Source organism: Panicum hallii, chromosome 2, assembly GCF_002211085.1.
Source record: "Panicum hallii strain FIL2 chromosome 2, PHallii_v3.1, whole genome shotgun sequence".
Taxonomy (NCBI): domain Eukaryota; kingdom Viridiplantae; phylum Streptophyta; class Magnoliopsida; order Poales; family Poaceae; genus Panicum; species Panicum hallii.
This window is the reverse complement of record NC_038043.1, coordinates 2416033-2483412: the sequence shown is the minus strand read 5'-3', so window position 1 is coordinate 2483412 and position 67380 is coordinate 2416033. Positions and strand designations below refer to the sequence as shown.

At 47.4% G+C, this 67380-nt stretch overlaps 8 protein-coding genes and 1 long non-coding RNA gene across 15 annotated transcripts in view; 6 read left to right on the top strand and 3 right to left on the bottom strand.

Annotated features, from left to right (window-relative positions):
* Positions 1-3713, top strand: part of LOC112879671 — a 7254-nt gene extending 3541 nt beyond the window's left edge. The window contains exons 7-12 of one of the 3 annotated variants that reach the window (XM_025944034.1): positions 1-154; positions 243-455; positions 535-1020; positions 1161-1820; positions 2531-3055; positions 3132-3713. The exon at positions 1-154 is cut by the window's left edge and continues 136 nt beyond it. In XM_025944034.1, coding sequence (XP_025799819.1) covers positions 1-154; positions 243-455; positions 535-1020; positions 1161-1820; positions 2531-3055; positions 3132-3371 — 2278 coding nt within the window. In that variant the 3' untranslated portion in view covers positions 3372-3713. Of the gene's footprint in view, positions 155-242; positions 456-534; positions 1021-1160; positions 1821-2527; positions 3056-3131 lie in introns of all 3 variants that reach the window. The other 2 variants (XM_025944032.1, XM_025944033.1) reach the window with 2 other exon arrangements.
* A 547-nt stretch (positions 3714-4260) lies between these two features.
* Positions 4261-6679, bottom strand: LOC112879672. The gene is made up of 2 exons (XR_003226132.1): positions 6271-6679; positions 4261-6165 (listed from the first exon to the last, which is right to left on the bottom strand). It is a non-coding gene; the product is annotated as an uncharacterized LOC112879672 (long non-coding RNA).
* A 2867-nt stretch (positions 6680-9546) lies between these two features.
* Positions 9547-13129, top strand: LOC112880733 (protein QUIRKY-like). The gene has a single exon (XM_025945484.1). The coding sequence runs from the start codon at positions 9760-9762 to the stop codon at positions 12910-12912; it is 3153 nt and encodes a 1050-aa protein (XP_025801269.1). The 5' UTR covers positions 9547-9759; the 3' UTR covers positions 12913-13129.
* An 85-nt stretch (positions 13130-13214) lies between these two features.
* On the bottom strand, positions 13215-17949 carry LOC112880734 (proline--tRNA ligase, chloroplastic/mitochondrial). Its single transcript, XM_025945485.1, has 11 exons — positions 17614-17949; positions 16984-17040; positions 16156-16266; positions 15898-15984; positions 15709-15822; positions 15379-15585; positions 15020-15157; positions 14696-14857; positions 14074-14273; positions 13738-13821; positions 13215-13601 (listed from the first exon to the last, which is right to left on the bottom strand). The coding sequence occupies exons 1-11, from the start codon at positions 17923-17925 to the stop codon at positions 13460-13462; spliced, it is 1614 nt and encodes a 537-aa protein (XP_025801270.1). The 5' UTR covers positions 17926-17949; the 3' UTR covers positions 13215-13459.
* Positions 17950-22965: 5016 nt separating this feature from the next.
* LOC112881425 (indole-3-acetaldehyde oxidase-like) lies at positions 22966-30672 on the top strand. Of its 3 annotated transcripts, XR_003226475.1 has the most exons (11): positions 22966-23214; positions 23298-25061; positions 25588-25847; positions 25961-26170; positions 26609-26827; positions 27344-28309; positions 28518-28610; positions 28727-28825; positions 29093-29282; positions 29955-30059; positions 30203-30672. XR_003226475.1 is itself a non-coding variant. In XM_025946101.1 (10 exons), exons 1-10 carry the CDS (start codon positions 23037-23039, stop codon positions 29374-29376), a joined length of 4008 nt encoding a protein of 1335 aa, XP_025801886.1. In that variant the 5' UTR covers positions 22966-23036; the 3' UTR covers positions 29377-29947. The 3 variants fall into 3 exon arrangements, 2 of the variants coding, with proteins under 2 accessions (XP_025801886.1, XP_025801885.1); XM_025946101.1 differs by lacking the exons at positions 29955-30059; positions 30203-30672 and adding an exon at positions 29348-29947; XM_025946100.1 differs by lacking the exon at positions 29955-30059 and having other exon boundaries at positions 22968-23214; positions 30203-30665.
* Positions 30673-30768: 96 nt separating this feature from the next.
* On the bottom strand, positions 30769-33193 carry LOC112881426 (DNA ligase 1-like). The gene is made up of 2 exons (XM_025946102.1): positions 33012-33193; positions 30769-32355 (listed from the first exon to the last, which is right to left on the bottom strand). Exon 2 carries the CDS (start codon positions 32333-32335, stop codon positions 31040-31042), a length of 1296 nt encoding a protein of 431 aa, XP_025801887.1. The 5' UTR covers positions 32336-32355; positions 33012-33193; the 3' UTR covers positions 30769-31039.
* A 2089-nt stretch (positions 33194-35282) lies between these two features.
* Positions 35283-39516, top strand: LOC112883322 (syntaxin-132-like). Its single transcript, XM_025948602.1, has 12 exons — positions 35283-35438; positions 36371-36475; positions 36646-36702; positions 36798-36846; positions 36953-37041; positions 37365-37438; positions 37525-37567; positions 38036-38122; positions 38253-38330; positions 38462-38542; positions 38910-38975; positions 39082-39516. The coding sequence occupies exons 1-12, from the start codon at positions 35421-35423 to the stop codon at positions 39247-39249; spliced, it is 915 nt and encodes a 304-aa protein (XP_025804387.1). The 5' UTR covers positions 35283-35420; the 3' UTR covers positions 39250-39516.
* Positions 39517-40673: 1157 nt separating this feature from the next.
* LOC112880742 (histone deacetylase 15-like) lies at positions 40674-57351 on the top strand. Of its 3 annotated transcripts, none has more exons than XM_025945494.1 (17): positions 40674-41013; positions 42833-43316; positions 43435-43525; positions 44297-44355; positions 44884-44959; positions 45348-45412; positions 45488-45543; positions 45689-45812; positions 45910-46035; positions 46140-46190; positions 46787-46855; positions 53070-53178; positions 53548-53627; positions 54449-54531; positions 55516-55561; positions 55927-56092; positions 56660-57351. In XM_025945494.1, the coding sequence occupies exons 2-17, from the start codon at positions 42861-42863 to the stop codon at positions 56812-56814; spliced, it is 1812 nt and encodes a 603-aa protein (XP_025801279.1). In that variant the 5' UTR covers positions 40674-41013; positions 42833-42860; the 3' UTR covers positions 56815-57351. The 3 variants fall into 3 exon arrangements, with proteins under 3 accessions (XP_025801279.1, XP_025801280.1, XP_025801278.1); XM_025945495.1 differs by lacking the exon at positions 40674-41013 and adding an exon at positions 41032-42468 and having other exon boundaries at positions 55927-56072; XM_025945493.1 differs by lacking the exon at positions 40674-41013 and adding an exon at positions 41035-42468.
* A 1849-nt stretch (positions 57352-59200) lies between these two features.
* Positions 59201-64418, top strand: LOC112880741 (small RNA 2'-O-methyltransferase). Its single transcript, XM_025945492.1, has 9 exons — positions 59201-59820; positions 60249-60341; positions 60689-61146; positions 61251-61499; positions 61749-62680; positions 62767-62918; positions 62994-63110; positions 63338-63466; positions 63779-64418. Exons 1-9 carry the CDS (start codon positions 59584-59586, stop codon positions 64208-64210), a joined length of 2799 nt encoding a protein of 932 aa, XP_025801277.1. The 5' UTR covers positions 59201-59583; the 3' UTR covers positions 64211-64418.
* The last annotated feature ends 2962 nt before the right edge of the window (positions 64419-67380 follow it).

Here is a 67380-nt window from a genome sequence, read left to right as displayed (position 1 = left end):
CTGGGGTTGCAATAAGGAGGGCCAGCTAGGATATGGCACTTCAAACTCAGCATCTAATTGTATTCCAAGAATGGTGGAGTACTTGAAAGGGAAAGTATTTAGAGGTGTATCTGCAGCAAAGTATCATACAATAGTGTTAGGGGTTGATGGAGAGGTAAGTTGGTATCTGTTGAAGCTTGATTTCTACACGTTGTTCTAATATTACAAAATTTAACAGATCTGTTGTGTCATTCTCTTTTCAGGTGTTCACTTGGGGTCATCGCCTCGTCACCCCACGGCGTGTTGTAGTAGCTAGATGCCTTAAGAAGGGTGGAAATACAAATCTGAAGTTTCATCGTATGGAACGACTTCAAGTGATTTCAGTCGCTGCTGGAACAATGCACAGTACTGCTTTAACAGCTGACGGTGCTCTTTTCTACTGGGTTTCATCAGATCCTGATCTAAAATGTCAACAGGTTTGGTTTCTTACCTTCTAAGATATTAATTGGTACAAGAGTAATCTGTTAATATTTACATAACATTGTCTCTGTGCAGATATTTTCAATGTGTGGGAGGAATATTGTGAGCATCTCGGCTGGAAAGTACTGGACTGCTGCGGCTACATCAACTGGTGATGTTTTCATGTGGGATGCAAAGAAGCGTAAGGATGAAACACCACTTTTCACTCGGGTGCACGGTGTTAAGCGAGCAACGTCAGTTTGTGTTGGTGAAACACATATGCTTGTGCTCTCTAGTATATACCATCCTGAATATCCACCCAAACCTAAAATCCAAGTCATAAAATCCATGTCAGAATGGAACAGTGGGATGGAAGAATTGGATGAAGATATCCTGTTTAATGATGTCCAGCCCGACAGTGGTTTATCAGGAAGCAGCGGTGAAATGAGCAAAGGCGTACCTAGCTTGAAAAGCCTCTGTGAGAAGGTCGCGGTTGAGTATTTATTGGAGCCCAAAAACGCAATACAACTTCTTGAAGTTGCTGATTCCTTAGAAGCCAAGGAACTCAAGAAGCATTGCGAGGTAATGGCATAGTGCACTGGTCTTTCTGCAGCTTAGAAGCACTAATCATTCTGTCTCTACATATTTCAAAAGTTATCTTTCACAATGCAACCATTCCTTGTTCACATATTCCTAATACTCAATTGTACAATATCCTGCAGGACTTAGCTATTCGCAACCTTGATTACATTTTCACAGTGGGAGCTCCTTCAGTTATGAACGCTTCTCCTGAAATTCTTGCAAACTTAGAGAAATTGCTGGATGAGAAATCCTCAGAGCCCTGGAGTCAGCGCCGGCTTCCCACTGTGACAGCTACATATCCGGCTGTCATTGACAGTGACATAGAGGAAGATGAAGCAAGAGAATTCCTTAGGCCCCGGAAATGTGGGAAGTCTGCAACAAGGCCATCTGGAATGTCAAATCAGGAGAACTTCCTTGAGAACAACTGCACTGCTGAACAAGCTGTCTCTAAGCAGATCAGGGCACTTCGCAAGAAGCTGCAACAAATTGAGATTCTTGAGGCTAAACAACTGGCTGGTCATCAACTTGACAATCAGCAGCAAGCGAAGCTCGAGTCTAGAGCTGCCCTTGAAAGTGAACTCGCTGAACTTGGTGTTCCCTCAGAGGCATACTCTCAAACTTCCTCCGTTTGTCCAGCAGAAGGTAGGACAAACAAAAAACCTGAGGTTTCTAAGAAACAGAAGAGAAAAAACAAGCAGGCACCACAGTCCAGTACTCCCTCTGTGAAAAGTGAATCTGGGCAACAAATCCCTATCAAGAACCTCCAAGAAGTCCTACCAACCAATGTCTCTGCAGAAAAGGTTAGATTATGTCGCGTTGCGCTCTTATCGTATGATTTCTATATGGTTTCTTGCTTTCCTTCTCTATGTGGAGATATGCTTATTAGTATCAAAACTGAGTTACTCCCTTCATCCTATAATATAGGGCATCCTAGCATTTTTATGGCAGATTAAGGAGATGAGGAAATGACGCATGTACCCCTATTTAATGCCTTGTTTGGTTGTTATTTTGCTGATTTTATGGTCGGCTGGGAATAATTAGTTTCCAAAACACCCTAGGATGCCTTATATTTGGGTGCAAATTTTGAACCCTTCAATGCCTTATATTTTAGGACGGAGGGAGTATGTATTATAGCTGTTGGCAATACGAAGCATTAGTTTAGGCTCTTGTTTGATAATTATTTTGCATCCTTACTTTTCTTGGGACCTTTTTTTTTTGTATGGTCTTACAAGTAATAAAACCTAAAGCTGATAGGCTGTGCCTTTATTCTTTTGGCACCTGTTCTGTGCTTTGCTTGCATGGAAGGCCAAGTATTTTGTACGTGTATGGAATCTTGTTCAATGTAGGATTGTATCTCTTCGTACCTCTTAGCTTTGATTAGATTACAATCTGCATTCAACCAAAATGCTTTGAGTTGCTATTCTGCTAATTAGATCCCCCCCTCCTCCCCCTCCTCCTACTTTGTTCAGAAAGCATAATTGCTGACAAAATTGTATCTACATTGAAGCAGGTGTGCGGTGTTGATCCAATCAAACACACAGAGGACGCCGCTTTCAGCAACACTAAAGGCATTGCTTCTCCGTTAGAGAAGAAACCATCCCAACCAACTTCGTCAAAGAAGAAGAATAGGAAAGGTGGCTTGTCGTTGTTTCTGAGTGGTGCTCTTGATGACACCCCAAAACCAAGCCTCCCTGCCACTGTTGTGCCCGTCACACCAAAGCATGAAGGACCTGCCTGGGGTGGTGCAAAGATAACAAAGGGACCTGCTTCCCTTCGTGATATCCAAAGCGAGCAGAGAAAAACAAATGAGCCCGTCATGGCCAAAGCAAAAGACCGCTTTGAGAACTCACCTGACAGTGCTGGGCGTGTGCGCCTTGCTTCATTCATCCCAGACGCGCGTTCAAACCCAATAGCTGTCACGCCTGCTCGTTCGGTGCCTTCTTCTGAAGGTGACAAGAGCACACCACCTTGGTCGTCTTCTGCTACCTCACCCAATGTGTCACGGCCTTCGCTCAGGGACATACAGATGCAGCAGGTAGTGTTTTTCACCCAGGAGTGAATAAATTTTCTCCCTTGATGAAAATACTAACATGCAGTTGATTTTTTATTAGGAGAAGCGTTACTATAGCATCTCCCACAGCCCGAAAACACGAACATCAGGCTTCGCCATACCATCCCAGGGAGGATCACCGGATGTTGGTAGCGCGAAGGACAACGTACCCAACCGCTGGTTCAAGCCAGAAACTGACGCCCCGTCCTCTATCCGCTCAATCCAGATTGAGGAGCAGGCGATGAAGGACTTCAAGCGCTTCTACAGCAGCGTGAGGATCGTCAAGCCGCAGGCCCAGTGATGGCCAGGGCCCTCTCCGAAGAGTTACTGATCCCATTTAGGCTCACCTCTCATTTTACCGGTTCATTGTACATTGAAATGTACAGTCAGTTTCATTCACCATAGGTTCCTTTAGCTGAATAAAAGGCCAAAGCAACCTTTGCTTTCGTTTTCGCTGAAGTGATCTCATTTAGCTATAACAGATGGCTGTATAGGTCACATGAGATCACCCGGCTTGGTTTAACTTCAGCCAATGTCTTTTTCCCACCAAAATCTCTTTGGTTGTTGCAATCAGAGCTCAAACTGTGGTGCGTCCGCACTCAGGCATTTGACATTTAATTTCAGAGTCTCACTTCAGCGCTACCCCAATGCTTCTCTATTTGACTGATTGGTGTGATATACAATTTGGTGCTTGGCTGGCTGATTTAGAATCTGATATATTTCTCAGCTGGATATGGTGCAAGTGCAAGTTCTTTGTGCCCCCGTCTCAAAACTGAACTGCTAGGTTTGACAGTGGTTATGTACTTACTATTTCGGCGAAATGTTTCTTTTCTCCATTTCTTTGGAGCAAAAGGCTGAGAAAAAGTATATAAAAGGTTACTGACTAAGCCTTTTACTCTGTTTCCTGTTTTCTTGTATCCTTAAAAGATAGCGCGTACTGCAGCTTCGTTCAATAGTCAAAAGAGCAAGGCCTATCACCTAAGGCTATTGGTGAGGTGTCAATATTTCTTTGCCCTAAAGTTAGAACACTAGGCATGAGGATAAAAAGTCATGTGCTCCCTTACTCTGATTTCCGCTTTTGTCCGTCCAACAAGAGGAGCCCGAAAGGCATTCAGACTTTACAGGCGTCCTACGTAGCGCCAGGTCGTTTCACACGCCAAGGATGGATGCAGGAAATTGTACAGCATACCTTTGACATATTTTTCTTCACATAATTTCGGCAGTGCCACAACGCCTGTGGCCTTGATTCTGATGGGACTGACAGGCTCGTTAATCTGGTGCAAGAAATGCAACACATACAAGACGACATCAGAAAGCCAAAGTCCTAGTCTATTTGGCGCAAGATTACAGTTTGTATCATTGGGAAGAACTGCGAGAGGAGCAATGAAGAGATCGTCGAGGTAACTTTAGGCGCCTGTATTTTGTCGTCGGAGACCGATGGTTTCTTTTCAAACAACAGAGACTCACGGTTTCTTTCCTCGGAGTTATTCAGATTCAAGGCTGCCACAGGGTACCTGCTCATCCTTTTCGATGGATCGTCGCCTCCAGCAGCTGCCAAGTCCGGCTACCTGAAGATCCGCGCCGTCGTTCCTAGTTGCTGATTGACAAACGAAGAACTTGGCCTTTGTTTTTGTGTTAGTGTTACAGATGACATACATGGCTCCCGGCGCATCGGCTTCGTCTGCACAGCACTGGCCTGGTGTGCGACCTCCCGGCCGAGGCGGCGCAGATCTCCCGCCGTTGATTGGCTTTCTCGCGCGCCTCCTCGTCTCCGCCGGTATGGTCCAACGCTGTCTGCGACGAACTTGAGGAGCTGGGATCAACGGGTTCCACCCGGAACAGGGCCATTGGCCGGAACCCGGAGGGGAAGCTCCGTCAACGCCGGTCGCCGGCGACGGAAGGGGAGACTGGGAGAGCGATGCTGTATTTTGCAGAAAGCCCCTAGATTTGATCACGATTCAAATTAGGGGGTTCTCTGAAATTGGTGTCCTGGTATTTTTACATATAGCCCCCTGACTTGGATCGCGGTATTAATCGCGATCCAAACAAGGAGGTTATCTGAAATTTGGTGTCCGGGTATTTAACACATAAAGTCCTGATTTGGATCGCGATTATTAATCATGATTATTAATCGCGATCAGATATTTTTCAGTAAACCCCCTAGCTTTGTAAGTTAGTCCCTCTTTGCGCCGGCTGCCCCTCGCTCGCTCCCTCCCTAGCATGGCGAAGGCTCCCGGCGGCGGCGGCGGCCCTCGAGATTCCTGGGGTCATCCAGCCCCTACACGCGCGCCGACTTCGCCGGGCAGCACTGCACGACGCGCATCGTGGTCCGCGACCTCAACCTGGCGTGGAAGGTGGAACGAAGCGCTCGATTTCGCCGCCTCTGGCCTGACGGCGGCGGCGTCAACCCCGCGGTCGCCAATGACGAGGTGGAGGTGCTCGAGGTTGCCGTTCCCGTGCTGCACGATGTGCTCATGGGGCCCAGCAGGCGGAACAGCTTCCTCAGCCGCGTCCGCCTCAACGCGCGCCAGTTCGTGTGCAAGGGCGAGGAGGCGCTTGTCCACTTCCCGCTACAGAAGAAGAGCTTCCTCAACTGGATGCGCGGCATATCAGGCTCAAGATGTACTACGCCGACGAGCCTCCGGCGCCGGAGCAGCACCCAGCTGCCACAATGCTTTGAATTGCTGTTCTGGTCGCTGATTGACGAACGAAGCTTTTCTGGAGCTCATTCTTTTGTAGTTCCTGAATCCTTCAGGTAGTGCCGGTCGTCCGTTAACTTTTCTGTGCAGCATCGTCTTCGTCCGCGTCTGCACAACGATGGCCTGGTGCGCGACCTGCCGGCCAAGGCGGCACAGACCTCCCGCCGTTGGCTGGTTTCCTCACCCTCCTCACCACCGCCGATATCATCTAGCGCGGTATGTGACAAACTTGAGAAGGTGAACTCAACGGGATCTGCCTAGAGGGCTGTCCGTCGGAACCTGGGGAGGGAGCCCCGTCGATGCCGGTCGCCGGCCACCGGTGGGGAGAACGATGCTGTATTTGCAGAGAACCCCCTTCTCGACTGCAATTTAATCTCGATCCATATCGGGGGCTTTCTGAAAAAATAAGATTACACTATTTTACTCAAAAACTTTCTAGATTGGATGGCAATCCAAAATAGAGGTTTTTAAAACTTGGTATCCCGATATTTTACGCATAACCTTCTCTATTTACATTAAATCCCCTATCTTTGCAGGTTAGTTCCTCTTTATGCTCGGTGCCTCTGCTCGCTCGCTCCCTCGCAACGTATGCGAAGGTCGGTGGGAGGGTTCCAAAGCCTAGTCAGACGAGCTCCGGAACGCCGGCATGGGTGGCCGGCCAGACCGCAACCTTGTATGCTCAATTCAGGGCGGAGCCAGAGGTTGGTCCCTATTGGCCATGGTCTACCTAGAAATCCAATCAAGATCCACTAATTTTATTTTGATTTTAGGATTTTATATCAAAATTAAAGTGGTAAATTAAAATATCTGATTTACTCCTCGTCAATCGATTGAAATTTTGCTTATCCATCAATCACACAAGAAATTGAATGAAGGTAAAGGTTTCAGGGTTAGAGTTGGGGGGTTTGGGGTTTCGAGGCTTACCTCGGTGCCCGGTTGTACAGAGAGTTCCGGGGTGTCTCGCCTGCCGGCGGTGGAGGTGGGAGAGATGGCGGCGGAGCGGAGGCGGCGAGGGCGCTGCTGGAGCCAGGCGGTGGGGGATCCCCGATAGGCGGTTGAGGTGGTGGGGGTGTCTGACCCAAATTAGTTAGTGTCGGACGGCGGAGGAGGATGGCGGCGGAGGCTACCGGAGACGGAAGGGAGGTGGGGGGAGGGGGCTGGACGCTATCCGTGCGTCAGCACTTGTGCGAGAAAGATGAGAACCGGTAGGAGAAAGAGAAAACAAGAAGGGTGGTCATAGAGGATGATTGAATGGTATTTACCGGCTGTCGGCTGATGAGAAGATCCTTAAAATATTGCATAATTTTTTATAAAGAGCAGAAGTATTAAAATATCAAAAAAGTTATGGTAAATTGGACCACCTTAATCTAAAATCCTAGCTACGCCACTAGCTCAACCAGGGGCTTCCTCAACGGCGATGGCGGCCCCAACGGCGAGGAAGCTGGGTGTGGTGGAGGCGCGGAGACCTGCGGCCCAAGGACGCGCGCGCCGACTTCGCCGGGCAGCACCGCACGACGCGCGCCGAGGCCCGCCGCCCGCGGCCTCAACCCGGTATATAACGAGGCGCCCGAGTTCGACATACCGTCCGGCGGCGTCGGCGTCAAGCCCCGTCGCCGACGAGGTACTCGAGGTCGCCGTGCTGAACGAGCACGGCACCCGCGTCGGGCCCAGCAGGCGGCCGAACAGCTTCCTCGGTCGTCGTCGCGTCCACCGCGACGCGCGCCAGTTCGGTGCGCAAGGGCGAGGAGGCGCTCATCCACTTCTCCGCTCATCAACTGGACACTACCGGAAGTGTAAATGGCAGCTGTTGCATTGTCACGGTGCCTTTCTTCCCCCTCGCTTCTTTAGATGTTTACACATACGGCAACTTTGTTCAGTAGTCAAAAGGCCTACGCGCCATGGCTGTGCCACTACTGTTGCTTTTGCCGTAAAAGTGTGAACATCTAGACATGCGGATCAAAGGTCATGTGCTCCCATGCATACTCTTGTTGCATACTAGTGATATCTATCATCTATGGGGTTACATTACAACTTACCTTTGATTTTTTTTTTGTGTCCCAAAACTATTTTTCTTTGCCGCTATCTGCGCCGAATCCTGCTACAACTTTTGCAGCTCATGCTTTTGAGCCGGCCATGCATCCTGTCATCCTTTGGAACATGGCAGTATGATGATCATCGTCCCTTCGCCAACAGCAATGGTGTCCAGGCTACATGCACAACAAATCTGAATTTTTGTATGTTTCAGGTTCCTATTTCTGCAGAGGAAACGGGTACAGGGATCGCAGAGAAAATCTTATCAACTTGTACAAGGAAACGGGTCCCTGTTGAATTTCTGCATGTTTGAGTATACATGTCTGCCGATTTTGGGCAACATTTTACGCGGTTGATGAACTGAATCGCTGGTCATGTGCGCGTCACGTGCGGAGCAGGTGTCCACCTCCGACGGGCGGCGGGATGGGGACAAGGACAGGGAATGGTCGGTGGGGATGTGCTCCGCCTTTCGCCGCCCCCTTTTTTCGCTTTTGTGACTCACGGCTTTGTGCCATTTCTAATCCTACGGCATGCGATCGAAGGTGTTCTACGCAGCGCCTGATCGTTTCACACTCGTACATGCACAAAGGGGGGACATGGAATCTTGATGGATCGAGCTGTCCATCACCTCCATGTCGACGATCCTCATCTTCATCTCGGACAGCTTTAAGGTGTGTGTCCATGGGCAAAAGGTGGGGAAAGTATTTTGCTTGATAGATTCCAGATCCCGTGTGGGGGATGTTGTTGTTTTTAACTTGGGGTTGATCTGCCCATAGGAACTTTGGGTTCACACGCGTTAGGGGAAATGAGAAGTTCAATGGTGATTCAGTGATCAAGCAAACAATGGTTGGTATAAACATCCAGGTTTGGAATCCTAACTCGACGTGAGGCCATGTTTGGCAGAGCTCCTGGAGCAGCTTCTAGGCTAAATCCAGAAGAAGCTCCGTCGCATAATTTTTCTGAAAGAAGTGATTTTATGCTTATTATGTGGAGTGATTCTCTGAAATAAACTAAAAAGTTGAGAGCCGAAAAAAAGTAGCTTCTTCTGATTCACTTCTTACACTAGATCCGTTTTTCATAAAGTTAATCTTAAAGAATCATAAATAATCACTTTCGGCCAGTGAATCACTTTTCTCAGAGAATCAGCTCTCATAGAGAATCAAAATCAGGTGGAGCTCTACTAAGGCCCTCAATTTAAAAAGGACTCTAAAACATACAACTATAGTAGACAAGAATACTAAAATTTAACATGTTAGTGGTGATTTGGCATGCTATATATATAGAAAAAATCTATTCTACACGCGCTTGTAGCTGCTCCTACATATATATCTCATGATGTAGGACGTATCTAACCTGAAAGGTATATACGAGATGTATATAATCATACTAGACCATCTATAATGATATATACGTTGGGTATGTGATCATACATAGAGTATACGTGGACATACTCAAATTTTATATACTAGTGTGTATATATATAGTTAATACTGTTTCCGTACTATTATACACATGCATTTTCCTGCAAGGGGATTGAATTATTACACACATGCACTAATCTTTATTCCAGCACAAATAGCATTCTTTCACAATACAAAAGTCAGCTGCTTGAACATGAAGGTAAGCACCTTTTACTCAGCACCCTACACTCTAGGCCGCTTTAATTCATTCTTCACGCAAAGATTAGGCAAGGAATTAGCATCAGCAACTATTCCTCTTAATCATTTCTAAACCGCGTGCCATGGAATTCCCCTCTCGAGTAAACATTGTCTATTTATAATGCTTCGCTTTTAAGTCCTAAACCACACAGACCCCTCACAGTCTCACACACACTGACACATCATCTGGCTATAGCTCCATGCAGCTGAAGCTCGGAGGTGCCTCGGCGTGGTTGAACCGCCCGGATCAGTAGATTGCCGGGAGGTGCTCGACTGACTGCCGACGTACCGGTCGATCGTGATGGCGGCGACGGCGAGGAAGCTGATCGTGGAGGTGGTGGAGGCGCGGGACCTGCTGCCCAAGGACGGGACCGGCACGTCGAGCCCCTACGCGCGCGCCGACTTCGACGGGCAGCGCCGGAAGACGCGCACGGTGACCAGGGACCTCAACCCGGCGTGGAACGAGGCGCTCGAGTTCGACTTCCCGGCCGCCGGCGTCGGCGTCGACCCCGTCGCGGGGGAGCCGCTCGAGGTCGCCGTGCTGCACGACGTCCGCGTCGGGCCCAGCCGGCGGAACAACTTCCTCGGCCGCGTCCGCCTCGACGCGCGCCAGTTCGTGCGCAAGGGCGAGGAGGCGCTCATCTACTTCCCGCTCCAGAAGAAGAGCCTCTTCAACTGGGTCCGCGGCGAGATCGGGCTCAAGGTCTACTACGTCGACGTGCCGCTCGCGCCGCCGGAGCCGGAGCCGGAGCCACCAGCCGCTGGTGACTCCGCTCCTGATGCCGCGGCGGCGGAAGCAGAAGCGCCGCCGCCGCCGGCCGATGCTCCTAAGGAGGCTTCTGCGGATGAGCCGCCGAAGGCGGAGCCGCCGGCGGACGCAGCTCCGGCGCAACAGCCGGAGCCGGCGGCAGAGGCAGCAGGCGGCGACGGATCCACCGCGGAGAAGCCACCTGAGGCTGACCCCGCAGCGGCGACCCCGGCACCGGAAGATGCACCCGTAATGACGGCAGAGGCGGTGGCACCGCCGGAGGAGAAGCCACCGGAAGAGGAGCCGGTGTTGAGCCAGCCACCGCAGCCGACGCCAACACCGATGCCGCGGCAGGTATCCATGCCTGTGCGAAGGCCGCAGCCGCCGCCTCCACCGGAGGAGCCGATGGAGCGGAGCAAGCACGATCTGGTGGACAAGATGCCGTACCTGTTCGTCCGGGTGGTGCGCGCGCGGGGGCTGCCCGCCGGCGCGCACCCGCACGTTCGCGTGGCCGCCGGCGGCATCCACGCGTCCACGCGGGAGGCACGCCGCGGCGCCTTCTTCGAGTGGGACCAGACCTTCGCGTTCGTGCGCGACCCGGACACCGATTCGCCGGGACCCACGCTCGAGGTCTCCGTCTGGGACCTCCCGCCCGACGCCGACGTATCCGTCGCCGATGATCGCCACTTCCTTGGCGGCCTCTGCTTCGACACCGCCGACGTGCACGCGCGGGACCCGCCGGACGGGCCTCTGGCGACGCAGTGGTACAGGCTCGAGGGCGGGCGCCGCCTCGGCGGCGCCGACCTCATGGTCGCCACGTGGGCGGGCACGCAGGCCGACGAGGCCTTCGCCGACGCGTGGAAGGCGGATTCCCCGGCGGCGACCTCGGCCGCGGTCGCTGCCACATCGCGCGCCAAGGTTTACGTCTCGCCGAAGCTCTGGCTCCTGCGCCTCACCGTCATCGAGGCGCAGGACACGCTCACGGCGCCGCCTCCCCGCGACGCCGGCATCGCGGTGCGCGCCACGCTGGGCTTCCAGGCGCTCAAGACGCGCACCACGCCGGTGGCGCGCAACGGAGGGCCCGCGTGGAACGAGGACCTGCTCTTCGTCGCCGCCGAGCCGTTCACCGACGACGACTGCCTCGTCATCTCCCTCGAGGTGCGCCACGGCAAGGAGGCCTTCCCTGTCGGCTCGGCCAGCATCTCACTCGCCACCATCGAGCGGCGCGTCGACGACAGGAAGGTGGCGTCCAAATGGCTCGACCTCCTACCGTCCGACGAGGCCGCGAAGAGAGTCGGGAAGAAGGCGGCGATGCACATGCACGGAGGGCGGCTGCACGTGCGCGTGTGCCTCGACGGCGGCTACAACGTCGCCGACGAGCCGTCGTACGCGTGCAGCGACTTCCGGCCGTCGGCGCGGCAGCTCTGGCACCCACCCCTTGGCGTCGTGGAGCTAGGCATCATCGGCTGCAAGGGCCTCCTGCCGATGCGCACCGCCGACGGCAAGGGCTGCACGGACGCGTACGCCGTGGCCAAGTACGGCCCCAAGTGGGCGCGCACGCGCACCATCGCCGACAGCTTCGACCCGGCCTGGAACGAGCAGTACACGTGGCCGGTGTACGACCCCTGCACCGTGCTCACTGTCGGCGTGTTCGACGACCCGCCGCCGGCGCAGCCGTCAGACGGCGGCGGGAAGGACGCCGCCGCCGCGGCGTGCTCGCGGCCGATGGGGAAGGTGAGGGTACGGCTGTCCACGCTGGAGCTCGGCCGCGTGTACCGTGGCCTGTACCCGCTCATCATGATGCTGCCCACCGGCGCGAAGCGGATGGGCGATGTCGAGCTGGCCATCCGCTTCGCGACGTCCGCGTCGACGCTCGACGTGCTGCACACGTACGGCCGCCCGGCGCTGCCGGCGATGCACCACCTGCGGCCCGTCCCGGCGGTGCATCGCGAGGCGCTGCGGCTGGCCGCGGCGCGCATCTCGGCGGCGCACCTGGCGCGGTCGGAGCCGCCGCTGCGGCGCGAGGTGGCGACGTGGATGCTGGACGCCGCGGAGCCGCGCGGGTTCAGCATGCGCAAGCTGCGCGCCAACTGGAACCGCGCCGCCGCCGCGCTCTCCTGGGTCGCCGACGCGGCGCGCTGGGTGGAGGACACCCGGTCGTGGCGCAACCCGACGGCGACCGCGATGGCGCACGCCGTGCTGGTCCTCCTCGCGTGGCACCCGGACCTCGTCGTGCCGACGGTCACGCTCCACGTCGCCGCCGTGGGAGTGTGGAAGTACAGGCGCAGGCCGCGCGCGCCGGCGGCGCACCCGTGCGTGCGCGCGTCCATGGCGGAGGCGCCCGACAGGGAGGAGCTGGACGAGGAGTTCGACACGATCCCGAGCGCGAGGCCGCCGGAGGTGGTGCGGGCGCGGTACGACCGCGCCAGGATGGTGGGCGCGCGGCTGCAGCAGATGGTCGGCGACGTCGCGACGCAGGCGGAGAGGCTGCAGGCGCTCGTGTCGTGGCGCGACCCGCGCGCCACGGGGATGTTCGTCGCGCTGTGCGTCCTCGTGGCCATGGTGCTGTACATGGTGCCGATCAAGATGGTGGCCGTGGTCGCCGGGTTCTACTACCTCCGGCACCCGATGTTCCGGGACCGGATGCCGGCGCCGGTGATCAACTTCTTCCGGCGGCTGCCTTCCATGTCTGAGCGAATCATGTAGGAGCAAGCAAGCAGTAGAAACGTGGCATCAGGTGGCCAGTGACAGTAAGGCAAGCGCCGATTTCTGGAGAGACGAGAGATCACATAGGAAGTAATGGCGTAATAAGCAGTACCAGTTGTACTTTAGCAGCAACATGTTAATGTTTCTCTTCTGATTTCCATCCATGCTTGAACAGAATAAAGCAATTTCTTTCAATTTATACTTCTTGGGTTTTTAACGCTTTGTTTGCAGTAGGAAGGTTGAACTCGATTCAATGCAATTGATGCATGATTCAGAATACAGTGAAATTTGTTGGAAACAAATGAGCTTAAGTGCAAAGCTTGCAACAAACTTCATTGCTTTGATTGGATTGCAATTTGCAATAGTTGCACATAATTGGACCTATTGTTTATCGAATTTACAAGAAAAATGCCAGCAGTACATCACTGCTAGGACATGAACCGTGGCTAATGCAGATCTTATAGAAACACAGGCAGACAGGGTACCACTCCTAAAAGAGAGAAGAAAAGGCAGTTTTGATGTCTGGGAGTAGATAGACACAGATGACCTAGTATGACTTCGCAAAAATCGCAACTTCCTCTGCGGGGTTGCCAGTCATGAAGCATTTCTTGGAGCCCTCCGGCTGCTCGAACGGGTAGCACCTGATGGTGGCGCTGGTCTCTTCTTTCACCTTCAGTTCGTCAGCATCGCTGAAGTTTACCCAGACCAATCATATTGCCAACATTCAACAGATAATGACTAATGCATGTTATACAACATGAAAATGCAGACAACATTCGAGGGAAAAAAAATGGTGATAGACATGGTTTACCAAAGTTAACCTACCTAGCTGACCAAGGGCCTCTAGCCCACTTCCCTTCAGCAATGGCTTCCTTCAGCTGTCCATATGAGCTTACATCAACTATGTTACTGCAAGAGTTAACCGTTGGCTCAGATTGGAGTACTGTTTGAAATGGGTGAGTGCAAAGGCAGTGATACAAAGGAACCTTCTCTAACATGTAAACTAGCAAGATACTGTAATTTTTATGTAACCAACAATTATGGTGGCACTAAAACACTTGTGCCCATGGATAAAGTTGATTTGCAGATGGCAATCAACAAGCAATGGAGATTAAAAAGAATGTGTTTAAGATATGATATACTTATATTGGAAACAAATACCTATCACGGAATGTGATGGCTTTCTGCAAAAGGGATGCTTGTATATCCTCTAGACGACCCTTTATATGGTTCACCAATATTGAAGGGTCCATGGACACTCCAAACTCCTTTCCTTGCTTTCCAGGGACATCACGCCTAGAAACCACAACACTCTTATTTGTGACATCACGAGGACCAATCTCTATTCTTACAGGAATCCCCTATGAAAAGAAATACAAGGAAATGTGAGAAACAAGTTCACATAAATGAATGAGTAGAGAAATAAATTCCTTCCAGATTGATTTAGTTATAACAAATCCCAAATTCCATAAACAAAACAGCACTACATGCAGAAAGTTAACTGTTGCATCTTAATTTCATTAGATTGTGTTTAATCCAATATAATTGGCATAGGAAAATACATCATTTTTCGTAAATGAATGAAACAAATGTGCTAGCAAAATAAAGTAATGGTCTCAAGCAGGTTTTGATGTACATCAGCCATAGCCATCCAACACAGGCTGATAAATCGTCAAATTAATATAGATATGAATTTCATGATGGAAGCATACAGATATCAATATATCATAATCAGAATCAGCATAAAGAATCAGGTTTCCACTATAAAAGCAGAAGCAATTACTTTCATCTCATAATGGTTGAACTTCCATCCTGGTGTCCGCAGTTCTGAGTCATCCACTTTGACTCTAATTCCTGCTTCTTTGAGTATTTTTTGGACTGAATCTACAGCTTCCAGAACAGCAGCCTTCTCATCACCCTTTTTCCATATCGGTACTATTATGACCTGAATCAAACAGGAACATTCTTAGATTGCATTGTTTAAACCTTTTTTAAAAGATTAATAGTAGCACAAGAAACAGAGAAAGGAAGACTAGGTTAATCAGATAGAAGGGTTTTCTGCACATAGAAGTAAGTAAATGATCAACAGGACAGAAAAGAGAGAGACCTGAATGGGTGCAATCTTTGGAGGAAGCATTAGCCCAGCATCATCACCATGAGTCATGATAATCCCACCAACGAACCGCGTACTAATAGCCCAAGAGGTCTGCCAGACGTGTTCAATTTGACCATTTTCATCCATAAACTGCAGACAACAGAAAAAAAAATCAAACTGTCATCAAGTGCTAAAGCAATATCTGGAAAACAAGAAACAATTGAAAGGAACCAAATCCAATCCTTGTGATGATTCCTTCTGAAATTGGAAACTTGAAGTTGACTATAGCAGCCATAACATACAAATCTATGTGTAAAATGGAATTAGCACATGATGTATGCAGAACATGAAGATGGTTAGTAAAAGGCAACCTGTGTTCCAAAAGCTCGCGAAAAGTTCTGGCCGAGGTTGTGACTAGTCCCAGCTTGTAAGGCCTTCTTGTCACCCATCATAGCCTCTATAGTGTAGGTCTGATTAGCGCCAGCAAATGTCTCTACCCTTGATTTCCTACCTGGTATGACTGGTATTGCAGCTTGCTCATAGGCAAACTTGGTATATACATCAATCATCTGCATCGCCTGCAGAGAAATAAAATTGGAACAGATGAGGTAGTACATCAGAACCTTTCCCTGTGCCATTGCATGCGGTTTTGAAAATTCAATGACATAAGCAGCAGCAACTTGGAAAATGAGAAGACAGACCTCCTTCTCTGCCTCCTCAAGGGTAGCATGTGCAGTATGACCTTCTTGCCACAAAAATTCAAGAGTTCGGATAAATGGTTTTGTCCTCATTTCCCATCTTGTCACATTAGCCCACTAGGTCAATAAGAACTATTTAGTAACATGAATGATAGTTGGCCTCTACTAATCTAAGTTTGCCAACAAAGTTACCTGGTTAATCATGAGAGGAAGATCACGGTAGCTCTGAATCCATTTGGTGAACATGTGGTTTACAATGGTCTCACTTGTTGGTCTTACCTACAAAGCCCTCAAGAACAGAAGTTCAAAAGTTCAGCTACAGAGGCAATCTAGTCAAGTAGGCATACCATCAAGCCATTAAATATCAATATTCATAGTTCCTTGTTCCAACAAAAACTGTAATCTATACTAATTTACCCATAAGAGTATGAGACTAGATAAAAGTATTACCACAAGCTTTTCCTCTAGTTCTTTTCCTCCTCCAATGGTGACCAGTGCAAGCTCCGGACTAAACCCTTCGACATGACTAGCTTCCTTCTCTATGAATGAGTACGGAATGAACTGATACAATACAAGGGCCAAACATAAGAAACCATAAATAAGGAAGTGGAAACTATGGAGCCTAATGCAGATAAAGAATGAGGTTATCACTTCATGAAAAAAATTGTAACATGAAACAAGGAAAATGTATGATGAAGAGACCTAGTTAAAACTTAAAAGGAAGACAATGACCACAGATAGATCTAGAGCATCAAATTTGGACCCATGCAACTCTATACAAGACAATATATCTGACTTTCCTAGAGTTCATTTGCATAGGCATATGCTATATTATATGGAGCATGCTTCCATTACTATACTGAATTCCAGCCAAGAGTCAACAGAACAAAATTTCATCATGACAATGTCAAAAGTCAGCTTTGATTAGCAACTTTGTTCCTTTTCAGATTAAATATATTTTTGCATCCAAAAGCATGTTAACAGCAGCTAACATTAGCATTGAACACTTCAAGAGTAAAGCATATGTCACCCCTCAAAGGCAGAACTACACTTTATCAAACTTCATTTGGGCAGTTAGGTACAAGCCTTTCCAGAACCTAGTAGCAATGCAAGATGGAATTTGTTGCATTAACAGGTGGTATATCCTAAAAATAATCTAACATTGCAAAAAGAGCGGCAGAAGCAATTTTACTATTTGATCAATAAAAACATTTTCTTTAGCACTCAGTCCTGCCCAGAAGAAGAATATCAGAAACAGATGGGCCGTGGTGTGCGAACCTGAGGGAAGTACATGTTGCTGTGCCCTGTTTCCTTGAATTTCACATTCAGATAATCCTGTAATAAACAAACAACAAAAACATTCACGCACTGAAGAAGTAACACTGAAAAGCATCCTAGAATAAGAGGAGATTTAAAATTTCAAGCTAACTAGTATGTCAAAACTTGTGAAGTTATGTGTAGCTTAGCTTCCATTACTGCACTGCATGATTGCAAGAACCCACTGTACAGAAATGTATAAGCTTCACACCAACAGCACAAAATGCCCACGTTCTTCCCACCGAATTCCAAAAAACCATTCAACAAAAAATAGTAGGTAACAATAAGATGCTAAAAGTGGGCCATTTTGATGAATGGGTACTTTAAGTTGCCACCAGTACATACACTCTATAACTACAACCACGCTTCAAATTTCAAACTGCACAAATATAGATCAACAGCAGTGAGTAGAGCTACGCAGTGATTCGGTCTTTACGACACAGGAGCAGCACCCGTAGTCATTCTTTCTTCTTTTATTTAACCATCAGCAATGTTAGCATCAAGCACGCGACCAGAGGCATAAACGCGTGCAAACACAAGAGTAAGCACGCAGGACGGCGCTTGGGGAAGGAGGGGCACAAGAGCACTGACCTGGATGGCCTCCCAGATGGCGTACCCGTAGGGGCGGATGACCATGGTGCCCCTGACGGGCCCGTAGTCCGCGAGCTCGGCGGCAGCGATCACGTCCGTGTACCAGGCGTTGAAGTCCACCGACCGCGGCGTCACCTGCCCTTCCCTGTCCCCGCCGCGGGTCTCCGCGGCCTCCGGCGCCGCAGCTCCCGCAGCCGCCGAAGCTTGTCCCCTGGACGCGGCGGGGGCCGTGAGCCTCGCCGCCGGCAGACGGCGCCGGAGCAGGGGCTTGGACGGCGAGAGCAGCGAGGGGAGGCGCAGCAGCGACGCCATTGTGGGGATTTGCCTGGATTGGGGTTCTGCCCTGGGCAAACGCTAGTGCTTTAGCCAATTAGTCTTAATGGGTTGGGCTAAAATGGGCCTTTTGTTGGGCCGTCACTCAAATTACCGGGAAACAGCCCAGGTTAACAAACGGCCGCCACCGTTCCGCCGCCGCTTCGTAGTCGCCGGAGGAGGACGAAGGCTCGGCGAGAGGAGAGGGGCAGAGGGAGGAGGGACAACGGGAAGCGGAGAAAGGCGACTTGGGTTTGGATCGCTACCCTTGCCTTGCTAATCTTCATTGGCGCTGCAGCTGTAAGTCTCTCATGGCTTCTTTGCATTCCTGGGGACTCATCGCTCTTCTCTCGGGGTCAGGTTCCGCCTTTGGGCGACGCCGTAACTGCTCCAGGATTATTAGGGGTTCAGGTGTGGAGAGTGAGATGGGAACAGCGTCGTATTTTTTTTTCTTTCCTGAAATAAATTGGGAATAGGTCGACGCAAGAATTATGTCTGACAACTCACTGTTTGCTTCCACGCATTGAGACCTTCCAACTCACCAAGAACAGCACAACCGCATCGTTGCATCCTGCTTCGCTATCCGGATTCAGGGTGCGTTCGTTTCCGGGTACCTAAAGTTTAGAGGGGTCACATCAAAGAGAATCTTATCATTTAGAAGTATTAAATAAAGTCTAATTACAAAACTAATTGCAGAACCCCAGAGCTAATTCGCGAGACGAATCTAATGAGGTATATTAATTCATGATTAGCGGATGATTACTGTAGCATCACTGTGGCAAATTATGGATTAATTAGGCTCATTAAATTTGTCTCGCGAATTAGCACCCATCTGTGTAAAAAGTTTTATAATTAGACTTTATTTAATACTTCTAAATGATAAGATTCTTTTTGATGTGATAGGTCTAAAATTTAGAGGCTGGGAAACGAACACACCCTCGGTTATTTTCCTATTGATAAGCTAACGACTACCGATTTCTCCTCCACATGTTGTAATTTGCCAATGCATTAGTCCTATTCCAAGAATGAGATCAGAAGTCCGCCACCCCCGCGTTGCTCCAGTGTGGGCGACACGGGCGGGCATCCCGGCGCCGCAGCCACCCCCTCCCTCCTCCCTTCCCTTCGCCGCGCCGCCACCCGAGCCGGTTGCCAGAAGTTCGTGCGGCCCGCAAGGATGGCGGCAACGGGGCAGCCCTGTCCCCTTTGTGTTCAGGCCGGCGCGGCCGCTTTGGTCGCCGGAGGGGTGAGGCTCGTGGCGGCGCCGACGAGGAAGGCTGGATCCAGCACCAGCGAGTGTGGATCCGGTGTCCCCGCAGACGGATCTGCCAGCGGTGGCTGCTCCCAAGCGTAGCGGCGGTGCAGCGAGTGGTGGCTGCATGTGGAGGTGGTGTGACAGCGCAGAGAGTGGAGGCGGCTTGGCAGCGCGAGAGGCCGTGCGGTGTCAGCGGGCGCTGGCGCGGTAGTGTTGACCGAGGAGGCGGCCTGCCGGCTTTGCGCCAGCGCGGCTGGGCTAGCCATGCGCTCTCGACGGCGGTCGCGGTAAGCGGGTGTGGAGCTTGCAGGGAGCGGAGTCCGCGTGCGGGGCGTGGAGGTGGTTGCGTGGCAGCAGTGTGCGGGTCGCTCGGCGATGCCTGTGTGGCGGCGGTGACAGACGGTCCGAGAGGCGAGGTTGGTGGTGGTGGTGGCCATGGTTGGCAGTGAGATGAGCTTGTGGCGGCTGCGGGCAGGTGGGTGCTGGGAGAAATCCTGCTCGGCGGTAAGCTGAGCCGACAACGGCGATGCCTTGGGCGTCGTATTTCTGTTGAGGACGTTGTCAAGGCATTCTCCTCGCTTCAATGGTGGATTTCTCTGGGTGAAAACCTTGCCCATCTCGGGCGGGCGGTATTGACGCGGTTTAGCGTCACGTTCTTCCTGAGGATGCCGTCTTTGTTGCAGTGCACTAGAGCCTTCACTGGTTGGTTTGACGGCGAGCGGCCATGTCGGTGCTAGACCCCAACCTTGATGTATGGGTCCAGGTGGTATAATGGGCGGACACCAAGTCATGGACTTGAGGGGCGGGTGTACAAGATGGCAAATGGTGGCCAAGCAGTGGACGTTACCGAGTGTTGGGAGGGCAGGACCTCTGCTTGGCGTTTGAGGGTGACAGTTTGGCCGGACAGTGCACTAGAGGTGACCACGAAGTTGACAGAGGCCGGCATGGTAGGAGGAGGCTGGCGGAGGTGCCTTGCCAATGTGACCGTGCGGTGGTGGTCTTTTTCTTGGTTGCTGGAAGCCCGTGCAACATTTCTGCTTCTTCGACAAGTCGACTGGGTGGCTTGGACTCCAAAAATGTTCTATCAGATCTTGGTGGACGTTGTGCAGCAGATGGATGGCCAGATGAGCTATTCGAGTATCGATTTGAAAGCTTGCAGCGACCTACGGTGGTCAGCCCTGCTCGGCAGGTGTTGGTCCGGTGTAGGGCAACTTCATGAGGAGACGCAAGCGGACTTGATAGCTTGGTAGCGACACAGCTTGCAGCAGATCATGGCAGCTAACCCTGCATGACAGTAGCTAGTCTGGTGTGGGACATCGTCGCCAATGATGGCGCTGGTGGTGACAATGGTTTATCCTCTGAGGGCATTCGCCGTGGTGATGGTGATGGTGGTGCGTTTCTGGTGCTCGAGCGATGGCGATGTCGGTGGTGCGCTGCCCCAATCCAACCTTTGTGGTGCGGTGCCGATGTCCCAATCCGACCCGCTGGTTGTTAGTTGCTTTTTTTAGTTTCTCTTTATTTTGCCTGATTATGGCTTTCTAAGGATATAGTCTTGTATTTTTCTGGAAACGCATATGCTTCGTTCAAAAATAAAATGAGATAAGAAAGTCTGTGACAATCTTCTTTTATGATGCCTCTGCTAGGTGCTTGGTTTTAAATGATTTTTTCTGGACCGAAACATGAAACTGCATCATAGTAGAAAAGAAAAATGAATCATACATGTTTTACAATTTCTCTTGTTTACAAAACAGGCTTCTTGGAATTAATCCTCCCAGGGCATTGTAGATTGTACCACGAATCCGAAATTCGATGATTTCCTTGAACCATCAGTGCTCCTAGATGAGACAAACTACCAAGAGGGTTTCAGGATGGGCTACGCCGCTGGCTTGGTATCAGGAAAGGAAGAGGGGAGGAAGCTTGGCCTGAATATGGGTTTTCAGGTGGGCGAAGTACTGGGCTTCTATCAGAGCTGCTTAGACATCTGGATCGCAGCAGCTCACATCAACCACGATGCATTCTCGGACCGCATGAAGAAGAATCTTGAGCAGATGGCTGCACTTCTGAGCAGCTACCCTATAGACGATCCAGAGAATGAGCAAATTCAGGAAATCATGGGGAAAGTAAGGCTAAAGTTCAGAATTATTACTGCAAGCTTGGGTGTGAAGTTGGAGCATGGAAGTCAGTCAAAGTCACTGAAACAGAGTTTTGAGGATCTGTAGGTGGTGAGCAATGAGCATTACTGCAAGCTTGGGAGTGAAACTGGAGTATGAAGGTCGATCCAATCCAAGTCACAGAAGCAGGGTATTGAGTATCTGTAGTAAGTTAGCAAAGAAGTTGATTTTTCTTGTGGATCATCGAATCTTCTGAATTTCCGTTGTGTTGAAATTTGCAAATGGAGAGCTTTGATTCTCATATGTCCAATTCTGTATCAGATGCTATGATTATAAAAGAATCAGATAAGGGGACCATTACTTCTTCTTCTCCTTTTTTGCGGATACTTCTGATATCGCTAGGTTTGACTAGTTTCGGACATGTTACTTCGGACTTGTTTATAGCTTATCCCTTCTTGTCGCAACCTTTTTCCCTTCTTTCTTCATTAAAACGGAGGCAGCACAGAAGAGGGACTTGGTACATTTTCAGACGAAACATGCAATTCAGTTTGTCTCTGTGCTAGTCAAAAAGACGTAGGACCTTCCGAACATTTAGACTTCACTTGGAAACAGTCTCTAAATTAACATTTAGTCTTTTGTGGTGTGAAAAAAGTCATTTTCTTTGCTAAAGCAAGTGCGACACGAAACATTTAGACGTAAGACATTATAACTTTTGCAAGGTGCTTAGAATTTGGATGCCAACCGATCTCTTACATGTAATGCGTTGAGTTTGAATATTTGAAAATTCAGGATCCAATTTTTTTCTACATCCCTACTTAGGTCCATAAACTACCAAATTATTTATGTGTTTAAACTTTTTAATGATTCACTCTAAGTTGACTTTAGTTCAACTATGGACCTAGATTCCACTTGAGAATTGAGATAAACCCGATCTCACTTATATAATTTGATAATTCATGGGTCTATATATTCCAGAATTGTTTCGCAACACTAATAATGTTAAAGTAGCATAAACATATTGCAACAAAAATTATAATCAGGTCGATTTCTTTGTTAGCTTCGAGCAAAACCAGCAGGGCACATGACTGGGAATTTTAAAGTTCGCTGGAGAAAAAAAAAACAACAAGAACCGATCGGAGCTGTCCCATCGCGTTGGGCGGTCGGCCATCAAAATATCCTCAGCTTGCAGCGGCGGCACGTGGCCGGAGCATGGCCGGCCCGCCGAGCCCGGCAGCCCGCGCCGGGGCCAGGCCGGAGGGACCCCCCTTCGCCGCCGCCGCCGCGTCACCCGGCCGTCCCTCACGTGCCGATCCGTCCACGCACGCACACCATGACGCCGTCGCCACCGTTGAATCAGCCAACCCCGAAAGCCACACTCGCGTAAACTACCCATTAACCCCGCGCCATGCACCCGCGGGCCCCGCCCGTCGGCGGCAGGCGCTGGCCGTCGCCTTCGCGCAGTCCCGCCCCGTCAACCTCGTGGCGCTCGGCGAGCGCGCCGCGCGCGACACGCCGGCCCGCCCGCGTCAGCGTCGGTCGGCTCCGCCCGCTTGGAATTTCGCGGCGACAGCCGACAGCGACCCCGCCTGCGAAGCTGCGAGCGAGCGAGTGTGGCGGTGGTAGTAGAGTAGAGTAGAGTAGGAGTAGTAGATAAGCAAGCTGCGGGGCGCCGCCCAGATGGGAATCCGGTTCCGGCACGCACGCGCGGACGGACGCGCCCCGCAGCGCATCTCTCCCCGCGCAGCGCGATGGCTGCTGCTGCTGCTGCTTCGCCCGCGCCAGCTCCGTCCTCCGCGGCGGCGGTCTTCGCCGTCAACGGCGAGCGCGTGGAGCTCCGCGAGGGGGACGTGGACCCCGGCGCCACCCTCCTCGAGTTCCTCCGCACGCGCACCCGCTTCACCGGCCCCAAGCTCGGCTGCGGCGAAGGCACGCCACCTCCTCCCCCACACCACCTCTTCTGTTTCTGTTCAGGGATTTTTGAGCTTGACGAGCTCGGGCCCATTCCGCAGGCGGGTGCGGCGCGTGCGTGGTGCTCCTCTCCACCTACGACGCGGCGTCGGGCGCGGTGTCGCACGCCGCGGCGAGCTCATGCCTGACGCTGTTGCACGGGCTCCACCACCGCGCGGTCACCACCACCGAGGGGCTCGGCCGTGGCCGCGGCCGGGCGGGGCTCCACGCCGTGCACGAGCGCCTCGCGGGGTTCCACGCCACACAGTGCGGCTTCTGCACGCCCGGGGTGTGCATGTCCCTCGCCGCCGCGCTCGCGGGCGCCGAGGCCAAGGGCGTGGGGAGGCCGGCCCCGCCCGAGGGGTCTGCCAGGCTCACGGCGGCCGAGGCGGAGCGGGCGGTTGCGGGCAACCTCTGCCGCTGCACGGGGTACCGCCCGATCGCAGATGCCTGCAAGAGCTTCGCGGCCGACGTGGATTTGGAGGACCTGGGCCTCAACACCTTCTGGAGGAAGGGGGACGCCCATGCTTCCAAGCTGCCGCGGTACGATGAGGGGGCTATCGGTGTCTTCCCGGAGTTCCTCAAGGCTGAGATCAGAGCTTCTTCTGGGATTGGAGGGTGCACGCCGGCATTGGTCGAAAGTGGCAGCACTTGGCACCGGCCTCGGAGTGTGGAGGAGTACTATAATATGGTAGGTTCTGAGTTGTTTGGCAAAAGTAGAACAAAGGTGATTGTGGGCAACACTGCTTCAGGCGTTTACAGAGAAGCAGAGGTGTATGATAGGTACATTGACCTGAGATGCATCCGGGAACTGAATTCAGTTAGTAAGGAAGCCAAGGGTATTGAAATCGGAGCTGCTGTATCGATTTCCAAAGCAATTGAGGCTTTAAGAGAAGCTGGTGGCTGCAATGATGTGATCTTTTGTAAGATTGCTGATCACATGGAAAAGGTGGCTTCTCCATTTGTCAGGAACACAGCGAGCTTGGGTGGAAATCTGATAATGGCACAGAGGGACCAGTTTGCCTCTGACATGGCAACGATCCTTCTTGCTGCCGGTTCATCGGTATGCATCCAGGTATCATCGAAAAGGCTGACTGTCACATTGGAGGAATTCCTGCAGATGCCACCTTGTGATTACAAGACACTGCTATTAAGCATTTACATTCCTCATTGGACTCCCGCTGGTGCTTTATCTGATGATAGAACCATGGATAAGGCAGTAAGTACAAGAGGAACCTCTGTGCTATTTGAGACATACCGAGCTTCTCCACGTCCTCTTGGCAATGCAGTTGCATATCTAAATGCTGCTTTCTTGGCTCAAGTTTCTTCAGATGGAACTTCAAGCAGCTTAATATTGAGAGAGCTATGTCTGGCTTTTGGTGCATATGGAACCCAGCATGCCATCAGGGCTAGCAATGTTGAGAAACTGTTAGTGGGTAAACCCATTACTGCATCAGTACTGCTTGAAGCATGTACACTTCTCAAGAAAACAATTGTTCCTAAAGAAGGCACAAGACATGCTGCGTATAGATCAAGCTTGGCAGTTGCATTTCTGTTTAGTTTTCTTTACCCAGTAAACAAAGACACTTTGAAGCCTGTAAAGGCAGTTCATCTTAATTGCTCCGTACCTTCTGGCACCAATGGAAATCCAAATTGTGGACCTGATGCGCATGTTGATGCTTCTCTGAAGATAAATAATATGAAATCGGGTTCATATAGCAATGATCGCATACTTGAATATTCAAATCAGATTATTGAAATCAATAAAGACTATCTCCCAGTTGGCATACCAGCCAAGAAAGTTGGAGCAGAACTCCAAGCCTCCGGTACGGACTTTACAGTACTATTAAATAATCACTCCCTCCTGAGACACATTAAGCGACACTTGGCACCTACAATACATATGGTCTTGAAAATGCTACCTCCATCACGAATTTGTCTAATATAACAGTATGAGACCTGGTAACATTTATCATATTTATTGAAGTATTTCTGGAGACAAATATATATGTATCATTTACATACGCCCCAATCCAAAAAAATCATGTAGACACTGAGAGAACGCTACTTATTCTGAATGTTACTTTTGGAATATCATTGGAAGTTATCTATTTAAAAGGCTGGGTACAATTGGATAATGTAGTGTGTTATATTTGCTTGCAGCCTTGTTGGTGCTATTTATTTTCTTGCTTTATCTTCCTATCTGCCCTTTTGAATTACATATGCAACATTCATGCTCTCTTTTTCATGTTTAGTTATGTGGCTATTTAATCATTGTCAATCTTTTATCATCTGTTCTTTTGGAAAGTAAAACTACAGTCCTGAGTGCTGACACAAAACCAATATATATAGGTGAGGCTGTATTTGTGGATGACATCCCTTCTCCCAAGGACTGTCTTTATGGAGCATTTGTATATAGCACAAAACCTTTAGCCTATGTGAGGAGCATAGAACTCGATCCTTCTCTCAAGCAGCTTAATACATTGGGAGTTGTCACTGTTAAAGATATCCCAGAAAGTGGCGGCAATGTTGGAGCCAGCACTATATTTGGACCTGAACCCCTATTTGGTGATCCAGTAACTCAGTGTGCTGGGGAACCTCTTGCTATTGTGGTATGGCTTTTGTATTGATAGTTCTGGATTTAGAGACTACTAATAATGAAATTTTTGTTTATGAGAATGCATGTAATAGCCATATTCTGCTATCCTGAATCTTTTTGGCATAGATTGCAGAAACACAAAGATTTGCCAACATAGCTGCTAAACGAGCTGTTGTTGACTACAGTACTGAGAACTTAGATGCTCCAATTTTATCGATAGAGGATGCTGTAAGAAGATGCAGTTATTTTGAAACCCCACCTTTTCTTCTTCCCCAAAAGATTGGTGATTTCTCAAAAGGAATGGCAGAAGCAGATCAGAAAATCTACTCAGCTGAGGTACACTTCCTGCATCATTATGATCTGTGGATACATATATTTTAATGTAAAGCGTGGATACATATATTTTACTGTAAAGTATAAAGAGTATGTGCTTGTGCATTAGCATTCTTATCCATTGATTACATAGATGATAAATATCTTCGAGTGGTTTTCCACATGTGAAATCTGACGAATTTGCAATATAGTATGTTCTGTGTCGGCCCACCATTGGTGCCTAAAGTGATTTTAGCTTAAGCTGCTTTTGTGGAGTACTTGTGCCTTTTGTATTCCTTTTCTTTTGATTTAGTTATGCTCTACCTTGGCTAACTTTTCTGTGTGGCATACATAACCCTATGATAGATCCTAACAAGGGAGCACAATTTAGTGGGCATCTTTTTCTGATATATCTTTGATATTGTTACTATAATGTTCTCCAGCAAGATACACCTTTTGCAGGTGAAGCTTAATTCTCAGTACTACTTTTACATGGAAACACAAACTGCTCTGGCCATACCTGATGAGGATAACTGCATGGTAGTGTATAGCTCAAGCCAATGCCCTGAGACAACACAAAATGTCATTGCAAAGTGCCTTGGTTTACCTTTTCACAATGTTCGTGTTATTACTCGAAGAGTTGGTGGTGGATTTGGAGGAAAAGCTGTTAGATCATTGCCTGTAAGTGTCTAGCCATAGTCTTTGATAGCAATCTATGCTTAAAATGCTGGAAACATGTTACTTTTCTCTTTCTTTTACCAGTCTATATTTTGTAGTTTGCACTATTATGGAGCACAAATGCTAAACAATCAAATATTGCTTTGTGTTCATTTCTAGTATGTCTGATAATCAACATGGCAAAAATGTCTAGGAGTATTACAAGCCGTTCTTTCAAAATATTTTAGAAAAGAAAAAAAACTATTTCGTGCCCTTTAAACCATTGAGGTAATTTTCTTGACAACCAGAACCTGTAAGTATGAGTAACCCCAACACGGGTAATTGTCTACACATCTTCATCTTGTAAGAATATATAGAGCCATCATTAATCATGCTGTATGGTTTTTTTTTGTGCATCCATGATACTTTTTTTATGACTAGTAAGGTTGAATGTATCTGTTCTATACGTTGTTCACTTAGCCTAGCAGTTTTTGACTTTTTTCAATGGAGCACTTATCCTATTAATTTCTTTTACTACAGGTGGCAACTGCTTGTGCACTTGCAGCATTTAAGTTGCGTCGTCCTGTTCGAATGTATTTGGACCGCAAGACTGACATGATAGTGAGTGGAGGTCGGCATCCCATGAAAATATGCTATTCAGTGGGATTCAAGTCAGATGGAAAGATCACTGCTTTGCATATAGATTTGTTCATAAATGCAGGAATGACAAAAGATGTTAGCCTGATCATTCCTCACAATTTCATTGAGGCACTGAAGAAATATAATTGGGGTGCCTTTTCTTATGAAGCAAAGGTCTGTAAAACAAACACAGCAACGAAGTCTGCAATGCGGGGGCCTGGGGAAGTACAAGGCTCTTATGTTGCTGAAGCTATAGTTGAGCATGTTGCTTCTGCACTCTCCACTGATGCTAATTTGGTTAGGCATAGAAATCTACACACAGTTGAGAGCCTTTCTTTGTTTCACAGTGAGTGCAGTGAAGATGGCATGGGTTATACGCTTCCCTCTATATGTGGTCAATTGACTGCTTCAGAAAACTACCAGCACCATCTTGAAATAGTCCAGTCTTTCAACAGAAATAACAGATGGAAAAAGCGAGGTCTTGCTTTTGTGCCAATTGTACACAAAGTATTATCTCGACCGACACCTGGAAAAGTGTCTATCCTTAATGATGGGTCTATTGCTGTTGAAGTTGGAGGCATTGAGTTAGGCCAGGGGCTTTGGACAAAAGTGAAGCAGATGGCAGCGTTTGGTCTTGGACAACTGTGGACTGATGGAAGTCAAGAGTTTTTTGACAGAATCAGAATTATTCAAGCGGATACATTGAGTAATGTACAGGGAGGGTGGACCACAGGGAGTACGACATCAGAATCTAGCTGTGAAGCAGTTCGTCTTGCCTGCAATATCTTGGTTGACAGGCTGAAACCAGTCAAGGAGCAATTTCAAGAAAAGCAAAGCAGCCTTTCATGGGATGAACTTATTTCCAAGGTTATTAGTTACTTCCTTACTTATCAATTGTAGGGAACTACCTTCTTTGATCCCCTTGATGTAGCAGAATTTGACCATCTCTGTCTTTCATATGGAAAAAGCACGTGCTCAGGAAATTACGCATTACCAGATTTTAGCATTACAAGTGCAATTGCACATCTTTAACTTATTGCTCAATATATGAATTGTTTCTTTCACTAATACGCAGGCAAAAATGGTTGGTGTGGACTTATCAGCACGAGAATACTACATTCCTGGGGCTTCTGGTTCTTATCTAAACTATGGAGCTGCTGCTAGTGAGGTATCCTTGTTTTACACTTTAAGTATGGCTTAAGACACTGCTCTAGACAATAGAATAATGATAGCAAACAGTTGAAATGTGTATGGCCATGTTAAGATGTTCGTTCAACATTGCAGGTTGAGATTGATCTTCTGACTGGGGCCACCACTATTTTGCGAAGTGATCTTATATATGACTGCGGCCAGAGCTTAAACCCTGCCGTGGACTTGGGGCAGGTGGGTATAATGACCATATTTATATTGCTCTTTTTCACCTTCAGAAATCTGCAGATTTGTTTTCTTTTCTCTGTTTCTTTTGTTGATGATCTTGAAGTATTACTCACTTCCAGATATCAGGTGATAAGTTAATATCTTTACTTTAAACTTGAAAAATGTCAATATTTTCTGAGACAGCTGAGCTACGATAATCGAAATATCTTGTAATATATCATTGTGGGGCTACTTCATGTTTGTTAACTTCGACCTTTACTTTTCATATTTCAGGTTGAAGGGGCATTTGTTCAAGGAATTGGCTATTTCATGAGCGAGGAATATGTCACCAACTCAGACGGATTGGTTATCTCAGACGGGACATGGACATACAAGATCCCAACTGTGGACACTATCCCAAAACAGTTCAATGTTAAGCTGATTAACAGTGGATTCCACAAGAAACGGGTGCTCTCTTCAAAAGGTGCTTAGTTTCTCACCTTTGATTATGCTTTTAATTGGTTGCACCTGAGCTTACATGTTTTGCAGGTTCAAAACAAATTGGCAAATTTCTTTAGATATCATGTGTTGTATTTATCGGTAGAGAATTATTCCCAGTGGCACCAAGATCCAAATTTGGGAAAGTGCATTGCGCTCTGATCCAAAAACACCCAGGAGTAACTGTCAACAAAAAACATTGCTGTAAAAATAGAATTATTCTCAGTGGCACCAAGATCCATATTTGGGAAAAGTGCATTGTGCTCTGATCCAAAAACACCCAGGAGTAACTGTCAACAAAAAACATTGCTGTAAAAATGAGAGCATAGCTGGTGGAAAACGGGCTAACTGTTGAAAACTCTGTCAAAAGTCATATTTAGAAGTTTTCAAAAATCTTGGAAAACTCACCATCCATGGATGAGATTATGATATGATGCTATGTAAAATTTCAAGTCGAAAGTCCACACCATTTGGGAGATACAAAAATGATAATTTGTATGTGTATATGTATCTGATATTTGTGATTTTTGTATCTCACAAATGAGTTGGAGTTCGGTACTCAAATTGTGTGATGTGGTAGCATGTCATCGACTATGGATTGTTTTTTCTTCCAGAATTTTTGAAAACTTGTACATCTGACTCTTGATGGAGTTTTCAGGTTTCCAACATTAGCCCCGGTGTACACTGGATACGCTCTTGCAAAAAAAAAAATCCAGAAGAAATTCAGGGCCAGGGGTGTAGCATACTGCATACATGACGTTGTGTAAACACTGCACTACATGTATCTTTTTTGGAATTTTGGAACAGTCAGTTTGATGTGCTTCTTGGGGATGTTTCGGTTTTCCTTGATCATTGCATCATGTACAAGCTGCAGCATATGTTACTAACTGGAGTCCTTTGTTGCAGCATCTGGGGAGCCGCCTTTGCTTCTTGCCGCATCGGTGCACTGTGCGACAAGAGAAGCAATTAGAGCAGCAAGGAAGCAAACCCGCTTCTCTGATTCTGTACCTTCCTCACCATCACATTTCGATCTGGAGGTTCCTGCGATCATGCCCGTGGTGAAGGAGCTTTGTGGCTTGGACAACGTGGAGAGGTACTTGGAGAGCTTGCTGAGCTCCAAATGAAGAACCAATCGAAGCCAGCACCTGTTTTCCCCAACTTTCCTTAGCTGTGTAAAACCATTGTAGATAAGGTTATTGCACGGTTCGGCATGTCCCAAAGTTCAAAGAGAAGAGAGGTTCATAGCTGTAGATAGTGGGTATCATCAGAACTTGCAAATTTCGGTTATCTGAATGTAACAGTTGTGTTGAGTGATCAATGCAGTATACTCCTACACGCTATAATAGAGGACGACATACTTGCAGCGATTTGACTGAGACTGTTTTCTATGTTTTTTTGGCTTCCGAGAATGTGCATCGGTTGAAATGGAGTATAGGACCATACCACAAGAGGATCAGTTTTGAGTCTTTATAAAAAAAAGACATCCGTGTGTTTCTCTTATTCACATAGCAAAATATTACAGCGTTTTTTTCCCTGGAGATGGGTGCACTGCACGCCTATACGCTATACCCTCACACTCCACTCGAGCATGCTTCTCTACACAGAAATTACACATAGACCCAGGCATTACATACCCATTCACAACTCAACTCAAGATGTATGTGCCTTTTACACAGTGAAAGGCCCGTGCATAGGCCCAGATCAGAGTTATTGTTACATGAACAGCCTCAAGAGCTCCAGAACTCACGCTGAAGCAACAGGATTCTCCTCCTTGACCTTGCTCTCTACACCTTGTTCCAGTACGTGTGCAGTCACACCTTCAGTGTTCTTTCCCTTCTCTTCCTGCACCAGTGCAGGCTCCTCTTCATTGGTCTTTCCCTTGCCGCCCTCTTCCAGCTCTTTCAGCTGCCTCATGATATCCTCCCTCTTAGCTTGTAGGTCTTGCAACTTGGCGTCGACCTTCTCCAGTTTTGCCTTCAGCTTTTCCGGATCGGTAATCTTCTCCTTTGCGCCCTTGTCTTTCTTCTCCTTGTCTTTCTTCTTGCCTTCTTCATCTTCACCGCCATCCTTCTCCTTCTTCTTACCATCTTCCTTCTTGTCACCCTTGTCCTTCTTCTTCTCTTTCTTTTCTTTGTCTTTCTTGTTGCCTTCGTCGTCATCATCAGCACCATCCTTTTCTTTCTTCTTACCGTCTTCCTTCTTGTCAGTCTTGTCCTTCTTCTCTTTGTTTTTCTTCTCAACTTCTCCATCTTCATTGCGAATGTCTTCCTTCAGTGGTTCATCATTTGTAAGCTTGATTTCTCGGGGGGCTGAGTATGCAGCTCCTTCACCACTCTTATTCTTCAGCTGACCCTCCTTATGTTTCGTCTCTTCGTTCTTCTTGTTCTTGTTTTCCTTGTCTTTGCCTTTCTCTTGTTTTTCAACGCTTGAACCCTTGGACTCCGATTCATCCTTATCTTTGGTCTTTTTATCCTTATCTTTATCTTTGCTTTCGCTCTTCTTATGTTTCTCTTCATCACCTGCATCTTCATCATCTTTCTTCTTTTTCTTATCTTTAGTTTTCTCTTGTTTTTCATCACTTGAAACCTTTGACTCTGAACCATCCTTCTCTTTTTCCTTATCTTTAGCCTTCTTATCCTTCTTGTCTTTCTCTTTGCTTTCGCTCTTCTTATCTTTCTCTGTCTTTCCTGAAACCTCATCATCTTCCTTCTTTTTCTTATCTTTCTCCTTCTTATCCTTCTTCTTCACCTTCTCACCATCTTCGTCATCATTATGCTCATCTTCATGTTTCTCTGATTTCTTCTTCTCCTTCTCTTTGTCTTTCTTCACCTCTTTAACCTTGCCCGCAGACCCTGCACTGTCCCCCAAGTCTTTGACCTCTTCCTTCTCCACAAACTTGGCTTGGATCTCTATCTCGACCTCCTTCTTCTCGTCCTCATCTCCGGATGACTTGTCCTTGCTCTTGATCTTGAGATGGATCTCATCTTTGGACTTCTTCTCCTCCTCCTTCTGCATGGCAGATTCTTTATCTTTTCCCATCTCGAATGCAATCGAGCCCCCTGCAGTTACAACTTTTAGTCACTATCATAGACTTGCTACACGGTGGAGCATCATATTCGTATTTCGTACAGGACAGGCAACAACTTTTTTCCACAAGATAATCTGCTGAGCACAGTGATCTGTGCCCCATGTGTGGCCCTATTCTATCAACAGTTTTGCCATATTCACACAAAGATAATGCGACACATCCAAGGGATAACTAAACCGGTCTGTGCACATGTTTCATAAATCACCGAGTAACATTTAGTAGTTTTTTTTTCAGCAATCAGCATATAAATACAAACTTGGATCAGGCTATTGCAATCTGGAGCAGGCACAACAAGGCAAGTATCTGAAGAATTGGCTCGGTAGCTGGTACAAGCTGGAAAGTGCTGCACAACTGCAGCTAAATCTACTTCCTCTTCCTCTTCCTCTTAATGAAATACGTGCTCAGGCACGTTCGCGAAAAAAAAACTGCAGCTAACTCTAGTCGAGCTCTGTTGCACAAACTGAGTGCTCTCGCTGATGCCATTGCCACGCATACGCATTACCGCGTAAGCTGCTACAGCAACCACTCACGAACAAAGGCAAGAACATGAACTAGCATTCTAGCAAACCGATCGATTCAACTCAAGTACAGTACACGAGTACAGGAGGGGGTTTCTTGGGTTCTAACCTTGTTGATGGTGAGGCTTCGGCGCCTTCGTTGAAAGATCAGCAGAAGAACGAACGATCCGGCGGCGGCGGCGGGGTTGGCCTTCGCGGCGCGCTGCAGGGTGGGAGATCGGCCCGGACTCAGCCGGTCGGTAAGATCTGGGAGGGGCGCAAAGCGGGACGAGTGCGGCAGCTTCGAGAACGAGACGGCGCTTAAAAGAATGGAGAAGGGGGGCGGGTGGAAAGGAGAAGAAGGCCGACCGAAGGCGACGTGCGTCGCCGCGTCGTCAGGCAGCGCGTGCGGGCGTGCGACGGTGCAGCCGCGTGGCACGCGCTCTGTGTGTCGGCCGGGCCTCTCGTGGGCCTTGACTGCCCCACGGGCTGGTTTGGGCGGTGGGCTCGTGGGCTCGATCTGCACACTGCCACACTAGGATACACGTTTCAAGGAAGGAGTAAATCGCACGGGTCCAGCCGGCCGGCCAGGGCAGATTACGTGTCAAGTGTCAATTATTGAAATGGTTTTCAACTCCCTGATTGCTAGAATGCAGAAAATCCGTCTACCAGTTCAATTTTGTGTGAAAGTGGAACCCTCATTTTCACAGGTTTCACCGTTTACACAACGTGATCGTCGCTCATCTTTTCGTCGGTTGTTGCTGTCAGGAGAAGGAGTTATTATCTTGTAAACGTATATTAAAATTCTAAATAAGTAGCCCTCCGCGAATGTGGGCTAGTCTGACAGCTACACAATACACAGCTCTCTCCATCGCGGAACATGCTCCAACGGCATCCGAGAACGCCAAGACCGTATCATCTAGAGCAGTAGTGCCAGTATTTAATCATTTTTTGCGCAATAATTTAATCCAGCGAAAGAATATGGAGTAGCACTACGATTGGGATTATATTAAAATGGTGTTTGGATCTTGTGGCTAATTTTTATCCGAATCGTATCGAATGTTTTGATGCCAAATGGAGGACTAAACATAAGCTAACTATAGAACTAATTACAGACTAATTCATGAGATGAATTTATTAAGCTTAATTATTCTATATTATCAAATGGACTAATTAGGTTTAATGGATCCGTCTCGCGAATTAGTCTTTATTTATGTAAGTAATTTTATAATTAATCTATATTAATTGTTTCTAATTATTGTTCAAATATCCGATATGATAGACTAAAAATTAATCAGAGAATCCAAGCAGCCTCTAAAATGACATTATGACTAGACACTTGGATGCAGAAGCAAACATCCTCGCGTTGCCTAACCCACCGCTGTCGTCCAGCTTGGCACAGGTTTCCCCGTTGGGCCCCGCGCACCCAGCGCCTCCAGGCTTCCGCGCCGGAGCCGCGAGATAACCGGAAGGTGGGCCCGGCGCGCCACCGGTCGAGTCCGGTGCGGTGCGCGGTGGGCCCGACGTAGCCGACTGGGCCTAGCACTAGCAGCTGTTTCGTCCCAGCCAGCCGGCCCGACGCGGAGTTCCAGCGCAGAGGAATAGAAAAAGGGTCAGCACTGGTGCTCACCTGCCGCTCCGCTCCTGTTGTCCAACGCAGTTCACGAACAGAAGGGGCCGAAAAGGAGTTGAAAATTTGCTACGGCTACGTGACGCAGTGAACTCGCTTTCTCGGCCGAGAGGCAGAGCAGTCAAGCTCAGGCAGGCACTGGTTCGGTTGGACCTGAATCTTATGAAAACGACCTTTCTTCCTATGTCATGAATTCAAACAGAATCAGAAGAATGGAAGACAAATTGCTGTGGACAAAACAAACATTTTGACAGCTTGAAATTGTAGTCTAATTCGTGGGAGTGGGATTAGTTTCTTTTTAGGCTTACAAGATCCTTATTCTATATTCGGTCATATTTGATCACTTTCAGTTGTCGATAAAAGTATATCTGATAGTATAATTAAATTTCTTAATCATAAAGATAGTACAATTAGTAATCAAGATGGTATCAATAATCAATCTCTATGTTAAAGCAAGCAAGCGAGGAGAACCGAAAGAACAAAGTGAAAATATTAACAACACAGTTCAAGACAAATATATTCCCAAACAGATATTACAGTTCAATTCAACACCAGGATGCAAAACCTCATCAACTTAATACATTTGGGCACAGTAACCGACCATTTTATGAGATCATTAACTACTGGATCGGCATTAAAATAAACTCATCCGGCATCCTTTTTTCCGAGAAGAAAAAAAACCCTTTCCTTTGACACTTGCCAGCCTGCCTAAAAAGACCCTGGTGGCCCACCTGCCAGCTTCAGCAGCCGCGGCGTCCAGCAGCTTAACCCCCACCTCTCCTCCGCTTAAAGCATCCTCTGCGGCGCAACGGCCACACCTCCTCCGCCCCCGACCTCCCCTCGGCTCCCCCCTCTCTCCTCGCCGCTTGCCCGTTTCTATCTCCTCGCCGCACAGGCCGCCTCGCCGCCATGAACAACCTCCTCTCGGTAAGCGCCCCGTCTCCTCCTTTTTTCCTCCCCTCCGGGAAGGCTTCTCCTGCTTCCTCAGACCGCTCGCCGGGATCCGGCGCGCGAGCTCGAGATCTGGGGCGGGGTAGTCGGCTCTGCCCCCTGCCCGTGCAGGCTTCCGTGTCCTGGGAGGGGACACCTGGCGGCGCCAAAACTTGGTTAGCGTAATCGGAGGTAGCAGCGGTGGAGTGATCGGCGGGGAAAAGGATTGCTTGAGCGGGGCGGCGAGCCGGAATGCGGGAGCTAGCGGTGGAAGGAACCGGCCCGGGTTTCTCGGCTGGGTGCGGTAGATTAGCCGCTTTTGGGGTGGTCGAGTTAGATCTGTGTGGTTTGGTTCCGAGGCAGTTGAGTTGCCTTTGGGACCAAGTGGGCTGGTTGGGCTTTTGGCTGGTGGTTTTGTGCCTCCCTGAGTTGTACCAAGGATGGAGGTTCTGTTTTTCTCTGAATTGTTCTCTAGCTGTGGGTGAACTGTGTTGTTAGAACCATTCTCAATGCATAATTGCATTAATTGCTCGTGGTGCAATTGGTTTGATTCAACCGCAGCAATGATCGTGTTTAAACACTATTTGCGTTAAGTGCTGCTGTTGAAGTGAGAATTCGGAGGCTTTGTATTTACTGGAGTTTGATGTGCTGTAAAGCCCCTTTTCGCGTCAGATGGGACATAACTTCTTGTTTTTGGTGCATGTGCATTCCAGTCTTGTACACTTTGCAATAGGAAGGAAGTGTTGGACTTAATTTGGAAATCTATCTGCTCTGTTGGGGATGAAATGCCTATGCTGGTTGCCATCATGCTATTTTAAGCTGGTGCATGTAGAACACTTGGCTTTCCATATTGGGTTTATAATATAACCATCTTTTGTGAAGTAGCCGCAGTACATGTGTAACATATTACAAACTTTCCTTTTGCACAGGATTCCTTTGAGCTCCCTCGGCGGGACTCTTCGAGAGATGCAGACATTGAAATGGGAATGCATCAGGCTGATGCTTCAGACAACTTAAAGGATTTCTTGAAAAAGGTGGTGTTAACCTAAATACTCTACTGTGTGCATCTATTCATCTTACCACATCCACATGTAGATTATTGCATAAGAACTCTAATGTGCGTATCTATTCATCTTACGAAATTTACACTGTTAGTACAACTTTTGCCTTTATGATTAATGACATCATGCTTTGTGATGACCAGGTTGATGCAATCGAGAGTCTAATTGCAAAGCTGACAAATCTATTGAATAAGCTCCAGGTGCACTCACTCCCCATTAATTGATTGCTATTTTATTGATGAACTTACCTTTGGACCTGTAAATCTTACGTAATGAACCTAACTTGTGTTTGTAGACTGCAAACGAGGAATCCAAAGCAGTTACAAAAGCAAGTTCCATGAAAGGTGAGTATTTGTTTATTCTAGCAAATTTAACCTTATTTGATCTGAAATGCATATGCACTCTTTTGGAAATACCATTATACTTAGATGCAACAATTCTTTTTAATAGCAATCAAGCAGCGAATGGAGAAAGATATCGATGAAGTGGGGAAAATTGCTCGTCAGGCGAAGACAAAAGTTGATGAACTAGAAAAAGATGTATGCTCTTGCTTGACCCTGATAGTTAAAAGTAGCAGTTTTGCAGTATCTATAAATCGAATCACTCCACTCGTATGATAGGTATTGTTAAAATAAGTAATATCTTGGTTAATCATTTTGCTGATAACTGTAAGATGCTAAGAAGAAATCTTCCTATTTTACTTGTAATATGGTATTTTGTGAGGCTTTATTGTTTTGAAATATTGCTAAATTTTGCACTGTAAACAAACTATTTTCTGAAAGCTTTGAATTTTTTAACTAAGCTGACTTGTGTGCCGCTATCAACAATCAACTTTGTATTATTTGCTGTCATTGTGGAATAGAACTTATCAAATAGGCAAAAACCTGGATGCGGAAAGGGGTCTGCCGTGGACCGATCAAGAGAACAGACTACTGGGTAAGTTTACAGTTCATCTCACTGTCTTCAGTTATTGAGCTTGCAAGAATTTGTTGTTTATTCAATATGTTTACCAATTTCTACAGAGCAGTGAAAAAGAAATTGAAGGAGCGGATGGATGATTTTCAGGTACTGTGTTCCTGTAATGGAAATGTCTGCCTTTCCATTTATGTGATTATTCTGCTGTTCTGTGATACTAAGTTCCCTGTAACATACGATGATCTTAAAATCTGAGTATACAATTAATTGCTTCGACATTTCATTACTTCTAGGAAGATTGAATATGCTTTCTAGGGTATCAGAGAGGAAATGTTCTACTTTACCATGCCTAAGAGACATCAAAGCATAAGACTCTTTACGCCTGTCTCATTATAAGATTGATGATTGCGTGTTTATTTAAGTTTAAAAAAGATAAACACTATGTTCAGCTGCAAGTTCTGCTTTCACTAGTTAACTGATGGTATGATTCTAGAATGGCTTCAAGTTTGTTAATCTTTGGGAACACCTGCCAATAGTCTAATTGCTGACAAAGCTGTGGGGAAAATTAAATATATTCTTTGTATCATGTAAGTAATACCTTGTTAACATCTGGTGCAGGCTTTAAGAGAAGCAATCAGGCAAGAGTACCGTGAGGTTGTTGAAAGAAGGGTTTTTACTGTAACTGGTAATCGTCCCGATGAAGAGGTAAATACTGCACCGTCATACCTTTCACATGTGGTTATGTTTGTACTTGTCCTTGTGCTGTTATTTTGCAATGAATTTTGATTTATGACTGACTCCATAATTTCTCATGTTGTTGCTTTAAACCCTGCAGACAATTGATGACTTGATAGAGACTGGAAAAAGTGAGCAAATCTTCAAAGACGCAATCCAACAGCAGGGAAGAGGCCAGGTATGTGTGATGTAGCATAGGTCATTACTATTTATGACTTTTGAGATATATATTGGTTTCAGGAGCAAGTCTATCCATATCTTTTTACAGCATCTATTTGTAATTAACATGCTTTTTTTTGTCATTTGCAGATACTGGACACTGTTGCTGAAATACAGGAGCGACATGATGCTGTAAGGGATCTAGAGAGGAAGCTACTTGAGTTGCAACAGGTGATCCCTTTTCTTCTTCTTTTTTGGCATAAGCTCTTCTATGTAATATAGTATCTTATAAAGCTGAGTATAAAACACATGACATGGAGGTGCCACATTATCACTTTTGGCAATTACTGTAAAACGATGTCATTCAATGGACACAGAGTTCCCTTCAGTAGTCAGTATACTGCCTAGCTTCCAACAGAAGAATCTAAATAACTAATACTAAAACTGGTGTAGTTCTGTCCCCAGTTGATGTGGCTAATTTACAACACTTTAAGAATAGACATAAAAGCACTATATTTTTGCAGTAGCTTCTAATTGTCTCTGAGCATCAAAAGATAATATGTCCCTTCATGACATGTTTTTTATTTTTGCCTCTTAGATATTCATGGATATGGCAGTTCTTGTTGAGGCTCAAGGAGACATGATCAACAACATCGAGACACATGTAAGAGTTTCCTACTTCTGCAGGTAGTTTGTATAGGACAACCACGGAGTGTTTTTCTATAGCAAGCAAGAATCACTTACATGTCAATTTCTTTCCTCTGTTCAAGGTTTCGAATGCTACCAATCACATACAGCAAGGCGTTAGCGCTCTCCAGAATGCCAAGAAACTGCAGAAGAATTCGAGAAAGTGGATGTGCTATGCCATCATCATACTGCTGGTGATAGTGGTGATCATTGTTGTGGCAGTCATCCAGCCATGGAAGAAGGGCGCTTAGCGTGGCTCCAAACAGGGGGAGCGCAGGATACATATACATTGTGTTTTCTGCTTGTGTAATATGTGTGTAGCTTTTGTGGTCTATTCGTGATTTATCGTTGTACCTATGATCGACACAACTGAAGCTTCTGCTTGCCCTCAGGCATTTTCGATTCATTCTGTTTGCGGTAGTTGGGTAATGACACTCCAACGGTTGCAACTCTGCAAAAGCCGCTGCAATGTATGTGAAATATGACGCTTCAATACCCGAATGCCGCTCTTTCATTCATGTTCATCGTGTTATCTTTTTGTTTCACCCCCTCTGCAACTCGTGAATCTCACAAGCTCTCACAGGTGTGCTGCAACCTATGAATCATGCTACTGCCACCTCCTTCGTCGGCAACCCCTGGCGCAGGCTACTGCCGCACCTAGTTAACAACACAATGGCACAAAGTATGAAATACATGCATGCAGCATAACAAATTGCTAAAGAGTCTACGAGCGTTCGCTCGGCTGGCTTGCAGCACCGGATGGGCATGCAGTCTCTCACCGGGGTATATCCTTAAATAAATTCTGTTGCCTCTCACGTATGGAGCCACAAAAAGATTGCGACGCGTCCGACGCGTCGCCTAGGACACGTGTGAGTACATGGTTTCTAAATCTGAGTGTAATTGTAGATTTGTTTGTACGTGTTTGATGTGCGTGTATAGAGTGAGTGTGCGTGCATGTATGAACACATACTATAGCTATATCCAGATGAGAGGCTTAAAAAAAATAATGAAAATACCACCCCTAGTTAGGATTCAAAACTTACATCACGTTTATGGTAGGAGTACCAAGAAATCTGATACAACATTATAACCACGTTTTTTTTCCAAAGAAAGTGTTAAACTATTACTATTGCATATCACCAGCAGTTTTAAAAAGAAACAACCTGCCACAAATTTGATAAAATATGAGCTATATCTACAACCCTAACTTATTTATTTTTTTGCAAATCACAGATTTAATTATAGCTCAACTTAGAGCCAAAACATGATCGAGTCCATTAAGTACGTAGACATCCAAATATCCAACTCTCTCTACTTCTTCATTAAGTACGTAAACATCCAGCTCTCTAGAATTGTTATTAAGTACGTAGACATCCAACTCATCATTAAATTTTTTTTAAAATAGACATCCAACTCTATGTACCCTTCTTTAAATTCGAAAACATGAAGGATATTGCACTTGAACTAAAACACGCGTCCTGCAGTGATTTTTAAAAAGTATAAATTGCGAGACCCGTTAGGCTGACTCCAACGGAGCGGCTATCCGGGCAGGCAAAGCAAAAATGGCTTCCGTGCGGGTACTGTAACGCTCGGATGTGTGTTCCAACGGGCCAGCCATTTAGGCCAGGCAAAATAGCGGCGGGAGGGAGAAGCAGCGAAACTGTGTCGTACTGGCCGCTAGCGATCGGTGTTGGGCCCACTCTTACCAACGGTTGCTGGCTTCCTTCTCCCCGTCCCGCTCCCCCTCCGGTCTCCATCGGTTTGGCCTTCCCCTCCTCCCCGCCTCGACCGCCGCCGGCGCGCATCCCGTCCTCGTCGCCTCGGCCACCGACGCGCCTTCCCCTCCTCCCCGCAGGGTCGCGCCCAGCGACCACTTCACCGCCGCCGGCGCACTTTCGTCCTCCCCGCCTCGGCCGCCGCCGGCGCGAATCCCGTCCTCCTCACCTCGGTCACCGACGCGCGGACAAGGTGCTATCTTCCTCCCTCCCTTTGCTGGCGACGAGCGCATCGTCCAGGTATGCCCGCCCCCTCTCTTTTCTTCTGCTGTGCGAGACGGAGCACCCCAAACCCTATTTTAGCTGCGGATCTGAATCCAGTTACAATATATACGTACTAACTTCGATTTCGTTTGCAAGAATTATCGGGTGTACATGTGTACACCCATGTCCTATGCTGGTTCCGCCCCTGATTTCGATCTGTAGCGCAGCAAATGCTTAGAGCAAAGGAAATCTTTCTGAGCACCCTCACTACTAAAACGAAAATTGTGTTAAATTTGTTTTCGCAATCCCTTTTGTTGTTTCCCCAATATCTTTTGCTGTCCATTTCATAGTACTCTTGCAGTATCGCTATGGAAAGCTTAAGATTCAGTGCTCTACATCACACAAAAGATTATATTTTGCATGTGGAGAGTCGCTGATATTTCTCTTTATCTTTTGAGCACAATATATATAGCTCGAATCGTTGCTGATTATTTGAAAGGAAAAACGATTTGAATTTATCTTGATAGCAAAGACAAACTTGCAACATGTCTTGCATCAGGCCAACAGTCGTAGTAACAGTCATGGAACGAGTACTGAATCTGGCCAACAACACACTGCTCTACATCACACAAAAGATTATATTTTGCATGTGGAGAGTCGCTGATATTTCTCTTTATCTTTTGAGCACAATATATATAGCTCGAATCGTTGCTGATTATTTGAAAGGAAAAACGATTTGAATTTATCTTGATAGCAAAGACAAACTTGCAACATGTCTTGCATCAGGCCAACAGTCGTAGTAACAGTCATGGAACGAGTACTGAATCTGGCCAACAACACACTGCGTGGAGGCATCCCAGCTATGCTCTGCAATGCAATCAGTCTCTAGTTCCTTGACATCTGTTAAACTCGTTATCTTGATAAGTTTTTTGGTTGCAAACAAAATTGAATGTTGATTTTTCTACGATTTGTCATTTGAAACAACATTTATAAGTTACTTGATATCAGCAAGAGCTGATACGTCCTTGGCTGTGGTAGCAGATTAACAGACATGGTTTTACGGTAGCTATATCCAATATTTTCAAGAGGGACTTGGTCCCCGTAACATTTCTGTTAATCTACGACTGTTGGCCTGTTGCAAGACATGAAGGAGTTAGTTAATGATACTTAAGGACGTATGTATTTATTTTTTTCCTTCGATCGATATCCACGGGCCATGGATTGATCACAAGCTGAAACTTTAGAGCTCTAATTTCCATTGCAGTTGGAATGTGTGTTTATTTTTTGCAATGCTATAGTTATAATTAAATGATCTACAATTAGTTTGCAACTGGAAGTTTGAACTTCCAAACAAAATTGAATGTTGATTTTTCTATGATTTGTCATTTCAATTTCAGTTTCACTGCATCTTTTGTGGCCTGTGATGCTGATTGTGTCATTTCAATTATCTTTTGATGAGGCTATGCGGCAAAATTTGTAGATGAGAGGCAGGTGAGGTTTTGGAAGGGTTTAATAAATTTTGCGCGGCAAAAGTTGGTAGATATCTAGATGAGCATCTATATCCATTTGAAACAAGACTATTTCTGGAAAGTAACTTTGCTAGTGTAACGCACTAACGACACTGTTGTCGCGGCGTTGAGCCGTTGATGTCTAATATGTATTTAGTAACGCTGAAACAACCGTTCTGTTATGGCTGCGGTCATTATGACCACTACTTCAGGTGGAATGCAAGTAGGCCTGCTGGTGCATAGTGAGATGTGGCGCACTGTGATGATTAGTGTGATTAATAATTATTTGTGCTTTTTAAAGTGTGTTTATTGAGTTTTTTGAATATGCTGATCTGATTTATATGCAGATTTGAGACTTGTACTGGATACTTCCTTATGGCATCTGATATGCAACCACTTAGTGGCCATGAGATACCCTCCTGTGCTGTGGAGAACTGTGGAGTTTTTGATCATGCATGTCATGGCAAATGCCAAAGCTGTGATAGTGATGTAAAACCATCTTGTGGTGAAGTGAATGGAATTTCCTCGTTGATTGGTAGTCATACTGATGGGAAGGCTTCAAAAGAGAACTGTGGAGCATGCACTTTTACTTATGATTGTGCTGATCTTGATGGCTGTTTGATTGCCACAAATGGAAGTTGCATGGCTGTTGATGAGCTAACGCAAGAGTTTGAGAGAGAACAAGCTGGGGCTACACTGGAGGATCTGGTTTTCTCTAACGATGAAGAGGACGATGACAGTGATTGGGACCCTGCTAGTAGCCTTGTTACGAATAGGTGGTTTTGCTTGAATTGCACAATGCCAAATGTGGACGTGGTTATGTATTGCCTGGTAAGATTATTTTTTTGGTAGTCAGGAAAGCAGTGGAACTAATTCCTATCACAGTACATCCAATATTATTGTTTTGACTCGTCTTCTTGGTGCTTGTTCTCTTGTCCTCATATTTTAGAATTGCCATGAGCTTAAGGGATCAGGTGTAGATGGATATGATGCTTTCAAGACTCAAATTGCAGAGGCAGCTTTGGTATCTCCTGACACAGGTGTTGTTTGCATTTGTTGCTATGTTTTGTCATTACTTTTCATTATCAAGTGTCAGATATTCGTTTTAAATTTTATTGCTTGTTCCTTACTTTGGATATAGATCAAGATTGGTAGTGAAGGATTAAATTGAAAAAAAGGAAGAGAGATAGAAACATGAGAAGCTTGGGATGAACTAAGTTAATCACTTAATTGACCTAGCAAAATTTCAGCCTATAGGAAAATTATAATTAAATAATTAATACAGAATTAGACTAAGTAGCTAATACTGGTTAATTGTGTGGATTGATTGTGGCCACGTGAGGATGCTACTGAAATTGGCAATATGCTAAAAAATAATTCTCTCAGAGAATCTTTTCAACTAGGTATCCTTTGATCCATACATGTGATATGCATATTGTTTAGAGTTTGGATCAGGGATATATGGTCCAACACAGAGTCACAAACAGACATACACATTAGCCCTGCCCCATGTTCCCAACTATGTGGTCGGTTTGCCTGCTCCATGTTCCTGACTGAGCTGGATAAAACTCACTTTTGTTGTTTACATGGCTTCTTCTATGAATTGGTGATTTAGTCCAGTTAATACATGTGACTAAAAATGTCTTATCTGCATGAAATGGCAGAGAAATAAAATGGTCTCACACTGAATGACATAATGCATGTTCACCATCACACAAAAGTTTGAAGAAACTGAATTCTTGCCACTCATTAATTTTTCATTGCCTAGTGTCTGTTTCAACTTTCTGATCTGCTCACACTATTCTATACAGAATTGCCGGCGGTGTCTACAGCGATTGGTTTTGATGAAAGAATGCTGCTCCACAGTGAGGTAAATCATGACTTCTGTAATTGGAGCTAGCAGATATGACGATATAATGTTTGGTTTGAGCTCTTACATCAATGATGGTAGCTATAAGTTTATGAACTGGAAGGATATTCTGTATAGATCTTAATTGCTGTTCACTTTGGTGACCTTTTATGTTTGATTGCATATTGTGTCTGATATAAGCCTGTTCGGTACCATATTAAAGAGTAAAATCAGAACTTAATTGGTGCTTGCATTTAAAATACCTACTTTATTTATTCAAATGTGATACCATGAGTTCTCCATTGTGCTGTTTTCTAAAAGATTATTTGAGCATTGTGAATTCCTTTTTTTTTCTCTCACGCTATGCATCCAAAGAAAGTGAAAAAAAAAAGCCTGTTTCAACATAGGGTTATACATATCCTTTCACTGATGTTTTCTAGATTGTTTCCTGATTATACTGTTGAGCTGATGTATTGTATTTTTCATGCTATTCTAGATTGTTTTCTGATTACTGTTGAACTGAAGTATCGCATTTTTTCATGCTATCAGCTAGAAGTTAAACCAAATCCACATCCAGAAAGACCGGACCGCCTTCGTGCAATTGCTGCCAGTCTTTCTGCTGCAGGTGCATACAATCTTTTGCCTCTATTAATCTGGTTATTTGATTGAATTTGTGTAGCCTCTGATGTATTTTACACGTCTAATATGGGGTTTCATTTCTGCAATTATGTGTTAGTTTAGTATATGGTATCCTTTTGTGGACTTAAGGAAATCTTCTGCAAGAATGCAATATTTTTTGTAACATGTTGATAAAAGTTACCAAAAATCCGGATATGTACAATCTGATTATATCATGCACTTTCTATTTAGCAAAAAATATAGTTGATATTTACATAACAACTGTGATCTTGTAGCAGTTACAAAAAACATGATTTCATGTCAACAAATTGGTTTGATGAGCATTCTTTCTATTCTTGCTGTCACTAGTACACACTCATTGTTATATACTTCAGGAATCTTTCCCTCAAAATGTGCTTTGGTACCCCCTCGGGAAATTACCAAGGAGGAACTCCTAATGGTAAGTAAGAGGTTTGCAGGTCTTATTCCTCCAGTATAGATTTTCCCTGATAACTCAGATTTTGGTAATTTCTAGGTTCATACTCCAGACCACATTGAAAGTGTTGAGCAGACAAAGAACATGCTTTACAGGTACTATTTGATTAGTTTTACTTGAAAAAAATCATGATCTTTTAGTTTAGCTCTTAACTGTTTTGATTATAGTTAATGCATTCTTAGCATATCTTGGCATTTTTGTGTAAAAGAATCACTATGGGTTTAATTACTTAATTTGCAGTTACTTCACTTCAGATACTTATGCAAATGGACACTCAGCATGTGCCGCCAAACTTGCAGCAGGACTCTGTGCTGATCTTGCTAGTTTGATAGTATCTGGGCGTGTTCAAAATGGCTTTGCAATGGTACTGTGCTGATATTCTTGTATCTTCAGTTTTCTCATTCTGCACAGTGCACTGAGACGCAAATTGAACAATACTGATCGTGTCTACTGGAAGACAGGTGAGACCTCCTGGACATCATGCAGGGGTGAAGCAAGCAATGGGTTTTTGTCTTCACAACAATGCAGCAGTGGCTGCGTTAGCTGCAAAAAGAGCAGGTGCCAAGAAAGTCCTCATAGTTGACTGGGTAATGGTCTTGCATAATTTCGTCTGTTCTAAACCTGTTTTATAGCCAATAATGCAAACTCATGTTAATGGTCTCATCAGTACTATTCTCAATTATTGTTGCAGGATGTGCACCATGGAAATGGCACACAAGAGATATTCGAAGGGGACAAATCTGTGAGTTGACTCCTTTCCTTTTATGTTTGTGGCTTTTCTTTTGTTTTTATGTCAGAATAGCAAAACTGAAACCTAGCATTGACTTTGTCACATCCTCATGACATTCGCTTTATAGTGGCCTATTCCTTTTTAATCTTTTCCCTGCTATATGTTTGTTTTTCTCAAATTTACCATCTATTTCCTTAATCAAAAGGGATTGCTTGGAACAGTTAATAGCAGTGATAGTTTTAAATAATGGTCCACTTCAATGTATTGCAGGAATTTTACTAAACTCCTAATTAGAGCAGGAAATATTTATCCCATCGCATTTCAAAATAATGCCCACCATGTCTTTTTTTATAGACTTATAGTAGAAACAAGGATGTGTAGCTATAGCCTCTTCTAGGGCTAAATTATATTTGTCTATGCAACAGTTGGAATGTTATCCTAGGACATGGAGTTCAAAACCTTAATTTTATTATGCCCATGTGTTGTGAATCTTTTTGTATACTGTATTTCTTATGTGCACTATTCTGTATACTGTATTTCTTGAGTTTGCTAGCTGTCCAAATTTGAAGTTCTTATATGGAATATTTGTTTCCCTGTTCTTAATTCAGGTCTTGTACGTATCATTACATCGTCATGAGTATGGAAACTTCTACCCTGGAACTGGAGCAGCACATGAGGTGACTCTCATTGACACCTTTGCAATATTAGAGTATTTATTCAGACTGTATATTTGAATATGAAATTTCACATGATATGATGTAGGAATAGCATGCATGATGGATAGCTCTTTTTTACTTATCAACAGTACTTGGACGTTTTAGAGAACCAATTGATTGATAGCTGTAGAAGAGTATCTGTATTCCAAAACCCTAGACAGGGTATAGAAGAGGTAACATACATGGGCCACAATGGGCCACAATGCCCATGGGCCCAATATACTCCAACACCCCCCCCCCCCGCAGTCTGAACAACCGGCGCAGCGGTGTTCAAGACTGGATAAGAAGAGAGTACAAAGGGCAAATACCCCCCCCCCCAGCCACAACTAGCCACCGGTTACGTTGAGGCTGGATCGAAACTCCGAGAAGGTCGAGGAGGGCAGTCCCTTGGTGAAGATGTCAGCAAACTGGGAGGTAGTCGGGACATGGAGGACCCGAACATCGCCGATGGCGACTCTGTCGCGCACGAAGTGTAGGTCGATCTCCACGTGCTTTGTCCGCTGATGCTCGACGGGGTTGGTGGAGAGATACACGGCGCTGACGTTGTCGCAGTAGACGAGCGTGCTCTTGGCGAGCGGGCTGTGGAGCTCCGCCAAGAGCTGTCGGAGCCAGGACGCCTCCGCTACGCCGTTGGCGACAGCCCGGTACTCTGCCTCGGCACTGGAGTGAGAGACAACCGGCTGCCGCTTGGACGACCAGGAGACCAGGTTGCCGCCCAGGAAGACGGCGTAGCCGGAAGTGGAGCGACGAGTGTCCGGGCAGCCAGCCCAGTCAGCGTCGGTGTAGACCACCAGCTCAGCAGAAGACGAGCGGTGAAGTACCAGGCCGAGGTCCACAGTGCCACGGACGTAGCGGAGGAGACGCTTCAGCGCAGCAAGGTGTGACTCCCGGGGATCATGCATATGGAGACAGACCTGCTGGACAGCTTAGGTGAGATCCGGCCTGGTGAAGGTGAGGTACTGCAAAGCTCCAGCCAGGCTCCGGTAGGCAGTAGGATCAGCCATCGGATCACCCAGATCGGCGGACAGCTTCGCCTGAGTGTCGACAGGAGTGGAGCAGGGCTTGCAATCAGTCATCCCAGCCCGCTCCAGGATATCGAGTGCATACTGCCGCTGGTGCATGAGAAGACCAGACGAGCGAGGCTCAACAGTGACGCCCAAGAAGTGGTGGAGCTGACCGAGATCCTTCATAGCAAACTCCTGCTGCAGAGCGGAGATGACACTCTGAAGCAACTGCTGACTAGAGGCTGTGAGCACAATGTCATCAACGTAGAGCAGCAGATAGGAGGTCTCATCCCCTCGGCGGTAGATGAAGAGAGACGTGTCAGACTTGGCCTCGGTGAACCCCAATGTCAACAAGAACGTGGCGAACCGAGAGTACCAAGCCCGAGGAGCCTGCTTCAGCCCATAGAGAGATTTGTTGAGCCGGCAGACCATATCCGGACGACTCGAATCCACAAATCCCGCTGGCTGAGAGCAGTAGACAGTCTCTAACAGAGTGCCGTGAAGAAACGCATTCTTCACGTCCAGTTGGTGCACAGGCCAAGAGCGTGAGAGCGCAAGCGACAGGACAGTGCGCACGGTAGCAGGCTTCACGACTGGGCTGAAGGTCTCATCATAGTCCACACCAGGCCGCTGGGTGAACCCCCGAAGAACCCAGCGAGCCTTGTAGCGCTCCAGTGTGCCATCAGCCCGACGCTTATGCGTCCAGATCCACTTGCCAGTCACCACATTGCAACCAGACGGACGCGGCACGAGGTCCCACGTCTGGTTGGCAAGAAGAGCCGCGTACTCCTCTTCCATCGCACGACGCCAGTGAGGATCCGCCAAGGCGTCGCGGATAGAGGAGGGTACCGGAGAGACCCGCGGCGCTCCCTCTGCCGCGGAGAGAGTCGCGGCCTGAGAGGCCATCCGCCGAGTCACCATGGGATGGATATGCCGAGGATCCCGATGGATGACTGGCGGGTGGTATACCTCCGGCTCGGCATGAGAGGGAACCGGAGCAGGCGGCGGCGGCGACGGCGTCGCAGGAGCCTCCGGAGCAGGAGGCGGCGCCAGTGTCGGCGTCGAACGACGCCGGTACACCTGCACCGGCTCAGTGTACTGCGGTGGTGTCGGGGTCGGTGCCGAGCGATGCCGGTACACCTGCACCGGCTGGGCGTACCGCGCAGGTGCCCGTGAAGGCACCGGGGCCGCGCGCGGCACGACCGAAGGTCCGGGAACCGCGCGTGGCGCGACCGCGGGCATCGGGGCCGCGCTCGACGCAGCAGGGATCACCGGAGACGGTGCCGGCGTGCCGGGGAAACCTGCAGGAAAAGGACAAACAGGTAACGGTGGCTGAACCACCGGGTCAGTCGGAAACAGAGTCTCCAGCTCGGGGTCAGGAGAAGGTGGAGAGGAGGTAGAGTAGGGGAAATCCGACTCGTCAAAGACGACGTGTCGGGAGATCAGAACGCGGCGAGAGGTGAGGTCAAGGCATCGGTACCCCTTGTGGTCAGGGGAGTACCCGAGGAACACACAACGAGTCGATCGGGGCGCCAGCTTGTGAGAAGCAGTGGCGGAGGTGTTAGGGTAACACGCACACCCGAAGACCCGAAGGTGGTCGTAGCGAGGAGGGGTACCGAAGAGGGCGTGGTGTGGAGTGGGAGCAGGAGAAGCAGTGGACGGGAGACGGTTAAGCAGGTAGGTGGCGGTGTGGAGGCTTTCAGCCCAGAAGCGCGGGGGCAGAGAGGCCTGGATCAGAAGGGTGCGCGCGACGTCGTTCGTTGTGCGAATCATCCGCTCAGCCTTGCCGTTCTGAGGAGAAGTATACGGACAAGACATACGCAGCTGAATACCCCGAGACAGGAAGAAGGACCGGGAGGTGGAGTTATCGAACTCCCGCCCGTTGTCACACTGGACGGCCTTAACTGTGAGGCCGAACTGAGTGGACACCCAGGCAAAGAAGTGGAGGAGGGTGGGGAAGGTCTCAGACTTGGCGCGCAAAGGAAAAGTCCAAGAGTAATGAGAAAAATCATCAACAATGACCAGATAATATTTATAACCAGACATGCTGAGTACAGGAGATGTCCACAGGTCACAGTGAATCAGATCAAAAGCATGCACAGCATGCGAAGAAGAAGAAGAAAACGGAAGTCTAACATGACGACCTAACTGGCACTCATGACAGAGGTGCTCAGCAGGAGCCTTAGTACAAGGAGCATTGGTATTACGGCTGAGTTGAGCCAAAACGTCGCGGCCGGGGTGACCAAGCCGGCGGTGCCAGGTGGTGGAAGAAGGTGTCACAGCAAAAGCAGCAGACGAAGAAGCCGAAGGCGAGGCAGCGGAAGTAGGAAGCCGAAGGGTGTAAAGAGGCCCCGGGCTGTCACATCGGAGAAGTGGACGCCGGGAAGCCGAATCCTTCACAGTAAGACCGGAGGAGTCAAATTCGATAGAACAGGAGTTGTCAGCAGTAAACTGGCGAATGGAAAGGAGGTTGTGAACCATTCGAGGAGCAACAAGAACATTAGGAAGAAGAGGAGCAGAACCCACAGCGGTGACAGGAAGGCAAGACCCATCACCAACCATGATAGAAGAAGGACAAGAGGGGTGTGGGGGTCGGACAGAAGATAGGATACCGGCATCAAGAGTGGTGTGAAACGAGGCACCCGAGTCGGCGATCCACTCGGTGCTGACCGGCGGGGTCAGTCCCATGGTGCTAAAGGACTGCGCCAGAGCGGCCTGGTCCCACCCCCCAGGCCAGGTCAGCTGCTGGCTAGGCTGAGCGAGCTTGGTCCAGGACGGCGCGAAGAATGGAGCAGCACCAGTGAACATGGCCGCCGGCTAGAGCTGAGGACGAAGCCCCCCTGCCGGACCCTGGAGCGGCCACATCGAGATGCGCCCTGACCATGGGTTGCTGAAGGATGGCTAGGGTGTACCTCCAGGGGCAGGGGCTGGAGCGGGAGCCGAGGTCGACGCGCTCCGACGGCCCCCACCGGTACCGGTATCCCCAGGAGCAGGGCCACCAGTGCCACCACCACCACCTCGTCGCCGGCGACGTCCACGGCTCCCCCCTCCTCCGGTCTGCCCGGCGGGAGCAGCACCAAGGAGGGAGGTGGCAGGAGCAGCGGAGGAGGCCGGTGGAGCAGCAACAAGCGCGGCGGGGCTGGGTGAGGAGGATCCGGGCGTGAGACCCCTGGTGATCTCCTCAAGGGCGAGGTCGTCCCGGACCTGCAGGAAGGTGGGAAAGGGCCTCTGGCGGGTGATCCAGCACTTCAGGTGGTCGTAGGTGTTGCTCAGGCCCCGTAGGACATTGAGCACCAAGACCCGATCGGACGCCGGATCCCCGAGGTCGTGAAGAGCATCAGCCATGCTCTTCATCCGCCGGCAGTACTCACCGACGGAGAGGTCCCCCTGGACGAAGGTGCGGAAGGTGGCATCGAGCTGGAGGGCGCGGTACTCGGCGTTGCCGAGGAACTGCCTCTCGAGCGCCACCTAAGCCCGTCGCGCAGTGCCGCCGTGGGTCCTGACGAGGTCCTGAAGATCTAGGGAGATGGTCCCGAAGATCCAGGACATGGCGACACTGTCGAGACGCATCCACGCCACGTCCCGCGCCTCGATCGGCGAGTCGACGAGGACGTGGTCGTCGAGGGCGTAGCGGCGGAGGGTGAGGAGGACCTGGTCCCGCCAGCGGCTATAGGAGGAGGATGCGGGGTCGAGAAGGACGGAGACCAGGGCCCTGATGTTCTGGACGCCGGCTGCCTGGAGGTGGAGCTGGGCGACCATGGGATCGGTCGGGTCGTACCGGGCTCCAGATCCAGCAGACGGGGCCTGGAAGGAGGAGGAGGTGCCGTGCTCAGGGTCGACGGGCTGGCCGGAGGAGATGCGGAGGTAGCGCTCCGCCTCGACGACTCGGAGAGCGAGGGCGTCGGCCGTGGCGCGCTCGCGCTCCCAGGCGAGGGCAGCCACACGGACCCGCTCCTGGGCGGCCGAAGCCTCGGACTTAGCGGTGAGGAGGGCCGCGGCGAGAGCGGCGTCGGCCTGCTGTCCTCGGAAGGCGGCAGAGAACGGCGCATCCTCGGGTGCCATCCCGAGGCCAGACCATGCGGCACCGGGCGCAGAATCGACGACGGGCTGCGTGCCCGCAGCGACAGCGGCACGGTGGGCCACAGCGGCGGCGGCGGGATCGGCGCTCGCGGCTGGCAGCAGCCGCACAGCGGCCCGCAAGGCGGCCGGATCGGCACCCGCGGCCTGCAGCAGCTGCGCAGCGGCCCGCAGGGCGGCCGGATCGACGGCGGCGCGCGGCTGGGGTCCCGCAGCCCCGGCGCCAGCGCCAGCAGTAGCTGCGGCAGCAGTGGTGACGGGCTGCAGGGGGGCCAGGGCGCCAGTAGCCTGGAGCAGAGGAGCTCCGGCGCCCACGGCCGCGCCCGCGGTGGCGCCCGGCAGCGGCCCCGGCGGCTCCTGGAGCAGAGGAGCCGCGGCGCCCACGGCGGTGCCCGCGCCGGCGCCCGGCGGCGGCCCCAGCGGCTCCTGGAGCAGGGGAGCCGCGGCGTCCGCGGCGGGCCCCCCCTCGAGGACCAGCGCGACGGCGGGGAAGCCGGGCGGCGGCGGCCCGGTGCCGGCGGCCCAGGTGCCCACCACGGCGCGAGCGGGAGCAGAGGAGGGAGAGGAAGAGGAGAGGGGAGGGAAGGAGGAGAGGGGAGGAGGAGGAGGAGGGGCCGGCGGCCGGCGGCGGCGCCGGCGGGCAGGAGGGGAGGAGGAGGACCTAAGCTAAGCTGATACCATGTAGAAGAGTATCTGTATTCCAAAACCCTAGACAGGGTATAGAAGAGGTAACATACATGGGCCACAATGGGCCACAATGCCCATGGGCCCAATATACTCCAACAATAGCCAAAAATCATCGTCAAGTGAGATACCCATATCTGGCTAAATCTGACAACCTTTTACAATAGGGCATTATGACCCAAGTCTGAATTTTATATATCAGGTTTAGAGTGATGAATAGCACGCACTGCTACTATTGTATACATTCAATTGGACCTAGGCACATCTTATGAACCGGAATGGTTGTGCCATTTCTTTTTGCAATTGGCATACCACCTTTCATCAATGTTTTATCCAAAAAGCTATGGAGACTTTGTATTCCAAAATCATTCAATGTGTAAATTTAATTTCTTGCATGAATATCACCTTAGGTTGGAATTCTTGATGGTCAAGGCTTTTCAGTTAATATACCTTGGAGCCGTGGCGGTGTTGGAGACAATGACTACATCTTTGCTTTTAAGACTGTGGTGCTTCCAATAGGTAATGACATAAGAACATTGAGATGTGTGCTATTCTCGAATGTTACTAGTGAAAGTAATATGTAATTTGTAGAAGTCAAAAGAAGTCTACTATTCTCAATTTTTTCGTTGTTCATATGTGCTTTGTCTTCTAGTAGACCTGGCATTTGTATCTTTACCACATCAGAATGCTTGTTTGCTTGGTACAGCGGGTCTTTTTGGTTTCCTGTGGGGAAGTGGTATGCCTGCTTATATAGTACTTAAACCGTTTAATGTTCATCTCATGGACATCTTTTTTTTATTTTGAATCCCTCATGGACATCTTTTTGGAATATTGTCCCACTGCTTCCTTACTGCAATTTTTATTGTTGTCAATCTCCTGTTTGTGCAGCTGCAGAATTTGCCCCAGACATCACAATAATATCTGCAGGATTCGATGCAGCTAGAGGTGACCCTCTGGGTTGTTGTGATGTAAGATTCCTCTTAATTTTGATTGCTAAATTCTAAAATGCTGCTGCTGCTGCCACCTCCGCCCTCCTTCCCTGTTTATGCATCATATTTCTACTTTGTTTCTACTGGGAAATGGTTGACTTCCTCCTCTTGGAAGTTAGGCTGACCTTCATTTTTTTCCACTGTACAGACAATTTTGTTTATTTGAGCCTCCTCACTTATAGAAGCTAGGTTTGCAACTAAAAAAAAACTTAACAAAAAAACTTAACCAGAAGCAAAGACATCCCTCTGATTTTGTCCTTAAAGAAGCTGGTACCAAGATTCAAACACAGGGCGGCAATGAGGTTTCATTGACGCTCGGAGCCCAACTTACGCTGAGAGAATCCTTGGTAGATGTGCAACTAGAGTCATCCTGTTTGTACTTGAGGTCTGCTTTGAAGCATTAGCTTCTGTCAAGGGTACAACCTCATATACCATTCAAACTTGGGTCTAGGGATGATCTAGAACTTGTTACCATGGTATGGTTGCGAGAAGCATCACTGTTTGGTTCCTTTTGTTGTATTTGACGGTAGGTTGAGGGCACTGTCAAAGATAAGACAATTAAGTTCACTGAAGCTCCCCATTGGAAGTATTGGAAGCGATACTTTACTTTCAGTGCATCCCTTGATTGACATTAGTGGTGCATGCGTTCTAGTTGGTCACTTGGTTGTTCCTGTAGACTTTCAGGTGCTTCTTTGTAATGATTTAGTTGCATTGACTTTATTTGGTTGTGCAATTACATGCAACAGACAGATCATGTCAATTCATGGTATTTTTTTACAACTTTCCTTCTTCTACGACAGGTCACTCCGATAGGATACTCTATAATGACATCCTTGTTAACTGCGTGCTCAGGGGGAAGATTGTTGGTGATACTCGAGGGAGGGTACGTACCTGATTCTTTTCTTAATTTAAGAAAGTTGAAACAAAATTTGAAAAAGGAATCTAGGTATTGATTGTTATGCTAAAAATGGGTGACTGCAGTGTGAATGCCATGTTGCTGCATCAGATCCAAAGGAATGATTGCCTGGATGCTGTTGTACTAGCATTGGCCTCTCCATGTTGAAACTTGCATGCATTGATATCCGTAGAGCTATAATTTCTAGGAAATGATGCCCTTCTTTTAAATAAAAAATCATCTTACTCTAATAAGTGTTCTGGTGGTAAGCATTTCTATTTGAGAAGCCCCCCAACTGATGCAGCACACTAAATTGGAGGAACACTCCAAGGTGCTGATAGGTAGAAACAGCACAAAGTGTTGAAGGAACCACTTCAACGTGCTGAGCTAGATATCGTTCTAGAGATGATATAGACCTAAAAGGTCAAATGCGAATCCATGGATAGCAAGAGCTTAATCCAAAACTCAAAGAAGAGATCTAATCCAAGATCTATAATGGGAACATCAAGTTCTATTCAAAAGGGAGAGAGTACATGTATGAGTTACAAAACTTGAGGGCATTGCCTCTATTTATAGGCTCTAAGGCCTTGCACAACTTGTATACATCTAATATGACAACTAATAGCCAACTAGATGACAACCTATTTGACAACTAAGATACAACTCATAACAGCTCATTCTTAATTCAAAACACCTAGGATGCAACGTACTCTAGAACAACCAAGTAACTTCTATGACATATATGGTGACATTACTTCCTTCTTACCTAAGTAACCCTCTATGCAACACAGAGGTAAAACTCAATTTGAATTCTTGATCTTAGTAGTAAAATCAGATTTCTAACTCTTAGTATCAAAATCTAGTTTGAGTTCACATTCTTTTGGACACTTGAATGTTCATGATCCATCTATATGATGTCCCTCATCACCAACAGTACTCACAGATTGTGTTTGTTGTTGTCCTACCGTGCAGATACAATCTTCGGTCGATATCCTCATCAGCTACTGAAGTTGTTAAGGTCTGTATCATTTCTGATAACAGCAGTCACGTGAGAATGGGATGTGTAAATATGGCTAAGTAATTTATGCTTAATTTGAACCAGCTACTTGTGAATTGTCCAAAGAACAAAAGCAATAGTTTTATGTTCCTATGGACATCATAATTCAAAGGCCAAAGTTCCAGGAATTCATTCATTGTTTGCTTTTAGGATTTGGCAAGACAGTAATGCTAAGACGTAACAGGGCTGCGCAGTTATTTAGTCATAGACATTCGAAAATGTGCACCCGACCACATTGTACAAATTGTGATTGCAGATAATTTAGCTTTCAATGCTGTCATCCATTATAGCCATGGGGTCATTATTTGCTTTTGTGACAAATGCAGGTCTTAGTTGGGGACGGTTCAAGTTTTGATGTTGCAACTGCACCATCAAAAGAGGGCTTGGAGACTGTTTTACAAGTCCTGAAGATTCAGCAACAATTTTGGCCAATTTTAGGTCCAGCCTATGCATCACTGCAGGCACAACAGGGGTCGGTTTTTTCCAAATCTAGTGAGTAACGAAAATGCACAGCTAACATCATGGATAATTGAATTACATAAACATCATGGAACCTCGTACCAAGAACAACTTGGCCGCTTACCTTTGGCACTGATATATAAGAGCTGTGCTGCGGTTTGCTATGCTGATCCTGTATAATCAATTATATCAATTGCTTAATAAGAATTGATGATCTGAATGGATGACATGATTGGAAGAAATCCAAGTGAGATTTGGGAACACATTAGATTGCAAAACAAAATATGTAAGCATTTAGTTCAAGTGTTTAACACGAGAGCTTCAAGCGTCAAGGAACAACTTTCACTGAATCTTTCTTATATTGCTCCTTAACATTGAGCATTTAAGCTACATAAAAGATGTTGAATATTGATTTGACTCTCTTTGTTTAGTTCATTTCTGCGTATGTCATGGAGAGATTGGAGGCTATGAACTATCTGAGCATATATTATTTTTTTCTGTATGCTTGTTTTACTCATTACTAGTATCTCTTGATTAGAAGAGTTCTGAAATAATTCTTTTAGAAAGATTCTGATATAATTCTTTATTTTGTATGTATAGCTAACAAGAAAAGGAAGCATTCAGGAGTTCCAGGGCCCTTCTGGTGGAAGTTTGGAAGCAAAAGGTTACTGTACAAAGCACTCTATGAGGGGCCCCTTCTGAGGAAGATCAAGGGCTTTAGACAAGGAAAAGTGATTGATTCGGCAGAGCCTTAGATGATACTGGACATGAACAGCATAGTTGTCTGACTGGGGTTCCGAAAGCGGCAGTTTGCATTTACCTAGAGCCAAGTTTTGACTGGTTTCTTGAATGGTGGTCGACCGTTCTAGATGAAGTTTGACAGCAACCCCGTTTTGTTGACGTGTGGTGTTTCAGCCGATGTATCATCTTACCCTGTTTTTTGGCTGGTTCGTACCATACTAGATTTTAGCCTCCAGGCTCCAGCTTTAGCAACATAGCCTGATTGGAGTTTGCGTTCCCGTTGGGCTATTAGAATGCCATTGATGCATGTAGCAGATCCTCTATTGGAATACCTTGAAGATTTTGAATGGCATCTCAGTATTTAGCTCCTGTCATTGCATACCTTGAAGATTTTGAATGCCATTGATGCGGATTTTATTGTGCGACTGTTGTCTGATGCGCATTTGTTGCTGTGCGGGGACACCTTTGAAGTGTACATAATGGCATGGGATCTTCATGTACGAAACGTGATGCTAACTGTGTTGTTTTAAGGAAATTGATTATCTGCTGCATAGGAGATACTGCATGTTACCGCAGTAACTTGTGCTTGTGATCTGCTCTGATAAATCCTCAGCTACATGCCTACATCCATTACTGTCTTGATAAGCCCTCTTGCAGAAAACCCAGCTACCATTCATCACTGCTCAAACTGATTGACTACTGTCTCGTGAAAAAGTGATCTTCGCTGACTCAGCAGTGTTCTAAAGTGGCATTAGGCGTCGAACAGTTTAATTCCGGTTGGTGTCCGAGCAGGATAAAGGCATGAATTCCAATCTGATATGATAATATTCAATGTCTAATTATTTTTCTGCAGGGTTTTCTTTTCGCGAAAAACTATTTCGCTGCGACTACAAAATTCTGTTAATGCAGCACAGCGCTTGTGGAAAAGTTTTATATTCCCTCGCAAATACGAGTACTGATACAAAAGTATTTTTGTGCGGCGAAGCATTCTGTCATTCTTCGCCAAGATGCCTTTCGTCACAGGCACACAGGACGCGAAGTGTGTGTTTTGGTTTAGTACTTGCTCACTCCATGGCGAGTGCCTATGGGACATGTGTTGACTGTTGGCTGAAATCCACGGCCACGGCATCCCAACAAATATAAAACGGGTCCTCCAAAAAAATGTAAAACGGAATCCCCATGCACGATGAGTATGTCGCCTAAAATGATGTACACTTGGAACCATACTTTGGGCATAAGAGCAAGACCAATAAGGCTTGGCTTATAGCCAAGACAAGTCATTAAGAGACAAGCTTACCGCCCAGTTCACACAATAACTAGTCTGTTCACGTTCTTCAACATCTATTTTTTTATTACACGAGACCACCGGTGAAGGAAGAAATGAAGCCAAAGGGTGCACGGGAATCGTAGTCTTGGTTTTGGCGTTCAGCTCAGCGACAGCATAGACGACAAGCATGGTATTCTCTCACCTCCACCTCAGGGCAGCCGCAACGGGGTCGATATGCTCTCTACAAGAGAGCCACGTAGGAAAGAGAATCGAGGAGAGAGAATCAGTTGTCGCTAGAGCTGGCGAGAGCCGCTAGCACGCGTACTGATACGGAGCGGGCCCCACAGTGGAAATGAGGCGAGGCGGACGGCGGGACCGAGTGCGACAACCGGACGAGCTTTGGGAGGCGCGGCGAGGTCGGCCCGGCGACGAGCGACGCGGGAGGTCGGCAGCCAACACGCGCACGCCGGCGAGCGAGAGGCGAGCAAGGCCGGTGGCGAGCTTGGTCCGGCCATGGGCGGCACGCGAGGCCGCCGGCGAGCTCGATCCGGCCACGGGCGGCGCGCGAGACCGGCAACGAATTCAGCCCGCCGTGGGCGGCGCGCGAGCTAGGCGGCCGACACCCGCACTAGATTGGCGTGCACGCCGGCGAGAGGCACACGAGGCCAGGGCGGTGGGGTTGCCGGGGCGGGCGGCGCGCGAGGCGGGCGGCATGGGCGTGGCGCGAAGGTGGCTTGGAGCGCGGCCACCGCGAGAGGGTGGGAGGAGCCCTCCTGGCGGTGCGCGTGGGGGCCTTGCTCCTGAACGAGCGCAGGTGCTGTGCGCCGGGGAGGAAGAGAAGCCCAAGATTGAGAAGAGATTCCTCGAGTTCTCGTCGTCCTTGCCGTCGGAGGAGCTGCTGACGAGCAGATAAGATGAGCTGCTGTTCTTCCGGATAAAACAGAGAAAATGAGAAGTAAAATTACTAAACATGCGGGGTCCATGGTTGTCCTGTGCTACAGATGAACTGTTGAAGGCATCGTCGTTTGTGCTCTGTACAGGTGAGGTGGCACGTATTATAGAGAGCAGCTTGCGTTGCGGGTGGCCTCAGTCAGGTAGCTGACATGGCGGTCGATTAGCCTATTATTGTACCTGCTCTAAATTATTAGCAGCACACCCAACGCTAAACCCTCTTTAGGCCAATAGGAACTTTTTTTTTTGATGCCGGCCAATACGAAATTAGCGAACCCTTTCTCCCCTTCGTCTCCTCCAACTTCCGTCCGAGTTCCGAGAAGTGAGAGCCCAACCGCACCGCAGCGGCGCCACCACCCACCACCAGTCCACCACCACCCTCCGCCTGGGGGTTTAGCGCGTTAACCCCTCCCCCCTAATCCGCGATCACCCAACCCCTCGCCGCCTCCCGCCCTCCCCCCCAACCCTCGCCCGCCGATTCCGCTCCCCACGGGCTCGCCGGTGCCGGCGTCTCCCTCCGTCCGCGCGCGAGGCGTTCGGTTTGGTTGGGTGCCGGCGGCGCGGGATGCCGACGACGGCGCCGACGCCCAAGGCGGTGCTCCACCAGCGGTTCGGCGCCAAGGCGCGGTACACGGTCGAGGAGGTGCGGGAGGCCGTGGGCGGCTGCCCGGGCCTCGCGCCGCAGACCCGGAGCGTCTACCGGTGCGCGCTCGAGCTCCCGGGCCTCTCCGTCGCCACGCCCGGCACCTTCGTGAGGAAGAAGGACGCCGAGCAGGCCGCAGCGCAGATCGCGCTCGACAAGGTGAGGCCCCGCGCGGTGCGCCGCCGCCCGCGCATGTGGCGGGTGACATTGCGTGACTTGCCTGTTGCTGCATGTCTGGTTTGGCACGGAATTGGAGGGGGTTGCAGTTTGCTAATAGAACTGAAGAATTGAATTTTGGTGATAGAAACCCTTGCCATCGAAATCGAGGCTTCTGTGAATCGAATTGTTGCGCTAATCCATCCCTGGTTGCGAAGACAGTTACATGTCACATTTCTGTTATCCTGTTGAATGATAGCGTCCTTTGGTTTCGGATTTCTGTTCTTATGCACCGATGTTGTGACTTGGTTTTAGTGACAAACTGACAAATGTGCCCATTGCTTACTAGTTATACCCCTTAAGTAGCTATTTTGTATGTAATTGTATTCTCATCCTATCAACTTGTGGTGACCACTGTTCTCCAATTGCAGCTTGGTATTCAGCCCACAGCAAATATTCCCACTACACCAGAAGAAGCTTGGGATGAACTGATCGCTCGCATATCTGGTTTCTTCATAGACGAGGTCAGTATCATTGCCTTGTCTCCATATACGCTGCTGCTCTTGTGCCTGTTGAGAAATACAGTAGAATCCTTCTTTGATTGCTAGGGTGTCTCTCTTTGACAGTGCATTATATAATCACTGTTAATCTTTCCTCAAAATTTAAGAATGGGGGCCCTATTGTACTCATGTACTGTAGGTTTCAATTTTATTATTACCAGGGTACAATTTTAAAAATATGAATCATTCTGCCTACTGCTCAAAGCATGCTATTGCTTGTTCATGTCATATTTTGAGATTCAGTGTGCTTTTTATTGTTTTTTTTAAAAACATGTCTTCTAACATGGCCATGCTACTATACGTTATTTCAGAGCTTCCTATCATCTACTCATCCTCTTGTTGGCCACTTGAGTGTGACTCTCAGGAGAACTGGGGACCTCATTGGGAGGTTACCTTTGTCTGCTATTGCTGCATGTGATGTCAAGGTCAATACATTGTGTAAAGTGATTGACTCCAAGGCAGAATTTGATCCTCTGTTGGTCTTGTCATTAATGTACAATGCTGCAAAACAATCTCCTGGAGTCTCGGTCAATGACAGCAACTTCTGGATTCAGAGTCAGAAGCCCTATTCTCCGGAGGCTGTTGACTTGGCACTTAAGCGTTGGTCTTGTACATCAGACCCTGTAGAAGTAGAAGTGATTCTTGTTCCCCATATGTTGGAGGATGAACTGAAGATAGTAAGAGTTAATCTACAAGATAATGAACACTATATGAGTTATGTCGCAGAAAAGCTCACAGTGAGTGATTCCTCTCATGTTCTTGTATCAAGGTAGGTAAAGAAAAACTAAGCAGTGAATTCCTGACTTCTTAGCCTTTCCAGTATTCGTGCTGTGCATGACAATTGACGATTTTGAAGCATTTGTCTCACTGCAGAACAATTGGAAAAGCATCTTCTGAGATAAGGCTGTATTTTGCAGCCCCAAGTGTACATTTTGTTTCTGATATATCGAAAAATGTGCTTGCTTGTCATGGAGATGGTGACATCAACTGCCAAGTAAATAAGCGAGCCTCCTACATTTCTGGTCAAACAATTTATGGAGATGCGCTTTTGGCAAATATCGGATACACAAGGAGAGATTCAGAACTTCACACTGAAGATGTCAACCTATGCACCTATTACAGGTACAACCTTGTTGAATATTTTACTATGCTAATCAATGGAAATAGGGATGCACTCTATTTTGTATTATTGATATGTGATCATATTTTTTAATAGCAATCATCATATGGTTGTAGAGATTGGCCTCATGCTCTGTTTTTCTTTAATATTTGGACTGCTTTTGTCTACTGTACGCACCAGATTTTATCATACTCTCCTATTTGTTCTTTTGAGTGATACCCTAACTGACTAACATGCTTTTGGTTCCTCAGGATACTTCTGGGCAAGTTACCTGATGGAAATTGTAAGATGTCTAGGGACGCGATTCTTGCAGCACAGCTTCCATCAGCGTACTCTCGTTTCAGTTGGAAAGGCCTCTCTCCACGAGATCTCCTTTGTTCATTCTGTCGCAATCAGCGGTTGTCAGAGCCCCTTTTTGCTGTCAGTAGGGTCTCCTGTGATATGTTAACATCAGCTGTGAGCTCTGAAGAAAGAGGAGCACCAGCAAAGAGTGTAGAAAATCAGTACACCAATGATGTTAGAATCGACAAGGAAACCCCAGATATTTTCAAATGTGTAGTGAAAATATGTTCACGGAAACAGGAGATTTTACTTGAGTATTCTGCAGCTGACACTTGGAGCAAGGAATCTGATGCTATTCAGAATTCTGCATTGAAGGTCTTGATTTGGTTCGACAATTATTTCAAGCAACTAAACACAAAAACCGACGAGTTATATCTTTCCAAGTGCAATGATGGTTTCAAGATACATCCAAAAAAATTTCTGCAAGAATTTGCAATGTGCTTATCTGTTTATGGTAATACTGGATGCAATGATTCAGGAATGTGCAGTTCAGTTGGACCTTTTACTGTGGATACACCAAAGAAGCAGCTTGAAAGCACTGCAAATTTAACACACATTGAGGGCCCAGATTCTGGTGTTTTCCCATCCCATGGATCATTGACTTGCATAAGTTATACTGCTTCCCTTGTGATGAAGGATAAAGAAAAAATATATTTGTTGGAAAGCCACAATGAGTTTGAGTTTGAGATAGGGACAGGTGCTGTTAGTAATCAGCTTGAATCATGTGTAACTCAGCTATCAGTCAATCAAGCTGCTTGTTTTATCACTGAACTGCCTCCTAGGGATTTGATCCTGGCTGCAGCTTCTGAGTTCTCACATGAACTTTCCAATGTATCTAGAGGTGAGCCACCTAATCTTATAATTTTATTTAAGCAACCTTTTTGAATCAGGCTGCAGCACATGTACATATTTTAAACATCATTGCAGAGAGCTGCTCTCTGGAGTTCTCTGTAAAGGTTTTGCAGGTAACTGAACCATTAGAAGATAGAATGGAAAAGGCCTTGTTTAGTCCTCCATTATCCAAACAAAGAGTTGAGTTTGCAGTCCAGCACATCAACGAGCTGCACGCTACCACACTTGTAAATTCCTCCTCATTCTCTTGTCCCTTATTTATGAAAATTATTAGTTTTCTCATTGTGAAGGTTCATTTTCAGGTTGATTTTGGTTGTGGATCTGGCAGCCTTCTTGATTCATTGTTAGAGCATCCAACCACACTAGAAAAGCTTGTTGGTGTTGATATTTCTCGAAAAGGCCTCACACGTGCAGCGAAGGTATATAGCATATCCTTGACTTAGTAGCAAGGAATTAACTTGTTTCGCCTCTCCTGGAATTGTCATGCACAGCATGAATACTGGAAAGGCTAAGTCAGGAATTCACTGCTTAGTTTTTCTTTACCTACCTTGATACAAGAACATGAGAGGAATCACTTGCTGTCATCTTTTTGTCCTTTCCAAATGCATTAAAAATTTAACTTGTTTCGCCTCTCCTGGAATTGCAGAGTCTCCATCAGAAGCTGAGCAAGAAATCGTTGGTGCAGACAACTGTTCCAACTGCTGTGCTCTATTATGGATCCATAACAGACTTTGATTCTCGCTTATATGGGTTTGATATTGGCACTTGTCTTGAGGTAATGGACCTTTCCTCTTCGACTATTCTACTGTATTCTTATTTGGTTTTAGTGAACAAGTGTTGGTTCTAAACGCAACACTTTGCAATTAAACTCTTGCATCATAATGTATGGGGTTGTTGCTGATGCATCTTTAAAACATATCTGTAGGATGCTCATCTGCATAATCTAAATTAATATGTTAACCTATGAGATAACCTTGTGGTAACATGATTATGCTCAAATATAAAAACATTGTGCTTTTTTATTGCTTCTCTAGATTCTAGAATGGAAGTATCGTGTCGGCGCATGATTGAACTACGTGAAATGCAGGTGATCGAGCACATGGAGGAGGATCAAGCGAGTTTATTTGGCAACGTCGTCTTGAGCTCATTCCGCCCGGCCGTGCTCATTGTTTCGACACCCAACTATGAGTACAACCCTATCCTCCAGAGGTCAGCTATGCCCAGCAAGGACGACGAGGCGGACGAAAACGCTGGTCCCTGCAAGTTCCGGAACCATGACCACAAGTTCGAGTGGACCAGAGCGCAGTTCCAGTGCTGGGCTACTGACCTCGCGGTGAAGCATAACTACAGCGTGGAGTTCCGCGGCGTCGGCGGCTCAGGCGACGAACCAGGCTATGCTTCCCAGATCGCTGTTTTCAGAAGAACGGCGCGCGATACGGAAGAGATGTGTCTGAATAAAGATCCGGGTCAGCCTTACGAGCTTCTCTGGGAATGGCCTAACGCGTCGATACCTGTCTGATTGGCTGCAGTGGAAAAGCACAAACTCTTCACCTCATGCTTGTAACTGAGGTGTGGGGAGAAGGCTGGCACTAACCTGTGAACTAGGATGAGGTGGACTCATAGACATGTCCCAGGTGTAGAACTAAACAGTCCGTGAATTATTCCACGCTACTACGGTGTGCTCTGTAAACCCCACTGTTCTATCGAATTAGGAGGGTTCTCATAAATATCACCCCAAAGAACGGCGTCTAACACACCACCCTATCCCCCGAGAACACCAGGACCATTCAGTGAATTGATAACACTGATGCAGTGTCATGGATGCGCCAACATTCGGATCCCGCATCTGAATTCTCGGCCCATGGGGGTCTCATAAAACAGGAATTTTTTAAAAAAAGGTTAAAAACATTTAAATTCCAAAAAGGGTGCTGATTTGGAAAATTTCAAAAAATAGGTACCTCCCGCCCAAGCAACGCGTGGGAGGCGTGGGGCCGGACACCTCCTGATGGGCGATGCCAAATATTTTTCTAGACCCCTCCTGAGAGTCTCTTCGCGAATAAGAAACTTTTCTTATTCGCGAAGAGACCCCTGATGCGGCCGCAGGGGCATCCCGCCCGCCCAACGGACGGGAGGTCCGGGGCCCATAAAGTGCGGAGGGGCATCCCGCCCGTCCAACGAGCGGGAGGTTCCCCAGCCCCTATATAAGCCCCCACCTGCCCCCAAATTTTCATTTTATTCAGCAAAAATTAGAAAAAAAAAGAAGGAGAGAAAGAGAGGAGAGAAAGCAGCGAAGCCCTGTTGACATGTCGGTTTGGAGGTATATTCTCGTTCTAGTTGTATAATTACTTGAAAATAACTATAATCTAGGAAATATTTCTTAGGGTAGTTATATTTTGAATAGTTTTTAGTATTTTTAATTGTTTTTAGAAATATTTCTTAGGGTAGTTATATTTTGAATAGTTTTTAGTATTTTTAATTGTTGTTAGTATAATTTATATTTTGAATAGTTTAGAATCTGGAAAATATAATCTGGGAATCCCTGAAACTTAGGGTCGTTGTGTATTAATATGTAGTATAACTAGTTTATTAATAATTGACAGATATGTCTTCCGAGAAGAGTACTTTTAGTATATATTACGGAGAAGGAAATGTGATTTATGGGCCGAATGGGGTAGATTTAAGTGAATTCAACTGTGCGGTCAGATGATTTTCCAGACTGCACGAGAGGACATTTGAATCCCTATGCAACTGGTTAATGAGTGGATTAAGAATTAATCAGGAGACACACACTGTGAGTGTTCAGTGCGTCATAAATCGTACCACTCACGTTTTGATCTGGGAGCTGAAGCCACTTGCAAGCAACGATGACTGGTTAAGTTGTCTGCAAAATTGGCAATGGCCACTGGTACTCCTTGTCAGTGTGTAGCAGAAGTCTTTGATAAACATCGAAGCTGCTGCGGGGCATGAAGATGTTGATGAAGAAGTTGAGGAGCCAAACATTGAGGCAGGTGGCACCGCAGCATCTCAATGCGTGGCTGATGAGGGGGAGAATATACCTCGTATTGTTGAACAGCTGCGAGACGAAGATCGTGAGTTCGATGAAGCAATGAATGCCGATTCGTCTGATGACGACGAGGATGTGCCTGAAGAATGGGTGAGCAGTGACTTCAGTCATCTTGTCATAGATGAGGGACCCAGCGTGCCTTGGGATTGCAGGGAGAACGAAGTTATCCAGGGTACGAGGTACCAGTCAATTGATGAGGTGAAGGAAGCTGTTAAGTGCTGGTTTCTCTCTTTTATGTGAGAGTTCAAAACAGTCGAGTGCAAGTCTCGTAAGTACGATATGGTATGTGTGAAGGAGGGCTGTCCGTGGTGGGTGCATGCCTATAAGGGCAAATGGAAAGATTATTGGGAATGCTCAATTGTCACTCAGCACACTTATCATTTGCCGCGCGTGCAGAAGTCCCATCGCAACCTTACATCGCAATTCATTGCAAACGAGATGTACGGGATGATAGTAGCCAACCTGTCATTTGAACCAAAGTCTATTATCAGGCATATTCAGGAGAAGTACAAGTATACCATCTCGTACGGGAAGGCATGGAGTGCAAAACAGAAGGTGTTAGAGATGAGGTTTGGTATGTTTGAGGCTGCATATGATAATATTTCTCGATTGTTGGCCGTCATTTGTCAGAGAAATTCTGGAAGCTATTATGACATGAAAAGTGTAGACAGAGGACAAGGTCCGCCCTTCAAATTGCAGCGGGCCTTTTTCAGCTTGGGTCCATGCATTAACGCATTATAACACTGCCGGCCTATCCTGTGCATAGATGGGACCTTTCTCACAGAAAAGTATAGAGGGCAAATGCTAACAACCATTGCAGTGGATGGAAACAATCAATTGCTTCCGGTTGCTTTTGCTTTTGTTGAGAGCGAGAACACAGACGTTTGGCGCCTATGCTTCAGGAACGTCTCTCCCGTCAGATTCAACGCCAGCTGCTCCGTATTCTCAGGGCTATACTCAGCATGCGTAGTCGATGGGAGCTCCTGCACACGGTAGTCTGTTTGTTGTGCCGGACTGAGTGGCGGCTCCGTCAGTTTGTCGGAGTTGGAGGGCAGCGGCGCCGAGCCAGACATCATTGGCCCCTCCCAGACGTATAACACTTCACCTCCATAGTTTCAGGATGACCTGTTCACACCGGCGCCTCCTCCGCCTCGTCCTCACCGTGCTCCAGATGCACTCACGTACTCAGAGAGGCACATACGCCGACGGCTTAGGACTAGGGGGGAGGACCAAGAGAGCGCGAGGACCGGGACAGGCGGGGTAGATACTCCTGATTCGGTGGACTCTGTTTATTTAAACTGTTTTTTTATCATACTATTTTATTTTTAATGGCTTGATGTATCGTACTATCGTAATATTTGGATTCTACGTTGCAAAACGTTATCGCTTAACCATCTTCATACGAGTTTTAGGTACCGTAATCTTCGTCGTAAAATTGAATTAAAATTTTTTATGTATAAAAAAGAGTATGGCGAATAAATCTTATATTTAAAAAAGTATAAATTTTAAATAGTTTGTAAAATATAAATTAAAACAAAAAATAAGAAAGTGGGCACCTCACGCCCGTTGGGCAGGCGGGATGCCTTAGGGGTCTCTTCGCGAATAAGAAAACTTATTCGCGAAGA

Bases quoted from the DNA above. Each gene is read 5' to 3' on its own strand.
- LOC112881425 (XM_025946100.1), top strand. From the start codon at position 23,037: ATGGCTGCTGCTGCTGCTGCTTCGCCCGCGCCAGCTCCGTCCTCCGCG. The intron at 28,611-28,726 runs GTATCCTTGTTT...TCAACATTGCAG, and splicing joins ATGGAGCTGCTGCTAGTGAG to GTTGAGATTGATCTTCTGAC. The intron at 29,283-30,202 runs GTGCTTAGTTTC...CCTTTGTTGCAG, and splicing joins ACGGGTGCTCTCTTCAAAAG to CATCTGGGGAGCCGCCTTTG.
- LOC112880734 (XM_025945485.1), bottom strand. From the start codon at position 17,925: ATGGCGTCGCTGCTGCGCCTCCCCTCGCTGCTCTCGCCGTCCAAGCCC. The intron at 15,985-16,155 runs GTAATACTTTTA...AGGGCTTTGTAG, and splicing joins AACTAGAGGAAAAGCTTGTG to GTAAGACCAACAAGTGAGAC. The intron at 13,822-14,073 runs GTATTTGTTTCC...TAACTCTTGCAG, and splicing joins GCCATCACATTCCGTGATAG to TAACATAGTTGATGTAAGCT.
- LOC112881426 (XM_025946102.1), bottom strand. From the start codon at position 32,335: ATGGGAAAAGATAAAGAATCTGCCATGCAGAAGGAGGAGGAGAAGAAG.
- LOC112880733 (XM_025945484.1), top strand. From the start codon at position 9,760: ATGGCGGCGACGGCGAGGAAGCTGATCGTGGAGGTGGTGGAGGCGCGG.
- LOC112880742 (XM_025945493.1), top strand. The intron at 46,036-46,139 runs GTAATGGTCTTG...TTATTGTTGCAG, and splicing joins AAGTCCTCATAGTTGACTGG to GATGTGCACCATGGAAATGG. The intron at 56,093-56,659 runs GTGAGTAACGAA...TTGTATGTATAG, and splicing joins GTCGGTTTTTTCCAAATCTA to CTAACAAGAAAAGGAAGCAT.
- LOC112883322 (XM_025948602.1), top strand. The intron at 36,847-36,952 runs GTGAGTATTTGT...TCTTTTTAATAG, and splicing joins AAAAGCAAGTTCCATGAAAG to CAATCAAGCAGCGAATGGAG. The intron at 37,042-37,364 runs GTATGCTCTTGC...ATTGTGGAATAG, and splicing joins TTGATGAACTAGAAAAAGAT to AACTTATCAAATAGGCAAAA.
- LOC112880741 (XM_025945492.1), top strand. From the start codon at position 59,584: ATGCCGACGACGGCGCCGACGCCCAAGGCGGTGCTCCACCAGCGGTTC. The intron at 59,821-60,248 runs GTGAGGCCCCGC...CTCCAATTGCAG, and splicing joins CGCAGATCGCGCTCGACAAG to CTTGGTATTCAGCCCACAGC. The intron at 62,919-62,993 runs GTAAATTCCTCC...GTTCATTTTCAG, and splicing joins AGCTGCACGCTACCACACTT to GTTGATTTTGGTTGTGGATC.